At 45.3% G+C, this 72,089-nt stretch overlaps 1 protein-coding gene across 1 annotated transcript; it reads right to left on the bottom strand.

Moving 5' to 3' along the window:
* Positions 1–41,566: 41,566 nt before the first annotated feature.
* Positions 41,567–43,153, bottom strand: LOC149521916 (uncharacterized). The gene is made up of 2 exons (XM_089772216.1): positions 42,401–43,153; positions 41,567–42,205 (listed from the first exon to the last, which is right to left on the bottom strand). Exons 1-2 carry the CDS (start codon positions 42,948–42,950, stop codon positions 41,733–41,735), a joined length of 1,023 nt encoding a protein of 340 aa, XP_089628342.1. The 5' UTR covers positions 42,951–43,153; the 3' UTR covers positions 41,567–41,732.
* Between the last annotated feature and the right edge of the window lie 28,936 nt (positions 43,154–72,089).

Below are 72,089 nucleotides of genomic sequence, written 5' to 3'. Positions count from 1 at the left end.
TGCTTGGCAGAATGACATAAATTACCAGACAAAGAGAGAAGCTCATGCTAAGGTGAAGGCAGAAGTCCAATGTAAAACCAGAGAACTCAATAATAAATGCTGGACGGAGAAAGCACAAGAACTCCAGCATTTTGTGGCTTCCCATAATACACGTGGTTTCTTTAGTGCTATTAAGGTTGTTTATGGGCCAGCTTGTCATGGCATGAACTCCCTTCGCTCAAAGAATAGGACCACACTTTTGAAGATCAATGAAGCCATTAATTTTCACTGGAAAGAACATTTTCAAGATCTTCTTAATTGTAATTCCATGGTTGCAGATGAAGTTCTTGTGCAAATCCCCCAACAACCTCCTAGGGATGAGAACATAACCTAAGAATAGCCATATTGGATCAGACTAAAGGTCCATCTAGCCCAGTATCTTGTCTTCCAACAGTGGCCAATGCCAGATGCCCCAGAGGGAGTGAACAGGTAATCATCATATGATCCTGCTCCTTTCATCCATTTCCAGCCTCTAACAAACTAAGGCTAGGGACACCATTCCTACCCATCCTGGCTAATAGCCATTGATGGACCTAACCTCCATGAATTTATCTAGTTCTTTTTTGAACCCTGTTAAAGTCCTGGTCTTCACAACATCCTCTGGCAAGGAGTTCCACAGGTTGACTGTGTGCTATGTGAAGAAAAACTTCCTTTTGTTTGTTTAAAACTTTCTACCTGTTAATTTCATTTGGTGACCTTTATTATGAGACCCAATTTGTATGAGGTATACAATGCCAACAAGCAGATGAAGAACAACAAGGCCACAGGTTCAAATGGGATCCACTCTGAAATCTTTAAAGACGGTGGATCAGAGTTAATTTGGCAGCGTACTCTGCTTATCCAGTGAAATGAGGGATGCCTGGATTGTTACTCTCTTTAAAAAAGGGGATAAAGCGCACTGTGGAAACTACTAGGCTACGTCTACACTGGCCCCTTTTCCGGAAGGGGCATGTAAATTTCACCTATCGTAGTAGGGAAATCTGCGGGGGATTTAAATATCCCCCGCGGCATTTAAATAAAAATGTCCGCCGCTTTTTTCCGGCTTTTAAAAAAGCCGGAAAAGAGCGTCTACACTGGCCCCGATCCTCCGGAAAAAGCGCCCTTTTCCTTATTTCTACTAGGAATAAGAGCCTCCGGAAAAGGGCGCTTTTCCAGAGGATCGGGGCCAGTGTAGACGCTCTTTTCTGGCTTTTTTAAAAGCCGGAAAAAAGCGGCGGACATTTTTATTTAAATGCCGCGGGGGATATTTAAATCCCCCGCAGATTTCCCTACTACGATAGGTGAAATTTACATGCCCCTTCCGGAAAAGGGGCCAGTGTAGACGTAGCCATGCTGTGTATCTCTCTCCTTGCTGTTGCAGGCAAAGTTCTGCCATGGTCTTCTGCTTCTGTCAAAAGAAATTTTACCAGTCACAGAGTGGCCTCCGAACATGTCGGGGAACTGTGGATATGATCTTCATTGCACAGCAGCTGCAAGAGAAGTGTTGGGAGCCAAACCGACCACTGCATGGCTTTTACTGATCTAACTAAATCCTTTGATTCAGTGAATCACTGTAGCCTTTAGACTGTACTTTCGAAGATTGGATGTCCTGATGAATGCATCAATGTCCTGTAGTTGCTTCATGACAATATGAAAGCGACTGTTCTGAGCAGCACGGGCTCCCAGAGTGAACCTTTCAAAGTACAAACAGAAGTCAAATAGAGCTGTATCATCAGCCTAGCCATGTTTGCAGTCTTTATTGCAATCATTTTCAACCTAGTTGCTGGGGACCTCCCAGATGGTATAGAAACCATTGGCAGGATGATTGGAAAGATCTTTAGGCTTAGGAGGCTGAAAGCTAAGAGAAAGATTTCCACCACTTCTGCCGTGGAAATTCAGTATGCTGATGACAATGCAGTTTTTGCCCACTCTGAGAAAGAACTTCAGGCTATCTCGAATGTGTTTGCTGATGCTTATGGATGTCTTGGTCTCACCTTCAACATCAAGAAAATCAAAGTGCTCTATCAGCCCTCCCCAAATGAGGTACCATGAGCCCCATCTATTACAATCACTGGAGAGTCACTGGAGAATGTTGATCATTTTCTCTGCCTTGGAAGTTATTTTTCATACAAGGCAGATACTGAAGTAGAAATTCAACATCGTCAGAAATGTGCCAGCATGGCCTTTGCTCGTTTACAGCACAGGGTTTTGAAAATCATGACATTCAAACAGACACCAAACTTCTTTTCTATCAATACGTCATTCTCCCAACACTATTATATGGGTCTGAAACTGGACAACCTACGCACATCACTTGAAAGTCCTCAAGAAGTATCACCAATGCTGCCTACACAAGATCTTGAAGATCAAATGGGAAGACAGGCGCACTAACATCAATGTTATGCAAGAGGCAAAGACCATCGGTATTGAGACAATGATTATCCGTCAGCAACTTTGCTGGACTGGTCACGTTGTTTGGATGCCAGACCATTGCCTCCCAAAACGGGTCCTGTTTTCTCAGTTGAAAGGAGGACACCATAACATGGGAGGACAACGGAAGCGTTATAAGGACTTGCTAAAGAATAATTTAAAGGAATGTGACATTGACGTTGACACTTGGGAGACACTCACCCAGGATCACTCAAAATAGAGACAAGTCCTATGTGATGGTCCCCTGCATTTTGAATTTGCCTGCCGACATGCTGAAGAGGAGAAGAGGCACAGGAGGCAGGGGAGTCTGGCTTCTAGTCATGGTCAACAGCCTCCTACTGTACCTGGAAACATCTGTCCTCACTGTAATAGAACTTGTGGTTCAAGGATCAGCCTTATCAGCCATGTGAGGGTCCATATCTCCCAAGGAAGATGATCATACTTGGCAACAAGTGATGACCATCATCATCAGATCATGTAGCTGGTATGGTCAGAGCACAACAAAAGAAAACTTCTAGCTGTGCTCCCTTAACTGGACAACCAGGAAAAGGCATTTCAAAAATACATGGGGGGATTCGAAGGAGTAGGTGGCTTCTGGCCTCCATGACCCCTGGGTGGTGGAATGGACAATGGTAGTAACGGCAATCACTGATGGGCATTGTGGACAGCTGCTAGAGGACTATTAGGACATGTCTAGACTACAGTTTTTAAAAAAAAAAAAAAAAACTTCCCCTGCATCTAGACTGCTGCTGCATTCTTTCGAAAGTAAATCGAAAGAACACGGCAAGTTTTTTCGACCGCAGAAAACCTCATTTTATGAGGAAGAACACTTCTTTTCAAAAGTGCTCTTTCAAAAAATGGCGCTATGTAATGCAAACTGTGCTCTTTCGAAAGAGAGCATCCAGATTGTCTGGGTGATCTCTTTTGAAAAAGAGGCTTGCTTTTTCTAAAGTACTGGTTGTAGTCTAGCTGCTCTTTTTTCGAAAGAGGCTTTTTGGAAAGTATCTTTCAAAAAAGCCTCTTTTGAAAGAGGCTTGCAGTCTAGACGTAGCCTTAGAGTCCACGCAGATCTACATTTGCATTGTGCCAACCACAGTCCATCAACCAAGACTCAATGTTGATCAGAGAGATAGTGGTACTGCGTCACTATATTGGGGCACTTACACTGGTGGGAGACAAACCTGAGTGTAGACACATGTACGAATACATTGACACAAGGGGCTTGTCTACACTATGGAGAAGATCGACCCTGCCACATTTAAGAACATAAGAACGGCCATACTAGGTCAGACCAAAGATCCATCTAGCTCAGCATCCTGACTGCCAACAGTGGCCAATGACAGATACCCCAGAGGGAGTGATCACAACAGGTAATCATCACATGATACCTCTTCTGTCAGCCATTTCCAGACAAACAGAGGCTAAAGACACCACTTCTACCCATCCTGGCTAATAGCCATTGATGAACCTAACCTCCATGAATTTATCTAGCTCTTTTTTGAACCCTGTTAAAGTCCTAGTGTTCACAACCTCCTCTGGCAAGGAGTTGATCTTCAGGGATTCAAATTAGCGGGTCTAGTGAAAACCTGCTAATTCAAACAGAGAGAATGTTCCCATCAGTGCTGATAGGCCTGCTCCTCGTGAGGAGTAACGGGAAGTTGACAGGCTCTTGTGCTCCTGTCGACCTCCCCCTGTGTGGATGGCACCAAACGAAATTTAAAATACTTCAACTTCCGCTACGTATTTAATGTTTCTGGAGTTTCATATCTTAAATCCACTTTCACACTTCTGGATCTCACTGTGCTGTTCCCATAGCCACTTGCCGATCGCCAACCGTGTTTTGACTTATGCAGCTTTTGTTTTCCCAAGAACTGGAAGATGCCTGTGTTGGACTTCTCTTAAAGCAGGGGCATTGGTGCACAACAGTCACCACCCTGTCCTTGACAGATAAGAGGGCTTGAAACCAATGCCACAGACACCATAACAATCGGAGACCCTCTATCTGCTGCAGCCTTTGTCCTCCTTCACAGCCCAAGTAAAATTACACAACATTGTGCCACTATCCTCTGTCTGCTCTGCCGTTGAGGAAATCAAGGATCACACTGGCTGGCTGTGTCTACACTGGGCCACTTATTCCAGAAAAGCTGCTTTTCCAGAATAACTTGCCAGCTGTCTACACTGGCCCCTTGAATTTCCGGAAAAGCACTGGCGATCTACTGTAAGAAATCAGCTGCTTTTCCAGAAATACTATGCTGCTCCCGTTCGGGCAAAAGTCCTTTTTCTGGAAAACTGTTCCAGAAAAGGGCCAGTGTAGACAGCTCAGTAGTCTTTTCCGCAAAAAAGCCCTGATTGTGAAAATGACGATCGGGGCTTTTTTGCGGAAAAGCACGTCTACATTGGCCACGGATGCTTTTCTGGAAAAAGTGCTTTTTCGGAAAAGCATCCTGCCAATGTAGACGCTCTTTTTCCGGAAATACTTATAATGTAAAACTGTTCCGTTTTAAGCATTTCCGGAAAATCATGCCAGTGTAGACATAGCCGCTGTGTCTACATTGGCACCCTTTTCCGGAAAAGGGATGCTAATGAGACCAGTCAGAATTGCAAATGCCCCGGGGATTTAAATTTTCCCCGCAGCATTTGCATGAACATGGCTGCCACTTTTTTCTGGCTCGGGGCTTTGCCGGAAAAAAGCGCCAGTCTAGACAGGGATCTTGCGGAAAATAAAGCCTTTCCGGAAGATCCTTTATTCCCGATTTTAAAGAGGAATAAGGGATCTTCCGGAAAGGCTTTATTTTCCACAAGATCCCTGTCTCGACTGGCGCTTTTTTCCGGCAAAGCCCCGAGCCGGAAAAAAGCGGCAGCCATGTTCATGCAAATGCCGCGGGAAAAATTTAAATCCCCGGGGCATTTGCAATTCCGACTGGTCTCATTAGCATCCCTTTTCCGGAAAAGGGTGCCAATGTAGACACGGCCACTTTGTCCGGAACCTCGCTCTTGACCATTCTGCCGTGGGTGACCCTAAGGGTGTACATGACTCTAGGCAGTGTCACTCTTGGGGGTCACTGGAACACACAAACTTATCCACCACTACAAGGCAATGATCCATGCTCTAGACGTGGTACTTCCTGGCCTCTTTGCCCCCCTTCCCACTAGGCACCTATGCCCAGGCAGAGGCTTGGCACGCTCTCCCACCCTCAGGCCATTCAGGGCTTGGGGGCAGGGGAGCGCGGGAAGCCTCCTCCTGCCTTGCGAGGAGAATGTGGCACTTTGAAGCAGGGCGAAGGAAGCTTCACGCAGCTCCCTCACCCCCAGGTCCTGATTGGCTTGGGGGCGGGGAGTGTGCGAAGCCTCCTCCGCTCTCTCCTCCCCGCCCTGCGAGCGGTGCTTCAAAGTGCCACATGCTCCTGGCAGGAGGGAGGGGGCTTCACGAGCTCCCATGCCCCCAGGGCCAATTAAGCCTTCTCGGCTCTGGCCCCCACCCTTCCAAGTGCCACATGCTGCTCGCAGGGTGGGGCAGAGTGGAGAAGGCTTCGGGCGCTCTCCCGCCTCCAGACCCTAATTGGCCTTGGGGCGGGGGAGCAGCCGGGCCTCCATGGGCCAGATCCATCTGCTTGGTGGGCTGGATCCAACCCGTGGAGGCCCTTTTGCCCACCACCCCTGGTTTAACCCAACTTTTCAGCTCGATTGGCATTTAAGATGACTGCTTGCAGTAGTGAATTATGGTCAGGACAGAACCTGTGCTCAGTGAGATTCCCCTGGGGTTTCTGGATGATAACTCCTGGCTCATGCACTACCGCTTTCAAGTAGCCCTCATCAGTTTCCTCCCACTCCAATCCCTCCAGCTCTAGTTGGCTACCAGATCTCTTTGCTCCTTGCCTCCTTTTGCTTTTCCTCTCATCAGGTTGCAGTTAAAACTCATACACCCCACACTAGACTGTTCCACCACAGACCCCCTCAAAGGACTCCCTTGCCATGGCCAAAAAAACCTTAGTTTTTATTTAAACACAAAGAAGCAGACAGATTTTCAAAGTCCTGTGCAATGTGGGTGTCTATCAGATGCTGAATGGCACTGAACGAAATGTTTTGACCTTTGTTGGTGAAAAATGCAGACACGATGACATTAAATGTTGGTACAAACTTGTGTCACTTTCCCCTAATCATTTCAGCCCTCCCTGCCCCCAAAATTAAGCAAAGCAAAACAAAAATTCCAAAAAAGTTGAAATATTTAATTGGTGCATAGTCATAACGTTCCAATTTTCAGGTCAAAACAAGCTTGTTTTCCAAATCTTCCATTAAAAACACAGCCCTTGTCTACAAGAAATCAGTGAGAGGTGTTTGAGTTTGGGTTGAGCAAAAGGGCACCTGTGACCAGAAAATGTTTTTCAGTCTTTGGATGTGCTGAAAATTCAGAAAAATTTCATTTTGGGATCCATCTTTGGAACTGCCAACAAACTGAAAACCCCCGTTGTGTGCACAGCTCTAGTTTGGCACCTTTGGGTACGATCTCTCCCCAGTTATGCATGCTAAGTGGCCCCACATCACTTTACCTCTAGCACTGTCTCAGCTACTGAGGCAAGCACAGAGGAGGGGCATGTCAAAGCTTCCTTTCCCCTCCCTCAGTCCTCCAGGGAAGAGGCAGGAAAATGGGGGGGAAGGAGCACAGGAGAACAGACCAGTTCTTATTCCACACACTGTTGTGTAGCTGAAGCCACTTTTCAGTCCCAAAAATAATTGAAGGAGAGAAAATATTGTGACTAATGATGCAAAACCACCTTATTATTATTGGAGAAAGAAAATCAGATTTGGAAAAAAACAGAGCATGTGGTTGTGAGGGAAATATGTTGATTAAACCAGAGAGCTTTCTAGGTGCTTTTGTTAAGGGCTTTAATACCTGTGGAAAAAGTGAGAATGAAATAAGAAAAAGATTTATTGAGTCTCAAAGCCTCCAGTTAAAATTAAATGCAGGGAGAAAAGTGGCTTTCCACATTTAATTGTCTTTTTCACAGTAACTATGTGTCAGTCTCTTCTAAAAGCCTATTAATTCTGTAATTTAGTGCTAGAGAGAGCTGGGAGATAGACAGACCCACCGCAGGATTTTTTTCTGACTTCATTGACTAACTGTCATGAGGCATCAATGTTAGGGTTGCTTTCTCCTTGAACACTCCAAATACTAAAAATTAAAAAAGTTTTTATAGTCTATTTAATAAAAAAGTGCTGGCACATCAGTTACTAAAGTGGATTCTATGACATTGTATGTTACGATTTTAATTATAGCTAAAAATAACCCCACCTGTCAGAAGGGTTAAGGAGACGATAGAATTCTAGGCAGAAAAGAGAGCTTACCACAGTGGACTTCAGCAGTTAGATGTGCTAGTTTATTTGCTTAGCCAGACAAACACATCGGTTTTAGGAAATTATTTGGAAGCAGTCTAGCAAATGATACAGTTAACTGCACAAGCCATTGGACTGGTGTTGCATGGCTGTTTAAGACAGCAGTTTGGTTGCTAGCTCTTTACTAAAAATCAATAAAACCAACATCCACAATTGAATCCCCCAAAGTCAATTAAAAATAATCCTATGGTTGTAAAAAGGGCACAACAGTTCTGCTTACTCTGGCATACTTTTCTACAGGATGGATGAAATTGCTTATGTGCAGACGATCAGCACGAGACCTATGCCCCAGCTAAATCCCCCACATAGGACTTGTGTGGTGCCTAGACATTTTGTCCACTTCACATCAGTCAATTTCACTTTATTAGCCATTTACTGGCTGTCGTTTTGTGGTTTTAACCAAATCTCCCATTTTGCCTTCAGAATGTGGGTGCAATTTTGTGAGGGTCAATACTTGAGGATGCATATTATGGCAATTATATGTCTAGCTATCTAAATGCACCCATGCATAAGATGGACACCTAAACCATGTAATCTGTGCTCTCAGTTGACTCAGTTGCAATGGTAGTTACCAGATGAGGGGGCTGAATCCCCTTTAAAAATCATTCTCAATATGTAATCTGCATTTAAGTGCTTTTTTGATGGCTGAAATTATGGGTTCCAAATTAACAGTAATTCTCAGCACTTAACATAGCATTTTACATCTGGACTGCGTCTAGACTTGCATGTTTTTGCGGAAGTACTTTTAACAGAAAAGTTTTACCGTTAAAAGTATTTCCGCAAAAGCACATCTAGATTGGCATGGATGCTTTTGCGCAAAAAGTGCTTTTGCACAAAAGCATCTGTGGCCAGTCTAGATGCAATTTTGCCGAAGAAAGCCCCAATCGCCTTTTTAGCCATTGGGGCTTTTTTGCGCAAAACAGTTCTTCCCTTTCTACACTGGCCCTCTTGCACAAGAGAGCTTTTTCCTGAGCGGGAGCGTGAAAGTATTTGTGCAAGAAGCACTGATTTTGTACATTACAAAGTCAGTGCTCTTGTGCAAATTCAAGCGGCCAGTGTAGACAGCTGGCAAGTTTTTGCGCAAAAGCAACTGCTTTTGCGCAAATTCTTGCCAGTCTAGACGCACCCCTATAGTTCTCAAAATGTTTTACAAAAGAAGGCATGTTATCATTATAGTCATTATACATATGGGAAATCAGAGGTACAGGGAAATAAGCAAGCTGGAGGGCAGTTGCAAAGCGAAGAATAGAATACAGCTTTCTTGACTCCCCATCCAAAGACCAATCCACTGGCTAACTCTAACTGTATTAATGTAACAGCAACACGTGGATTATTTCAGTCATCATAAGCAAAAGTTACTTGATTTCAGATCATTTTCGGGACTGCAGGAGTATTTTTAAGTATAGGTTGGACCTCCCTGGTCTGGCACCCTTTACCTGACCAGACCTGAACAAGAGAGTTAATGGAACAGGTGAAGGCCTGGATGGGTTCCTGGCCCCAGTAGGGCTCCTGACTCTCCACCCTGCCACTGGCCTGGCTAGGTGGCTGGCCCCCTACACTATTGCCAGATGCCGGCCCACCCCGATCCCTGATGCTAGCCTCACTTCCGCCATCCTAGGCAGCCTGACACTGCTGACAGACGCCTGGATCCACTGGGCTCTTGGATGCCTGATAGGGTTGCCAGATGGTTTAACTAAAAATACCGAATGCACACCGTGCTGTCCCCCCACCCTTCCCCCCCCCAAAAAAAACGGAGAAAAAATTCTGTTGAGCGGGGAAAGAAAAGGGGGGGGGGGAGACCAAAGTTGTTAAGTACAACATTTAAAAAAAAAAAATTACCCTGCGCTCCTCACTCTCTGCCCCCGCCAAATGCGGCAGGGGAAAATTGTCCTTGACGGTCTTCCGTCTGAGGAAATACAGGACATTTTACATGTCTGGTATTTTCTGGTTTTTTTACTGGACAAGGGACACGAATACCAGACTGTCCGGGTGAATACTGGACACCTGGCAACCCTAATGCCAGACCCCCTGCCACCAGCCTGGCTGGCCTCCCATTCCTGGTAGGACTCCCTGCAATCAGATGCCCAGCTGCTGGGACTCTCTGGTCCACGGATGTCGCTAGACCAGACAGTCTCAGTTTAGAGATGTTCAACCTGCACTATACTTATGAGTAAAGATGGGCAAACTTCTTCATGCAAAACTATTTTGGGGGGAAAAATATAGATTTGGGCTTACAAAACAATGTGTGAATCTGGGCTGATTTCAGCAAATCATTTCAATAAAATTAGAAAAAGACAAATGAAGAAATGGTTCAATTCAGCATTTCCAAAACAAAGTGTTGTGAATTTTCCTTTCAGAAAGATACTTTTGCATTACCCTCAACTGCATTTAAAAAAATGAGAGGGTTTTTTTTTAAATGAAAGGAATCATTTCAGTTCATGAACCAAATGTTTTTGTCTGACCTGAGATGATTCTCCCTCTGGTACTTTTGGTCAGCGAACCAAAAAATCACGTTTTCCACGCAGCTCTACTTATGAGTTATTTTTGTGATTGAAATTGTATCAGGGAAGTAACTGGGGAGTCAATTTGCCGTATAACAACACTAGAAATGTGAACTGAGGTGTGCCTTTTCAAGAATATGGAGGTTTAATCCCCTTCTAATTCACCCATTCTGCATTCCCTTCTATTATTTCAAATAAATCAGGACACTTTCTTCAGATACTTCCCCAAATGTGGGTACTGTTCCTATGTAAATGCATTTTATTCTTTTTTCGCCTCCTGCAGTTCCTAAGGCCAGGTCTACACTAGACCTGAAAGGTTGGTTTAAGGTGCGCAACTTCAGCTATATAAAATTCATACGTAAGCTGAGCTTGGTGTCGAGCTTAAGGTAAAATTAACCATCTTCACAGAGGGAGGCCGATAGGAGCAAACACTCCTATTGGCTTCCCTTACTCCTTGTGATGGTGAGGAGTAGCAGCACCTACCGAAGCCGTTCTTAACTAGACCTGCTAAATCGAACGCCAGAAGAGCGATCTCTGGCATGGCAAGTGAAGACATGGCCTATGTCTTGCAGCAAATTAGAGCCTGTTTCATAAACAGAAAAAGCAGAAACTTTAACAATTAACTTCATAAAATATTGCATGCTGAGCTGCATGCTGTTCCTTAAGGGAAAAAAATCCATAGAATTTAATGAAACTTTATCAAGGCCCCATATCATTATGATACTGCGTTCTGGCTTGAAAGGTATTGAAATATCAAGCGAAATTTTTTGGCTTATCATAACATTTCTGATCTGATTTTGAGTAGGAAGTATAGGAAACCTCATAAGGAAGCTGAGACTCTTAAGATTGCCAGTCCAATTTGATAGACTCATGGGGCTAAATTCACAGAAGAACATAGGTGTGGTGATGCTCAGTGTAAATGCGCTAACTTCAACATGGAGATGGGGGTGGGGACAGAGAGCACACATACAAATGACTCTGTAGTCCAGGGGTTAGTGTGCTTCTCTGGGAGGTGGGGGGGTTTAGGCTCCCTGATTCAATGGCTATTAAAAAATTAGTTATGCAAAGTGGAACAGTTTCAACGGGAGAGGACCCCCCCCCTTTTAAGAGCATCCCAGAGTGAGAGCACTCACCTGTGATGTGGCAGATCCCAGTTCAAATGCCTTTTCCCCCTCAGGTGGAAGGGGGACTTGAACTGGGTGGTCTCACATATCCCAGGTGAGTACTATAACCACTGGGCTAAAGTTATAAAGGAAGTGGTATGCTTGTCCTCCCTCCCATTTTGTGTAAGCTCCTCTGCAGGACCCTGAGCCAGTAGGAGACATCGGAGCCTGCTTAGAGGAGAGGGGACCACAAGTGAGGACCAGCTAGCCTCACCCAGATTGTGCACTGCTCTAGGACTTCGGTGTCCAGATGCCTGGCATGGGGCCAGGGCTGAAACTAAAGTTTTCTGTACCTGGGGCAAGCTATTGAACTGCCCCCCCTCCCTGCTCCAAAAAAGTGGTAAAATTCTTAATTTTTTGTATTAATTGTATTCATTGCACATGTGGTTCATTGCACATATATTGAGATTGCAAATAGATGATCGTAAAGATATAAATGAAATAATATTTTAACTTTCTCGTTTTTAATTTTGTGCCCCTAAATGTACTGTGCCTGGGGCAAGTGCCTCAGTTGCCCCGCCCTTGTTACGGCTCTGCATGGAGCTTCAGTGCATTTGTTCAAGCATGGAAAAAACTTACTACAAAAAAATATTGGCACAAGCCAAGTTTGAAATGCCTACAGGATTCAAAGACGGCTTAGCAGGGATTTTGTGAATGCTCCAGTTAGGGAAAACATTTCGGTCTGTGCTTAACTTTAAGGACATGCCAGCTCCCTCTGATTTAAGTGATCACTTAATTGATTAAGGACAGATAGGAACACTGGCTTGGCATAACACTGGCCATATCCAGTTTAATGAACCCAGTAATTTATGTTTGACTAATGCATAGCCTCCAGAAAGGCACGAGGCCTGAGCCTGAACTATCTTCAAGAGATGGAGAGACCACCATTTGCCTTGGTAGATTGTTTGCAAGGTTAATCATCCTGTTAAGAATTGGGCCTTATTTCTTATCTGAATGTGCCTGGCTTTAATGTCCAACCACTGGTTCTTTTAATGTCTTTTCCCACAAGATTCAAGAGTTGTTCAGTACCAGTGTTTTCTTCCCATGAAGCTAAGCATATGCTCAAAAACTCATCTTGAATCAGAATGCTTTCTTGGCTTAATGTCTACAGTTAACTTGTGTTTTACCGATTTCAGAAACCAAAGCACTGAAAGCCCAAAAGTAGAACTCTTGATCCTTACTTGGGCTGACTTTCAGCTAAGATATGAACACAAGCTGTCCTTGACATTCAGGGAGTGGAAACAGGTGTAGCTCTACCTACCTCTGCAGTGCAAACTCAGTTTATACCAGATGAAAAGCAAGTCCTGAGGAATCGACGGCCCTTTCTCAAGTGTAGGAAAGTTACTCCAGGGCTATGTCTAGACTGCCCCCCCTTGTGCAAAAACATATGCAAATGAGGTGAAGCATGGAATATCACCACACCTCATTTGCATAATTAATGAGGTTCCATTTTTGCACAAAAGGCTTTTGTGCAAAAAGAAGCTGTCTACACGGCTCCTTTTTGCACAAAAAAACCCTCTTGCACAAGAGCCTCATTTTTTCAGGAAGAACGGCTCTTGCACAAAAGCCTCTTGCGCAAAAATGGAGTTTTATTAATTATGCAAATGAGGCATGGCGATATTCCATGCTTTGCCTCATTTGCATATTTTTTTGCGCAACAGGGGGTAGTCTAGACATAGCCCAGGTATTCTGGCCAAATTCCGTCTCCGACTTGGCTTAAGAAGAATAACTTGCCTTTCAGTTTCTCAGGGATAGAGTTCTTTATGTCCTAATCTGTGCTGCCATGAAGTGTTGGTAAGTGACATAGTAACTGTACTTTGTTCTCCATAGGCTACATTTCCAAGGGGAGTTAAATTATTCTTATTCATAGTCTGCCAAAGGTTGCAATTAAAAAGTCAACTTTTTGCCAACTGGTATTTGTCAGTTTGCTGACTTTATTAAATGCCTCAGGATCCCTTGGGTTCAAAGAAGCTACCGCCCATGGACCACACACTCCTCTGGGATCAATGGGGTAGCTCCAGAAATATCTCAATTTATAACAGCTGAGGGTCTACCCCCATAAATATAACCCATTAATATTATTTAAGGCAGGAACACAATTGGCAAGCTCTCTTGCTTAAACAAACTGACTTTATAGCCCATAAGTCTGTAATTCAATGTGCAAACTTTCATCATATAATGAAGAACTAGACCCTGATTCTTATTTACACTAAGGCCCCTTTACACCATTTAGCATTGTATAAGGCTCCAAAAGTGGGCCTAACTGTAATTTAGCTCTGCTTTAAAGCACTTTTACACTACAAAGGAGACCTTAAGGTAAATGAGAAACAGGACTAAAATGTTTTTATTCCCTGGCTCTGTTGTCAGGTGATTTTGTTGTCACTGGACTAAATTATCTTCTGAGGCTATGTCTACACTACACATTTTGCCAGAAGAGGCAATGCAAATGAAGTGCTGATTAGCATTTTCTTGTACTTCATTTGCATAATCTCTTCCAATCCGTTTTTGCGCAAAAATACGCCGTGTAGATGTGTCCGTTTTGTGCAAAAAACCTTTTTTGCGCAAGATTCTTATGCCTCTCCCTGTCCACACTGCATGTTTTTGCACAAAAACCTCTTGTGCAAAAACAGATTGGAAGAGATTATGCAAATGAAGGGTGAGAAAATGCTAATCAGTGCTTCATTTGCATTGCCTCTTCCAGCAAAATGTGTAGTATAGACCTAGCTTGAGAGAGCTAGCTTGAGAGAGTAAGTCAAGGAAAAATCTGTCCCACTGTACAAAATGAACATTAATAGTTTACCTGGATAATCCAGACGGTGTTCTAGGCTTGATCCTCTACTCATGGCCGCTGTGGGGGTGCATGTTCCTCAGCTAGGGGACAGACACACAGACAAATAGACACGCAGACAAACTCTCTGAAATACAAAGTAGATAGCTGTCCCTTTCTCCACCGTTGCCCCTGCTGGTCCAAAAGGGTTATCGCTGTCCCAGTATCCATCTCTGGACCCTTTCTGCCTCCTGTGGTCATTCTACAGTATAACTCCCTCCACAAAACCCCTCCCTTTCCATTTTATGAGAAACAATCAAATTCCAGGTACATCCCATTGTCCTGGCACAACCAACCTTGCTTTATACTGTGATAAGATGAAGCTGCATACCAAAGTTGGTGGTCTTAGCTCTTACCGTTTAGGAGAACAAATGGACTCACAGACAGATGGATGGACACACATCCAGACAGATGCACAAACTCTCTAAACTCTAGAGTAGATATAACAATACTACTTATAGCTCTAAAAGGATAGCACTCTTTAACAGGAGACGAAAATGTGTTTTACAAAGGAGGCGAGTATCATTTATCCCCATTCTACAGCAGCAGAGAATGACTTGCCAAGATAACCCAGCAGGCCAGAGGCAGTGCCAGGAGTCTCAACACACTGCTCTGACAGGGTCAGCCCTACCATGAGGCGAACTGAGGTGGCCACCTCAGGTGCCAGACTGTGAGGGGGTGCCACTAGGATCCAGAGTGTAAAAAATTGTGTCTGCTGCTGGTGCATATGTAGGTAGCAAAGCAGTAACATGGGAGGAGCAGAACAGGAAGAAGGCAGAATTGAGACCTTTCAAAGTTTTGGCCCAAGCGAGGAAGCAGGAGGGCGTCATTTGAATTCCCTGCCTCAAGTGCCAAAATGTTGTGGGCCAGCCCTGTGCTCTGACTATGTAGATATTGTTTACATACACACATATCACAAAACCGGCCTCGTCTTGATAAGACTCAGTGTGAAGCCTTGGACCAGAACTGGAACGCTAGCAAGGAAGAGCCTGGTCTTTGAGGAAGTTAAAATACAGAGCCAAAATGTGGTGATTCAGAGCTGTTTTTGCTCATGCAGTCCCTCCCCTGAGTTAATGTACTTCACTGGCAAACCCACACTTGTGTTGAGATAGCTACAGCACATGAACTGTACAACGAGCCTACATAAAAGATAAAGCAAAACAGGCCGAGTGCTGCACTTGCACAGAGACTTCTCCCCAACTCTCTAAAGTTCTCCTTTTTAATACTCAAAACAAGAGAAGTTCGGTTGGCTTTTAGAACACACTTCTGACTGGGGATGGGGGAAGGGTTAGGAATCCAATCTTTGGTGAAAGTGCTGCAGTGCTATTGACATCAGTATAGAAGAGAGAAGAACCTTTTTCCCCAATGGGGATCTAGAGTTTGAAGTCAGAGTCAGAGGCTTTTCTATTAGAAGAAATGCTTCAGAATGGATGTCAAGAGAGGTACTGAAAAGATGAAAGATGAAATAAAGGGACAGGAGATTAAAGGAGTTCAGGAGAGTGTTTATTAGCTTTACAATATTTTTAATAAAGTGATTTTCCTTCCCAAGTTTCTCCAAACTGAATTCAGTCTTTCTTGCTGTGCTGGCTTCAAACACCATCTCCCTCTTGCTTACTAATCACCATTCATTCCCACAGTGCCTTTTAAAGTTGATGGTAATGTAAAACCTCTCTCTGCCCTCTACCTTTAGAATTGATAGGAGAGAGCTGAAGTCTCCCTAGCCTTTCAAGGCCACATGTGTCTAATAAACAAAGGGATGCTAAGAGTAAGCTGAGAAAGTGGAAGAGAAAGAAAGGAAAGGCTGTGGCTGGATTTCTCAAACCAGGCTATGGGATTTAGAAATCCAACTTCCCATCAAATTGAGTGGGATTTGACACCTAACTCCTTAAATGTCTTTTATACTTTTAATCTATGGGCATGGCTACACTAGGAAATTATTTCAAAATAGCTAAATTTGAAATAACGCCCAAAATAACAAAATCAAAATAACGTGTTCCCACTACGGTGGAGCCTCGAAATTAGTCTGAGGCAGGCTCCATTAATGTGGACACGCTACCTCGACTTAGAGCCCCAGGAACCACTGGGAGGTAATTACTTCAAATGACTCAGGGGAGTAGTTATTTCAAAATAGCAGTTCCGGAAGATCCACATGACTGCTATTTCTAAATAAGCGTTATTCCCCAAGGAAAGCAAGAGTACAGATTTTGAAATAACCAGCCTGTTCTTTCGAAATAACGGGGCTGGTAGTGGGGAAGCTCCAACTGATTATTTTGAAATAAGGAGGGTTATTTTGAAGTAACTCCCTGGTGTAGACCAGGGCCTAGGCAATAGGGCAGCAATAGGCAACCTAGGCTAGTGAGCGGGCTGCATGAGTAGCCTCCTTCATCTCAGTGGGCTGCAAAATTGTCGTCACCAAGACGGTCTCGTGGGACAGGGTAGATTTTCTAACTGCACTTCCATACATAGAGTGTGCAGGGCAGGCTGACTGACCCGTAACAGCGCTTTGATTGGATACAGAGGGCGCGCACAGTCAATGTTGTGTGCAATCAGCACACACCTCATTTCACATTCCCTTGCTTTCCACGAGTGTCACTTTAGTAATATAGTCTGGGGGAAAAAAACCCTGTGCAGACAGAAACCAGCAGAATCTGGCAACCCTACAAATGGGCAATGGTAAACCAAATATTGTGCAGGCCACGCAGAGGACCCCGATGGGCTGCATGTGATCCTCGGGCTATAGGTTGCTCACCACGGCAATAGGGGATGCAAATCCGAGAAAGGAGAAAATGTGAACAAAGAAGGGGGGCTTAATAGGAGGGAGAAAATGAGAAGAGGCAAAAGCACGTGGGGCCCAACACAAGCCCCATTAAAACAAATGAACAAGATTCCTATTGACTTTTCTGGGCTTTACAGAAGGCCCTTCTTCTAGGAGTGAGAAGGCTACTCTGGAATGAGAAGTGAAAAAAAAATGGGAACGAGTAAAATAACCTGAGTGAATTCAGTTTCTCGGGGTGTTACTTACCTGGCTGGAGCTAGTGCAGATGAGAATTGACGTATTAAGTGATCAGAACCAAAGGTGGATCCTAGAACAGGTTGATTGTTTTCTATCATGGAATCAAATGTGGTGGTGTAGAAAATCGAAGGACAAACCCTGCAGTCATTACTCAGGCAAGCTCTCAATGACTTCCATGCTTCTATGTCTGTGTTGTTTCCTAACAGTTCTCAACACAAACCAAGAGGGTGGATTGGCAGATCCTCATCAGGTGTAAATCTGCTGCCACCAGCTGATGGTGGTGGAATGGTTTGTGTCCTCATATTAGGTTTTATTTTTACCAGCTGAAACAAATGGGAATTTTACTGCTGATAGATTTTAGTGAGTATGGCTTTGGGTCTACTATTATGGCCAGAAAAGATTCATGACTTAGCTGCCTTCAGTGGTGAAGCACCATCAATACTAGATCTGTCTCAGTAATGCCAAGATGAGCAGCAATATATATATTTTCATCTAGATGGATTTAACCCTCCCTTGCAAATCACCGTCAGAAATGCCTCTGCAAAGGGTTGCATGCAAGAATGAGAGGTGATTGAATTAACTAGTGTAGCCTATAAGATTAAGTTGCCTGCCTGCCATATCAGATAACATGCTTTTGGGTTGATTTATATTGATTTATCCTTATATTCATTATTATAGTAATTGTAGTTAGTATAGATATAGTAGGCATTATGTTGTCTGTATTCATGGTATTAAGCTGTAATGCAAGAGCCCTATGCTGTGTGAACAGCTAAAGCGTATCATAGGGAGTTCGCATAAGCCACCTCTGTCCTAGGTGCAATGCTTGCTCAAACGTCTCTCAGCTTTGAGGGAACCAGACCGAGGAACTACACCTATTTTGAGCTGGTTCACCCAATGTCAGAATCAGTCAGGGTGTGTCTAAACTACATGGCTCTGTTGACGGAGCCATGTAGATTAGTCAGGACGGCAAAGGGAAATGAAGCCACGATTTAAATAATCGCTGCTTCATTTAAATCAAAATGGCCACTGCGCTGTGCCGATCAGCTGATTGTTGGCTCAGCGTGGTAGTGTAGATGGGGATCTGGCGACCCCAAAACCCTTTGTCGGCAGATCCTATTAGCCTTGTTTCACGAGGCATAAAGTATCTGCTGACTAAGGGTTCTGGGGTCGGCAGATCCCCATCTAGACTACCGCGCTGAGCTGACAATCAGCTGATCAGCACAGCGCGGTGGCCATTTTGATTTAAAGGAAGCGGCAATTATTTAAATCACAGCTTCATTTCCCTTTTTTGTGTAAACTGATCTACATGACTCCATCAATGGAGCCATGTAGTTTAGATGTACCCTCAGTAACCGCAAAAGAGAGACAGCAAAGCAAAGATGTTGCTAGAAAGGCCAGAGGCATTGGTTTCAGGAATCCAATTATTGAAGTAATCCTAATGAATATGTAGTATTAATTGTCATAACTAACCTACAGAATGAGTGTGCTCATACATTTTTAGGGTGCAGAAATAAAATATGGTCATGGTAGGTGGGGTCAGAATCAAGCAATGCCAAGACCCTATAAATACGCTACAGTAGATCCGTTGCAGATACCATCCCTGCTAAAACGAGTTTGCTGAAAAAAGCCTTGCCAATCCACAGTGAAAGGTTGTCCTCAGTTTGCTCTTTGCAGTTCCTGGACTGTACAAGCTACAGCTCTCTTGAGAAAATATAACTCAGTATTGCACGCTTTTGTCTTCCTCCTTGGCAGAGTCCTGATGTCTTGGCAGTGTTGATGTTAGCAGCATGAGACATCACAACAGTGCTAAGATGCTTATTATCCCCCTAGGTTCTTTTCTTTTATTTGTTGTGGATTTCAGCCTGGTGTATAATATAGGTTCTTCAAGTTAAACATCAAAACAATGAATACAAATGAGCAGGAACATTCAGTTGCAGAAGAAGGGGATTAGTAAAACAAACTTCATGCTGTATTATATACTAATGTGTTTCTACAGTGGCCTTTACATAAATGTACTAGAAGACTTACCCAGCATTGCCAGGGTCCTTCAGGGCAGGGGACTGGCAGCATGGATTCAGGACTCAGGGCAGGGCCTTGCGGATGTCAGGGGGAGGGAAGAGTTCAGGAGGCGGGGTGTAAGGGTTGGGTGGTGAGGAGAGGTTCAGGGTGGTGGGTTCCATCCAGCATGCACATTTCCCCTCCTCCCCCACATACATCCTTGGCCACCAGCGGCCTTTTTTCTCTCTCAACTCAAGTGCTGAAGCCAAGGGCCAGAGGTGGAGGAAAGATTTTGGGGCAGAGAGCTTCATACTTGATGTGCTGGCAGGCAAGTTGGTAGAGCTCCAGTCCTGATGGCTGCTCTCTTGGTAGATACTCCAGATTCCCCAGTGGATACTCTTCAGGATAGTTCACTCCTGAGAGCTCACTTCCCTCAGTGGCCACTCTCATATTATGTCCCTGGGAACAGCAGCCCCTCCCTTTGCATGCTATAGAAAACAGTTCTTTTCCTGGGGCTTCTGGTTGTCCTGGAAAAACCAAACCCTGACCCTGCTTTAAGTTAGGAGAAGAGGAAGCTGTCTACCAAATTTGGTGCCCCTAGCTCTTAAGGTACGCCTACACTGCACGACTATTTCGAAATAAGCTATTCCAGAATAGTTATTCCGAAATCATTTATTTTGAAATAGCATGTCTACCCTGCAGGTAAGTCTTAAAATTAGTCCGAGGCCAGCTTCCCTAATGTAGATGTGCTATCTCAATTTAGAGCGCCAGGAAGCACTGGGGAGGAATACCTTAGAAATGCCCTGGTAAGGAGCTGTTTTGAAATAGCAGCAGCAGAGCTTATTTTGAAATAGCTATTTTAGTATAGGCAATATTCCTAGTAGAATGAGGTTAGAATGAGTAGAATGAGGTTTGCAGATTTCAGAATAAGCCGTTCATTATTTTGAAATTATTTGTTATTTCAGTTGATAACACCCTTACTATTTAGGAGGATACACTCATAGGGTATGTCTACACTGCATCCCTAGTTCGAACTAGGGATGCAAATGGAGACAATCGAAGTAGTTAATGAAGCGGGGATTTAAATATCCCGCGCTCCATTAACATGATCTCGCCGGCGCGCTAGTTCGAATCACAGCTGATTCGAACCAGGAAGTGCGCGCCGGGACGCGTTAGTTCGGACTAAAGCCCTTAGTCCGAACTAATGTTACTCCTCATTTTTTGAGGAGTAACATTAGTTCGGACTAAGGGCTTTAGTCCGAACTAACGCGTCCCGGCGCGCACTTCCTGGTTCGAATCAGCTGTGATTCGAACTAGCGCGCCGGCGAGATCATGTTAATGGAGCGCGGGATATTTAAATCCCTGCTTCATTAACTACTTCGATTGTCTCCATTTGCATCCCTAGTTCGAACTAGGGATGCAGTGTAGACATACCCATATAGATAGAGAGAGAGAGAGAGAGGTTCAAAACCTATATAAAACCAAACTGAGGAATGCTTCAAAATGAACAGGACTCACATATCTATGCAAAACACCATTACAGGGAGCCTTAGATATGGCAATTCTGAATCAACAGTCATCACACCTTTGAATGTTACCTGGCACAAAGAAAATACACCTTTGCTTTTGTCAAAAGTGTCATTGGATCGTGGATTTCCCTTACATTATCAACCAGCAAAGGGCTGAAGGGGCCTCATTTTAAAATTGTGCAAATTCACTGAGGTCAATACCAATTTACACCAGCTGAGGATCTCATCCATTGATTTCAGTTGGGGTGGAGAGGGGGGGAAGGAGGTCAGGTGAGAAAGGATGGAGTAAACAGAGGGTCAAAGCAAAAGGTAAAGTTCATCCTTATATGTGAAAACTAACCCTTTTCCTATAGTAGGGCTGATGCTTTGTCTTTAGGTATGACATTAAACTTGAGTCCAGTTTGGCTATTTCTGGTGGAAATTCGTCTCTGTGGCACATTTGAAAGGGAGAAATAGTCATCATATCCTTCTTATTGTATCACTAGAAGAGTTCCTGGGGTTGCTCAGGTCCTTAACTCAATTAATGTTTTTGTTTTGTTTTTAAATAAAATGATAAATGTCAATGCTTCATTTAAAGCATTGCTCTGAGGTGGGACTAGGGATGAAGAGTTCAATATGCAGGCTGCCCCCACTCCCAGCTCTTTCTCCCCGCAGGAGCTGGGGGCCATGTGAGAAGTGCCTCTGCTTGGCTGCTGCAGCTCCAGCGGGGACAGGTGGGGGAGGGGTGCATATCCCCCAGCAGGGGCAGGGGCAGGGGCAGGGGCAGGTCCAGGTTCGCCTGCCTCCTGTGCTCCCCAGCTAGAGTGAGCAATGCAGCAAACTGCTCACTTTCCCCTCCCTCCCTGACAAATGGGAACAGCCAGCAATGTTCCTGTACGAATGGAGGGTGGGTGGAGCTTCACCTCCCACCCTCTCTAAAGGGCATCTGGGGGGTGGATGGCTGGGGGCTGAGGCAGTACAGGATGGGGGGCACCCCCAGCCAGCCCCTTTTATCTGCCAGCTGATTCTCTCTTTTATGTATGGTTTGATGAGAAGCAATCCCATTCCAAGCACATTCCATTGCCCTGGCACACCCAAACCCTCATCTTGCTTTAAGTTATGATAAGGGGAAGCTGCATACCAGGTTTGGTGGTCCTACTCTTATCATTTAGGAAGCGTTATTGAGCAGACAGACACAGACAAACACTCAAATTTACAGTAAAGTATTTCTCTCTCTTTTGTCTCTCTCTCTCTCTCTTTTCAAATGGGTTCTAAAGTCCAGATCTCTGGCTAACGTAAATCAACATAGCACCATTGACTTCAGAGGAGCAATGCTGATTTGTATTAGCTAATGATCAGCTGCCGGTAAGACTTTTATTGAATGCACAGTGCTGAATTTGCTTACATACTGGGTCACTGTACTACCAGCCTCATCCATTATCAAAAAATTCTGCTGCACACCTTGGGTGCATCTACACAGCACACTGAGCTCGAAATCAGCTATGCAATTTGCGTTATGCTTATTTCGATGCTATTTCAAAATAGCTTATTTCATAATTTCGTGCTGTCTACACAGCACCAAGTTTCAAAATAACTCAGTATTCCAAAATTTCCCTTAACGCTCATGGGATGAGGGTTACCGAGATGTTGTTATTTCAATAGACGCAGAGTAGCTATTTCGGGTTACTTCCGGTATCCTGAAATAGCTCTGCAGTGTAGACATACCCCTTGAGTGGAGATTGTGCTAATAGAAACCCAAGCTTACATTACTTGGATTCTAATCTCTGGAATGATAAAAACATTCTGAACATAATTTCCCAGAGCAGAAGGTAATTTTTCCTGAAGAAAAACAGAAGAAAAAACCTGAACCAGCTACTCTGCATTTGATATCAATATAACAGCATGAAAAGGACAGGCCAGAAAATATATCTATATATTGGCTTCATTGGGCCTCTGCTTATTTACAGCAGCTGAGGATCTGGTTAAAAGTTGTGGCTATTTTTATTAAAAGCAGATGAAGGGAAAGGGTGAGAAGGGGATTGTCTGTAATTTTATGGAATTGAGGGAGCTTCAGCTTTGCTAATTTTAAGGAAAGAACCAGAAAAAAAATACAAAAAACCCTCCAAGAACCTTGTGATGAAAAGATTACAATCCCCAGTCTCGCCTGCTATATAGAGAGTTTGCTGTATAAATCAAAATAGGCTTGTTAAAGCAAGGCAGTCTTGCAGAACATTATCTGTAGACAGCTGGCTAGGAATAGAAATCCCAGCAAAAAGTGAAAAGTGTTCTCCTCTCCAAATTAATGAATGGGGCATAACCTTTTCCCAAAACTTCCCCATCACATCAATTGAGAGAACAATATACACATTTTTTAAAAAAGCTCAGTTTTAAATAGTAAAAATACACAAGTGTGTTGAGATCATAATTTGAGTAAGCAAAGAGAGAGTGAAACACAGAATACCAGCATGAGATATAGGCCATGTCTATGCTACATGGAAGATCGACGCTGCCACAGTTGATCTTCTGGGGTTTGATTTAGTGGGTCTAGTGAAGACTCACTAGTTCAAACTGAGAGGGCACCACTGTTGGCACTGGTACTCCTGCGCCTCGTGAAGAGTAAGGGAAGCTGATAGGAGGTTAGCTCTCATCGACCTCCCGCTTTAAGATACATCGAAGCCAGCAATGTAATTAATTTAGCTGGAGTTGCTTATCTTAAGTCGACCTTCCCGTTTAGTGTAGACTTGCCCTCAGGCACTTACTGGGTGCTGAACATTGGGAATAGTCCAGTGGCAATTTCAAAACAAAATTACAAGAGGGAAACTGAAACATTTTAGGTGTTGTTACCAGAAGTTCTCAATGGGAGTGATCCAAAGTCCATCCAAGTCAGTGGAAAGACTCAGATTGACTTCAATATGCTGTGAGTCCAGTCCATATCAGATGAATTCTGCCCTCATTTTTATGGAGATCCTACTGAAAATTGTAGACTAATTCTCTCCTGGGGCAAAATGACACAGTTTCATTGACATCAACTGATCTGCCCAGGAATGCCTTGCTAAAAGATAATGCTTTGATTAGAAATAAGATCTTGGGCTCAATTCCGAAATAACTGTGAGTAATTCTACAGCCTGTGTTATACATGAAGTCAGCAGACTAAATGATCTAATTATTCTTTCTGGCATTAAAAGAAAACATATGAATCATCTTTCAATAGCAGAGAATTTGGCATAAGCACTACCAGATTTACTTGACTTCTTTCAGCACCATGGCAAAACAAGTGATAAACGTATCCCAATGTTCAGAAAAAAAAGCATTCAAAACCTAACAAAAACAATCTCATTTCTATAAACAGTTTAAAGGTTTAAGTGGAGACAAATTGTTTGCTTATTTTTCCAAGGTAATTCATCTCTCTGGGTACGTCTACACTACTACTTAGGTAGTATGTCTACTCTCTGGGTACGTCTTAGAGAGTACGTCTACTCTCTGGGTACGTCTACTCTCATCTACTGGGTACGTCTACTCTCTGGGTACATCTACACTACTGCTTAATTCGAACTAAGCTAATTCGAACTAACAGATCCAGACTAAAAAACTAGTTCGAATTAGTGTTTTGCTAATTCGAACTAGCATGTCCACGTTAAGTGGACCCTGAACCAGGGTTAAGGATGGCCGGAAGCAGTGCCGGCAGGGCATCAGAGGAGGACTTAGAGCGTGGAGCTGCTGCCTCAGGCTAGCCGAGGGCTGTGCTTAAAGGGTCCCGACTCCCACCCCGGACAGACAGTTCTCAGGGGTGCTCCGCTTGCAAAGCAGTCCTGGCTTGGAGTACCCTGAGTGCCCACACTGGGCACATCACAGCACTCGGCCATCAGACCGGCTGCACTTGCCGGAGGCTGCCATCTGGGGAGAGGGGGTAATTGGGGGGCTGCAGGAGAGCTTCCACCCCAAAAGCCCACAGAGCCAGCCCAGTCCTCCCCATCGGGGGCGCGTACCCCATTCCTCCCTCACCTCCTTCCACTTACCCTTCCCTAGCCCCTTTTCTTGATGTACAAAATAAAGGGCAATTGTGTTAAAAAATGGAATCTGTCTTTATTGAACAAAACTGGGGGAGACTGGGAAAAGGAGGTGGGAGAGGGGAAGAGAGAGGCTGGGAGAGGGGAGGGCAACTACAATGATCAGGGGTTTGGAACAGGTCCCATATGAAGAGAGGCTAAAGAGACTGGGACTTTTCAGCTTAGAAAAGAGGAGACGGAGGGGGGACAGGATAGAGGTCTCTAAAAGCATGAGTTGGGTGGAGAGGGTGCATACAGAAAAGTTCTTCATTAGTTCCCATAAAGAAGGACTAGAGGACACCAAAGGAAAGGAATGGGTAACAGGCTTCAAACTAGTAAGAGAAAGTTGTTCTTCCCAAAGCAAAGAGTCAACCTGTGGAACTCCTTGCTGCAGGAGGCTGTGAAGGCTAGAACTAGAACAGAGTTTAAAGGGAAGTGAGATCAAGTCATGGAGGTTGGGTCCATTGAGTGCTATTAGCCAGGGGGTAGGAGTGGTGTCCTTGCCCAAGGTTTGTGGAAGGCTGGAGAGGGATGGCACGAGACAAATGGCTTGGTCACTGTCTTCAGTCCATCCCCTCCAGGGTCCCTAGGGTTGGCCGCTGTCGGCAGACAGGCTACTGGGCTAGATGGACCTTTGGTCTGACCCAGGACAGCCATTGTAAGTTCAGGGCTCAGGGTCGGGGGTCTCAGTGGACCCCCTTGATTTTCATGCACTCCTGCTCCTGGGTGGCCAGGCTGGCAGCTCTCCTGCCCTAGCCAGCCACCTTCCTGTGCCTAGTGCGGAGATCGTGGACGAGGTCCACGATGTCCGCACTAGCCCAGGCGGGTGCCCGCCTCTTGCGGTCCCGGGCAAGCTTCCGGGAGCCGCCAGCCTAGTCCCGGGAAGAGGGGGAGGGCTGGGGGGCATCGGGTGGCTGGCTCGATCCATGCCAGGTGCAGGGTCTGCTGGCTGGGTGCTGGCAGGCTTGCACCTGGCACGGGCACCGTAGCCAGCCCGTGCCCCTTTAAGGGGTCCGGGGCCGGGAGGGGGGCATAGAGTTTCCCTGGTGTTGGCCAGAGTGGCCACCAGGGAAACCTGGGGAGGGCTAGCCTCCCACTAGTTCGAATTAAGGGGCTACACAGCCCTTAATTCGAACTAGTAAGTTCGAACTAGGCTTAATTCTCGTGGAATGAGGTTTACCTAGTTCGAACTAAGCGCTCCGTTAGTTCGATTTAAATTCGAACTAACGGAGCGCTAGTGTAGCGCCTATCAAAGTTAGTTCGAACTAACATCTGTTAGTTCGAACTAACTTTGTAGTGTAGACATACCCTCTCTCTCTTTGAAACATGACTTTCAGGCAACAAAGTGACCTGGCAAATGTGTTTATTCTTTGAAAGAAATACGTTAGAATGGACCAGAAAATAAATTAAAAAACCATTACGTGTAATTCTCATTTTTATAGGTGGTCATGGGCTTTTTTTTTCAGAACAAAACAAACTCCAAAGTCTCAAAAAATTGGTTACCAGGTTAAAAACGACAAAATTTTCAGTATTGGGCTTTTCAACAAAAACCTAAAAATTTTCAAAGAAAACAGTTTAATGAAATATTTCCTTTTAGTTGAAAAGTCACTGCATATAAAAAATTGATACCAAATATTGGCATGTTGGAAACTATTTAGGATTATTAAAACTACTATAAGTGGGTATATAACTGGCTGGATAACCGTTCCTCAGAATGGTTATTAATGGTTCACAGTCAAGCAGGAAGGGCATAACAAGTGGGGTTCTGCAGGGTTCAGTTTTGGGACCCGTTCTGTTCAATATCTTCATCGACAATTTAGATATTGGCATAGAGAGCATACTTACTAACTTTGCAGTTGATACCAAGCTGGGAAGGGTTGAAAGTACTTTGGAGGATAGGATCATAACTCAAAATGATCTGGAAAAATCGGAGAAATGGTCTGAGAATAAATAGGATGAAGTTTAATAAGGACAAATGCAAAGTACTCTTTTTAGGAAGAAACAATCAGTTTTACACATACAGAATGGGAAGCGACTGCCTTGGAAGGAGTACTGCAGAAAGGGATCTATGGACCACAAGCTAAATATGAATCAACAGTGTGACATTGCTGAAAAAAAAAAAGCAAACGTGATTCTGGGATGTGTTAACAGGAGTGTTGTGAGCAAGACACAAGAGGTCATTCTTCTGCTCTGCTCCATGCTGATTAAGCCTCAATTGGAGTTCTGTGTCCAGTTCTGGGCACCACATTTCAAGTAAGATGTAGAGAAATTTGAGAAGGTCCAGAGAAGAGCAACAACAATGATTAATGTTCTAGGAAACATGAGCTACGGGGGAAGACTGAAAAAATTGTATTTGTTTAGTTTGGAAAACTAAGAGGGAAGACTGAGAGGGCACATGATAGTGATTTTCAAGTACCTAAAAAGGTGTCACAGGGAGGAGGGAGACAAATTGTTCTTCTTGGCCTCTCATGATAGGACAAGAAGCAACGAGCTTAAATTGCAGCAAGGGAGGTTTGGGTTGGACATTAGGAAAAAGATCCTAACTGTCAGGGTTATTAAACACTGGAATAAATTGCCTAGAGAGGTTGTGGAATCTCCATCACTGTTGATATTTAAGAGCGGGTTAGCTAGGCATGTACCTGGGATGATCTAGATGGTGCTTGGTCCTGTCGTAAGGGCAGGTGACTGGACTTGATGCCCTCTCGAGGTCCCTTCCAATTCTAGTATTCAATGATTTAATGAAAACTAAACACTTTGAATGAAGTACAAAAGTTGTTAACAAGTCCTGTTTAAAATTAGGACTTAATAGTAGAAGTGATCATTAATTTATTCTCAGCTAACTGAAGAGCAGATAGGCAAATCTGAAGATACCATTGCTTAATTACTTTCATCCAGGACTATATCATGTTCCACTCTATTGCACCAGGATGTTTCCATTTTTGAATGTCAACAATGTTTGCCAATGCAGCTTGCTGAGCACTTAAGGAATTCAAATGGAATCTAAACTTTTGGGGGCACCTGGACTTCGAACCTTTTGGGCATGCTAATTCTTGCTCGCCTGTCTTTCTTATTTGCAATCATAATTAATCTGTAAATAAGTACTGCACTGAAGAAGATTGAGTAATAATGAACGGGATTCAAACAGTACACCTGTAATATGCCTTGGCCAAAATATTTCCACAATTCTTCAAATACACCAGCATTTCATATCAAAATGAAAAGTGGAAAAATGAAGTGGCTGGGCGGCTCTGGAGAAGTGAGAACCTGGTAAAGAGAGAATCTATCAGGCCACGTCTACACTAGACCTGTCAGCTCGGTGTAAGGTCCGCAATGTACTTGGAGTTGGTCTACATAGCTGGAGTCGGTTTACTTTAATCTGAGCTTGGCATCATCCACACAGCGGGAGGCCGATGGGAGCAAATGCTCCTGTGAGCATCCCTTACTCTTGGGAAGAGCAGGAATGCCAGACGCCGGAGGGGGTACCCTTGGAGTTCAATTTAGTGAGTCTTAACCACATCTGTTCAGGGGCTACATGTCAATCCAACTCAAGTGATGCTGGACACAAGTGGAGCAGCATTAGGGAGGAACCAAAAAGGGAAGTCTTTACACTTCCCTGATTCCTGAATCTTTAAGGAGATAGCGTGCCCCACAATATAAGTGGGCGCAATTTCAAGGTTATGCTAACTTTTGCCAACTTGAAAGAGCCCATTGCACCATTCTTCCATTAATCTGAACACAAAAGTGCTCTGATGATGTTCCTTTCCCTCCATTCTCTTGCCCACGAAGGGCTTTTGGCAGAGGCATGGCACAGAATCAGCACCACTCTACCCAAAGATGCCGCCAAATGCTCAAATGTGACAACGTTAGGGTCCCTGTGTACCGGTGGAGCAATGAAAAAATTGCTTAGCAGGGGGCCAGAGTCTGATCCATTGTGTAAATGGAAAACATTAACACAGTTGAAAAACAGCCTGGAACACATCCATCTGGGTTACTGCACATTAGACTTTTAACAAGATGAATCTCATTCAGCATTGCCCTTTTCATTTCTCACCTTTCTAATTCTGGCAAACTACTCTCATCACAAGGGTATCAGTGCACTGGTACTGACAATAGGCTGAATTACTCTAGTGCACACTGCAGACGTGGGGCATGGGTGGGTAGACAAATCCTCTAAGCAGAAAGCCACTGGAACAGACCGTTATGACACAGCACTTATTTGTGGATAATATCTATTGCTGGACTCCCTCAAGATGGTATGAAGGCAGAGGAAGCTGGTAAAAGGCCACAGTTCAGACAATGAGTCACATAGGCTGTGTCTACACTACAAAGAAAAGTCGGAAAAAGATCACAATTCGTGTATCTTTTTCCACTTTTCTTTCAGAAGAGGCTTATCCAAGATTTGGCGTGTCTACACGGCACCAAATTTTGGAAAAACCTCCTCTTTCGGCACATCCCTTCTTCCTTGTACAATGAGGTTTACAGGATGGCAAAAGAACGTGTCCGCTTTTCCAAAAAATTTTTTTTCAGAAAAGCAGACGCATTCCTGGGACGTGGCGTAGCTTTTCCAGGGTACAAGAGCTGCAATGTAGATGTAGCCATGCAGAGTTAAGAAGAAATTAACTCTTTCGGACACATGTGCAAAACAAGTCCTTCTATTTTAGCCTGTTTTTAACCCACAAATGGAATTATATGCCTATGGAAGCACTGAGAGAATCAACTCTGCTAGGACACAAGGAAGAAAACAGACATGGTCTTGGACCCCTATTGAATCTCAGGGTGTGTCTAGACTACATGGCTCCATGTTTATTTTAATGAAGTGGGGATTATTTTAATCCCCGCTTCTTTGACTATGCCGAATAAACTAATTTACATGGCTCCGTCAACGGAGCCGTGTAGTCTAGACATACCCTCAGGTATTAGATCATTATTATGGAGACTCTAACTCATACAAACATTGTTTGTAATAATGGATCATATACCTGGACCATGTAGTTCAACAGCCTGTCTCCAACAATGGCCAGTCCTTAAGTGTGTAAGCCAAGACACTTCTGGATCACTACTGCAACAAAATCTGCACAAAATAGGCCCTGTGAACAATGTTCCTTCTAATATTTACTACCCATGTGCGGAATAAATTTTATGTGCACCCAGACATGTGAGAAGATGCACCACCAATAGAAAAAAACCTAGTCATGGGCGTTGTGCTAATCAGTGGAGGGGCATCTGAATCTCTCTTGAGCAGCGGCACAATCATGTAGCTTACAGGGAACACTGGGTGTCAGGCATCCTATGAAAGCAAATAACAGTCTGGTTATTTCTATCATTGCAAAATACAGGTGTTAATGTTATAGGTGAAACGGCGAATTCCCTCAATAAGATGTTATTAGAACATGTGTAAGACACGACTGCCTAACCTGGGCAAAGGTCATAAACAGACCAGTCCTGGATAAAGGAATGTGGGTTTAGCTCAGCTTATCTATTAGCAGTTAACAAAGCTAATGAGCTAAACCAGCGGAGGATTTCTTGCTCCTGAACTGAAGAGACCAAATTAGCATCACTCCTACTCTACAAGGAGACTGAAACCACAGGAGGCCTTTCTGACATGCACAGGGAATCCCTTTGGAGGAATAAGGAACAGAGAGACACTCCATCTTCATCCTTAGCTTTACGGAGATAAAGAAACCAAGTGATTTGATCTTTAGGATGAATCTTGGTCAAGCTGGCCAATAAAAAGTTGGAAGGAAGACTGCACGTGAGATAAACCATCTTGACCAATGACTCAGTCTTACTAGGTGAACTTTAACCTTTACAATGTGTGTTTTCATTTTCATGTGCTTGTAACTATCTCTACCTTCATCACTTTTACTTACGATCCATGCTAGTCCAGGTTCCTTTGTCAATAAAACTTATTTTAACTCTAACTATAAAACAGTGCCATGCTGTGTTTGAAGGGAAGAGTGTTTTACCCCTATTAAATAAATATCCTTGAATGTACTGACTCTTTAAGAGTGCGTCTACACAGCACAGTTATTTCGAAATAACTGGCTTTATTTTGAAATTACAAAGTGAGCGTCTACACAGCAATTCCGTTATTTTAAATAAATTCAAAATAACGGACGGCTTATTCCGACTTCTGTAAACCTCATTCTGTGAGGAATAACTCCTCTTCTGAAATAGCTATTTTGAAATAGCGGTAGTGTGGACACTCCACTGATGCTTTTCCAAAATAGCTCCTCACCAGAACCATTCTAAGTAATTACTCCCCAGTGCTTGCTGGGGCTCTAAATCGAGATAGCACATCCACATTAGGGAAGCCTGCCTCAGACTAATTTTGAGGCTTCCCTGTAGTGTACACGTTCTATTTTGAAAGAAGCTATTTCAGAATATATCTTCCAGAATAGCTTATTCTGAAATAAGCTTGCTGTGTAGATGTACCCTAAGAAAGGAGCAAACTTGACAGCGCTTTTTCGAGAGAAAAAATGAGGTAATTTTGAGATAAAACCCTTCCCTTGAAATAACCCTTACCCTTCATTTTTTGAGCAGCAGAGTCAAGGCAGGCCCATTCCCACCCTGACCCTCCACTGCTCCCGAAAGCACCTGGCATGCATAGCAGTGGCTCCATGCACCACCCCTCGTCCACAACAGGTCCCGATCCCACAGTCTTCACTGCCCACCATTCTCCATTACTGAGGAGTAAGGGTTATTTTGAGGGAAAGGTTTTATCTTGAAATAACCCCATTTTTTTCTCTCGAAATAGTGCTATTTCGCAATAGCGCCATAATGCAATTGTGCAAATGAAGTGTGGGATATTTAAATTCCTGCTTCATTTGCAATTTTGGGTGTGTGCATTTTCATTCATTCATTCGAGAGAGAGGAATGAAGTGCAGACATACCCTTGTTGAGAAACATATCGGTGTGTAGCTACTACCTTAGCTTTGTTGGAGACTGGTAACTCAACCCAGGGGTGTGAGATACTCAAGCCAGGTCTACATAAGATACTTTTACAGGTATAACAATGTGGGAAAGGGCTGTAGTTTTTCATATTTTTATACTGTCAAAATGCTCTATTGTAAGCATGATTAGAATGGCACAGCAGCGCCAGGGAACTGTGACAAGCTGATGAAGCTGCAGCTACACTAGCCAGCTTTACTAGTATAACTATACTGGCAAACATTATCTAATAGAGGCTAAGCCTTGATGTGTGTGTAACTCAGAAAACTGGACCCTGGAAGCTGGTTTGTTATCAGAAATCAAAGTTTTCATTGTCCAGTTTTGCAGTGTAGACGTGTTTGAATTTTTATCAGCTAGGTGATTGCTTAAGGGCTCTTTGTTTTAGTAGGCAATGGCATAACTACATCTGAAGTCAGCAAAGTTCAAACAGGAAATAAGATGCCCATTTTTAATGCTGAGAGTAATTAACCATTGGAGCAGATTACTGAAGAGTTGAAATGAATTCTCTGTCCTTTGTAGCCTTTCGGTCTAAGGTAGATGACTTTCTATATGAGAAACTGAAGTTCAACCACACTCGGAGGGGCTAAATGCAGGAATTACTGGCTGGAAATTTAGGACCTCTGTGATACAAGTCAGTCCAGATGATCATAATGGTCCCTTCTGCCCTTAAAAATTATAAATCTATTCAATCTTCTCTGAAGTAATAACCAATAATATTTAGTATCACAGATTCTGACACAGCTTCTAATGCTGAATAGTACCTTTCTCTACAAACAGTCACCCAGATTAAAATGAATGAAGGGGGTGGAAAATCAGGCTGGAGGGACAACACCCCAAAAGATGGAAGAAGTTAGAAGGATAAAGGTAAAAAGGACAATAGGGCAGTGGGGTGTTTTTTGTTTTTTTGTCTTTTTTTGTCTTGCATTAAAGAGGCATCTAATTTCCTTGCTATTTTCCTATGAAATTCTCTCTCATTATCACTGGCTGAAGGTCATGTCTAACCAAATAAGAGTGCTGAGAACTGAGGTAATGATTTTCAATATCTGTCACATTACAAGAATGAAAAGCTCTGCTCTGTTTCATTAGGGCTTCAGGTGACTTGTCACGAGAATACTTAGCTTCCATTAAAACTAACTCAAAAATACAATGAGATCAGATTCTCAAATCACAAAAGAAAACCAATTCTGACAGGCTCTGGCACACTGGATTATTCTGTACAGTTCTTTTAAACCCAGCTGGCAGCTACTGGACACATTCTCATCCCAGAGATTTTTGCTGGGTCCGTCTCAATATTTACCATATAAAACTTGGATACAACATGCTATGTTTTTCCTTGAGAATGATGGCCTTTCTTAGGTAGTGAATGCGAACCATTGCTGCCTAGAGATCTCATGTACATGGGAAATTAGACAACATATTACTCTGGTCTGTAATGTGCCCTTGTAGTCAAGAAGGCTAATAGCATATTAAGGTGCATTAGGAGGAGCATTGCCAGCAGATCCAGAGACGTGATTATTCTCCTTTATTCTGCACTGGTGAGGCCACATCTGGAATATTGTGTCCAGTTCTGAGCCCCTCACTATAGAAAGGATGTGGATGCACTGGAGAGGGTCCAGCAGAGGGCGACCAAAATGATTAGGGGGCTGGAGCACATGACCTATGAGGAGAGACTGAGGGATTTGGGTTTGTTTAGTCTGCAGAAGCGAAGAGTGAGGGGGGATTTGATAGCAGCCTTCAACTTCCTGAAGGGAGGTTCCAAAGAAGATGGAGAGAGGCTGTTCTTAGTAGTGATGGATGGCAGAACAAGGAGCAATGGTCTCAAGTTACAGTGGGAGAGGTCTAGGTTGCATATTAGGAAAAACTATTTCACTGGGAGGGTGGTGGAGCACTGGAATGGGTTACCTAGGGAGGTGGTGGAATCTCTATCCCTAGAGGTTTTTGAGACTCGGCTTGACAAAGCCCTGGCTGAGATGATTTAGTTGGGATTGGTCCTGCCTTAGGCAGGGGACTGGACTTGATGACCTCCTGAGGTCTCTTCCAGCTCTATGATTCTATGATTGTACGACAGAGCCAGATTCTGATACCCTTACATCACCTTACTTCACTGGCTTCAGTGGGATCTTTTTAGGGGTAAGGTAGTTCTCATTAAAAGTACTATCACCTACCTCATAGCAACAAGAGCTAGGATTGTTGTAAGGAATAAATAAAATGATTTGGAATATAGACTAGGTACCCTGCCCCTGAATCCGAGTGGTGGTATGTTAGAAATATGTAGACAGATACATTCATAGACACTATAGATATTTTAGTTTTTTTTTAAAAAATCCATATCAGCCCTGAAGCCCCTTAGACTCATTACAACAAGCAACACTGCATATAAAATCCTAAAAACCAATAATACAATCTACCCTCTCTATATATTAGAATTAAAACCGGCTCCTCAACAACCACAGTCATCCATTAATGATCCCACCCTACTTCTTTTCTCTATGCCCACAAGAAACAGTGGTCAGCAGATAAAACCAAATCTGCCACAACAAATTCAAAGTGAACCATGAATAATGTGGCTAACTCTCTCCCGTGTACCATTATATTTTGCACATCTTCCTTAAAACTGATATCTGTCTGAAAGTGATGATTCCCCTTTATTCGGCACTGGTGAGGGCACATCTGGAGTACTGCGTCCAATTCTGGGCCCCACATTACAGGAAAGATGTGGACACATTGGAGAAAGTCCAGCGGAGGGCAAACAAAATGATTCTGAAGCTGGAGCACATGACCTATGTGGAGAGGCTGAGGGCGTTGCGCTTGTTTTGTCTATGGCAGAGAAGAGTGAAGGGGGGAATCGATAGCAGCCTTCAACTACCTAAAGGGTAGGTTCCAAAGAGGATGGAGAGAGGCTGATCTCAGTAGTGACATATAGCAGAACAAGGAGCAATGGTCTCAAGTTACAGTGGGGGATATTAGGGAAAACTATTTCACTAGGAAGGAGGTGAAGCACTGGAATGCGTTACCTAGGGAGGTGATAGAATCTCCATACCTAGATGTTTTTAAGTCTTGGCTTGACAAAGCCCTGGCTGGGATGATTTGGTTAGGATTGGTCCTGCTTTGGGCAGGAGGCTGGACTCGATGACCTCCTGAGGTCTCTTCCAGCCCTAGGATTCTAAGTACTAGAATACTAAAGTGGATTTTGCTAGTCTCGCTGGTCACAGATATCACACAAATGCCTGGTTTTGTGTGATTCTCAACCTAGGTCTGAAGACCCAAGAGGTATGGATATGATCTAAAGAAACATCCTCCTTTCGGAGGTGGGAGAAGTTCTATTCTACAGCAGACATTTTGGTAACTGGCCCATCACTAGTTCCTGCCATTTTGAAATCACGAAAGAAATGTTTTCTACTGCCTTTCCCCCTTACACTTGACATATTCTGCACTGAATTGGAGAGTTTTGTTGAATTTCATCCGAAAGGGAGACGTACATACCACAGGTAAGAGCTAGCAAACAGTCAGGGGGAAGCTCGCTATCAAAACAAAACCAAACAGTGGGGGTTTGAGTCGGGGCAGGGAGGGGGCGCAAACTTTGTACAGTAACATTGGAACACCTGCTGCTCATTTTTGACTTTGTCCCCTGACAGGCAGCAGCTCTGTAGTGCCTCATGAGCCAGTTTCCTGATGGATGATCCCCCAGCAGGCTGTCAGATGGAAATCATTAAGACACCCCCTCACACTAAGCAGACTATGGCAATGCAAATGGCTTTTACCAAGCCACCTGTGGTTCCTGCAGAGGTGACGGCGGCTTGCAGCGGGGTCTGAGAAAAGCCGTGTCACCTGGATGGGGGGGTTGGTCACTGGAATGGGGAGAATTTTGCTTTGTAGCTAGACTAGAAGATTTAACCAGCATTTCTCAGACTCTTAACTCAATTAATTTTTCAGGTTTTGAACAATACAGTGAAAATGTCCTTTCTTCTTTCGAATCATTGCTCTAGGGTGGGGCTAGGGATGAGGGGTTCAGTATGCAGGCTGCCCCAGGGAGAGAGGTCAACCCCAGCTTCTCTCTAGAGCAGCTTGGGACCAGGAGAGAAATGCCTTTTCATGCTGCTGCAGCAGGCACAGCCAGGGGAGGGGTGCCTATACCCCATCTGGAGCAGGTGTTATCTGCTTAAATGAAGCACACAAGATCTTTTGTAGGGGAAAAGGCAATATGCCACATTTATTGAGAATACAACAGTTGCATATGCTTTTCAATCACACACACACACAAAACATCATGCACGCACAATCCCGCCAGATGATGTCACAGTTACCAGTCCAGATTTTGTATCAATCTAGTGGCCAGCTAGATTGAATACAGGGGGAAGTAGGGCCTTTGTCTGTTGATCGATCCGATGCTCCTCTGCATTTGGCGTTGGCAAGATGAACCCAAAGATCCATAGCAAAGCGCCCTGCTTTTATAATCCTTTTCTTTGTTGAAATTCATGGATTGTGCTGTGTTGGCTTCATGACCGAAACGTTATCTTTTTTATGTCAGTGTTCCCAAAACATTCTCCAAAGCTCATCCTGTAATCAGTCATCTTTCGGGGGCAGTCTGTTTGCTTCACGGTTCATCAATCTCCCAATATCCAATCATCCTATGAATCGGGGTATGCATCGATGGTTATAGATGGCTTCTTTGCAGCCAGGTTGTCTCCTCTTCACCCAGGCTTGCGACCCCTCCTTCTCTGGCCATTTGGTTCTGAGAAATAACCTTGCACCTTATCTTGACACATTTATACCCCTTTCACACACAGAAGTAATGTTACAAAGGCTCTCAAGGCTATGCGGCACATTATGGGTATGTCTAGACTACATGCCTCTGGTGACAGAGGCATGTAGATTAGGCTACCCGGCCTAGGAAAACGAAGCGGCGATTGAAATAATCGCCGCTTCATTTAAATTTAAATGGCTGCCACGCTGAGCTGATCAGCTGTTTGGCAGCACTTTGCGGTAGTCTGGATGTTCCGCGGTCGACATCAAAGGCATTTGTCGACCTCCCCAGTATGCCTCGTGGAGTAACGGTAGTTCGAATTAGGATCTTTAATTCGAACTACCTACTCCATGCTGCGTGTAGCCACGGGCACGGAGTTCAGACTAGGGAATTTAAAAATGGCGGCGCCTGGGAACATGCAAATGAAGCCCGGGATATTTAAATCCTGGGATTCAGTTGCAACTCTGCTTGCCCTAATTACCCTACCTAGCTCGAACTAATGAGCTAGTGTAGACGTACCCTACAATATTAAATAAGATTATATATAGTACCTTACATTACTACATTACTAAACCTAAGATAAGAAATATAAAAAGAATAAAACTTTCAATCCTAACACAGGTCCAGGTTGATTTGCCCCCTGTGCTTCCCAGTGAGAGTGAGGAATGGAGCTCCCTGAAGAAGGCGAAAAGCCGGCAACTTCTCTGTATAAATCAGGAGCGGGGGCTTCAGCCTCTCCCACCTCTCTAAAGGGCACTTAGGGGTTGGGAGGCTCATGACTGGGACAGTCCTGGACGGGGGTGAGAGAAGCACCCTAGCCAGCTCCTTTCACCAGCCTGGTGATTGTCTTTTTTTTTTGTATAGTTTGATAAGAAGCAATCCTATTCCAGGCACATCCCATTGTCCTGGCACATGCAAACTCTTATGTTGCTGAAAGGTATGATAAGAGGAACCTGTATACCGAATTTGGTGGTCCTACCTCCTACCATTTAGAAGGAGTTCTTGAACAGACAGACACACAGACAGGGGGACTGACAAACTGGAGTAAGTATAAGAACATTAACGTCTCTGAGACCTTCACCCCAACTCTCTGACTTTATCACCATTCCCACGCTTTGTACTCCATGGAGGAGGCAAGAGGTAGGTGAATTCCTCCATGCAGAGTCAGCTGATAACTGCTGGACTATGTTAGTAGCCATCTATTCCTTTTTTACTGCGGTGCGAAGGACAGATCCTAGTGCAGAGCAGCGCTCCTCAACAGATTGAGAGGTTGGATTGGTTCAAACAATTAAGCGGGGTAGTGTGGTCCAGCAGATAGGGCTTTAGGTCAGACGATGTGTGTTCTGTTCACAGAACTGTACTGCTACTGACAAGTTGTTTGAACTTCTGTGAGTCAGTTTCCACTCCCACTGTGTTTTGTCTATTTCTATTGTAAGCTCTTTGGGGCAGGGACTCTTTCTTATGTGATACATGGTTGGGGCCATGAGGCACTGGTGATAAATAAAGATAATTGAATCATAGAAGCTATGGGCTGGAAGAGACCTCAGGCGGTCATAGAGTTCAACCCCTTGCCCAAGGCAGGAACAACCTCAACTAAATCATCCCAGCTAGGGCTTTGTCAAGCCAGGACATAAAAACCTCTAGAGATAGAGATTCCACCACCTCCCTAGTGAACCCATTCCGGTGCTCAACTACCCTCCTAGTGAAATAGGTTTTCCTAGTATTCAACCTAGACCTCCCTCACTGTAACATGAGACCATTGCTGCTCGTTCTGTCATCTATCGCCACTGAGAACAGCCTCTCTCCATCCTCTTTGGAACGTCCCTTCAGGAAGTTGAAGGCTGCTATCAAATCCCCCCTCACTCTTCTCTTCTGCAGACTAAACAAGCCCAAATCCCTCAGCCTCTCCTCGTAGGTCATGTGCTCCAGCCCCCTAATCATTTTGGTTGCCCTCTGCTAGACTCCCTCCAATGCGTCTACATCCTTTCTATACTGGGGGAGAGGGGAGGGCAGAACTGGATGCAATACTCCAGATGTGGCCTCACCGGTGCAGAATAAAAGGGAATAATCACTTTTCTAGACCTGCTGGAAATGCTCCTCCTAATGTGCCCTAATATGGGATTAACCTTCTTGTAAGCAGAGAAACAAACAGGGCTGCTTTTCTGAACCTTATTTGAACCTGGGAAATTCTGGCAAGATCTCTCGCAATCCAATTGCCAGTCACAGTGGGAAATTCCATGAAGCAGCCAGCATTTGCACAGTTTATTGGTATTTCCAGTTTGCTTCTCTTGGGAAACTGGAAATGTGAAACCTCTGCCCCAGCCCCATCACCATATCCAGAAATGTATAAAACCTTCAGTCTATAATTGGCAAAGGCCCATGGGGATGGGGGATATAAACAATATTTATCTGTATTCCTCTAGTTATGTCACAGACTTGCTGAGCCAGTGGGCACCACTCAAAGTGAGCTCACCTTCATTTTACCATAGCAAGTTGATTTTAACATTGAAAATGGCAGCCCTTCCATGGCTTAATTAAAAAGGTGCAGTTAGAATTTGGTCGCAGTCCAAGCTCTTGGGATATGGCAGGGGAAATCCTTCCAAGCTTTACCTAGAACCAACCTTGGAAGAAGTAGCCAGCCTTTTTAAATTGCCTATTTGGCCCTGATAAGCTACTGTCTGCTCTGAAGGACCAGATCTCATTGGTTCTGCCAGGAGCTGCTTCTAAGCCTTTCTAAGCAGTTCCTGGGTGTCTGAACCAATGTTCCCTCTAATTGTTCCCATCCATGTGCAGAATATAGAAAATCTGCCATAAAATGGCACAGAAGCCCAGTATCATTACTGTAGTGCTAAAAATACTGTCAGTCTATTTTTAATGTTACTAAATAGATTATGTTTTTCTTTAGGTGGGTGAATAATTCCATTTGGCACATTTCCACTTAAAGAGCATGACTATTTAAAGCACCAGAAACTGAATCTGACTGGCCTAGCAAATCCAAGCGAGACTGGCTCAAAAGTCATAGGGTACGTCTACACTACAGCGCTAGTTCGAACTAACTTAGTTCGAATTAGTTAATTCGAACTAAGCTAGTTCGAACTAGCGCATCTAGAACTAAAAACTAGTTCGAACTAGCGTTTTGCTAGTTCGAACTAGCGCGTCCACACTGATTGGACGCAGGGGGGCATTTAAGGGCAGCTGAAACCGGTTCTGGCAGGGCATCAGGTCAGCAGTTGCTTTGTGTGGCTGCTGTCTGAGGCTATCTGAGGCTCGTGCTTAAAGGGACCCCCCCTGGACAGCCGGTTCTCAGCTTTTCCTGCTTGCTTGCCAGCCTCGCAGAGGGACAGCAAAGCGTCGGTCTCTGTGCCCGTCTGTGTCGGTGCTTCCCTTCGGGGGGGACCGCCGCAGGTGGCAACATGGAGCCACGGCTCGCCCTGCACCTTCTGGTGCACGTTCTGGACTTGCTGCTGCAAGCCTGCCACCAATGGCTCGAGGCTGCCTGGCACCACCTGGGGAACGTCAGCCCCCTGCCTCTCCGCCTGGCCGCCCTGGGGGCCGTGGAGGAGCCGCGGCGGCGCCCCGGCACCGGCGTGCCCCGCCGCATCTGGCGTCTGGACACCAGCAGCGACTGGTGGGACCGCATCGTCCTGGAGCGCTGGGACGACCGACAGTGGACCCAGAACTTTAGGATGAGGAGGGACACCTTCCTGGAGCTCTGCGAGTGGCTCGCCCCTGCCCTGCAAAGAAGGGACACTCGCATGAGGCCCGCCATCCCCCTCCAGAAGCGGGTGGCCATCGCCCTCTGGAAGCTCTCCACGCCGGACAGCTACCGATCCGTCGGGAACCAGTTCGGCGTGGGGAGATCCACTGTCGGAGCGGTGCTCATGCAGGTACGGCGCTCGTCGGCCACCGAGCCGGGGGGGAGGGGGGCTGCGAGGAGGGGATGGGCCGCCCCAGGGACAAAGGGGGGGGCGGGAGGAGGCGAAGGCGCCCCGCACCGGAGGGGTCGGGCTGTCCCGGCCGTACTACACGCCGCCAGGGGGGTTGCTTCCGGGAGTGGGGCGCGGGGCACTGCCAGGGCACGCACGCTCCCAGCCACCCGGGCGCCCCACTGATTGACGCTTTGCTGTGTCTCTCTCCGCAGGTGGTCAAGGCCATCAACCGGGTGCTGCTCCGCAGGGTGGTCCGCCTCGCCGACCCGGATGCCGTCATCCGGGGATTCGGCGCCCTCGGCTTCCCCAACTGCGGGGGGGCCATCGACGGGACGCACATCCCCATCCGCGCCCCGGAACACCAGGCGTCCCGGTACGTGAACCGCAAGGGGTACTTCTCCGTCATCCTGCAGGCCGTGTGTGACCACCGGGGACAGTTGACGGACATAAATGTGGGCTGGTCCGGCAAAGCACACGACGCCCGGGTGTACCGGAACTCCTCCGTGTGCCAGCGGCTGCAGGACGGGACCTTCTTCCCCGACCGCCACATCAGGGTCGGGGACGTGGACATGCCCGTCTGCCTGGTGGGGGATGCCGCCTACCCACTGCAGCCCTGGCTCATGAAGCCCTACACGGGACACCTCAATCCCTCCCGCCAGGCCTTCAATAACAGGCTGAGCAGGGCCCGCATCGTGGTGGAGGGGGCCTTCGGGCGACTGAAAGCCCGCTTTCGATGCCTCCTCACCCGTCTGGACCTGGCCGAGCACAACATCCCTCCCGTGGTGGCGGCATGTTGTGTGCTCCACAATTTGTGTGAGCGGAAGGGGGAGGCTTTCTTGCCAGCCTGGATGGCTGAGGCTGACCGCATGGCTGGACACTACGGTCAGCCCCGCACCGCCGCCGTCCGGGAAGCCCAGCGGGGGGCCATCCGGATCCGGGAAGCCCTGCGGGAGAGCTTCCAGGTGGAGGAGGAGGAGGACTGACCTCTCCCTGCATGCCCCACCGGGGCCTTCTTCCACCCTACCCCCCCCTTCCCCTTTCCCCTCCCTACCTACTGTCAAATAAAGACACCTGTTTTTCCAACAAAAACGTCTGTTTATTTCACAGAACTGGGGTGGGGGAGGGAGGAATGAAGGTGGGAGAAGGGAGGGGGAAACCTGGGACGAGGGAGCTGGAAGGGGAGGGGAGGGAAGGGAGGAAGGGAAAGGAAAGCTCAGGGGTGGGAGTCTGGGTGCCTCTCCCGTCTCGCCACACTGCGGGTCCGGGGGCGTCGGTGGGGAATGGTTGTGGAGGGGGGGGCAGAGAGGACAGGGGGTGTGGAGGAAGCAGGAGCGGAAGCAGGAGGAGCAGGAGGAGCAGGGGGAGCAAGAGGGGGAGCAAGAGGGGGAGCAGGGGGAGCAAGAGGGGGAGCAAGAGGGGGAGCAGGGGGAGGAGGAAATGGAAAGCGGTCTAGCAGGCTCTGGAGGTGGCCTCGCAGGGCACGGCCCTGCTCCTCCAGGGCCTCCAGACTCCTCTGGCGCAGCCTGAGGTCCTCCTGGACCCAGTGGTCCTGGAGACGGAGCTGTCGGTCCAGGAACCGGAGATGCCGCCTCTGGTAGTCCTCCTGGTTCCTGGCTGTCCTGCTTGCCCGGGCGCGGGCGGCTGCTGCAGGCGGGGTGGTGCGCCCTGCAGTCCCCGGTGCTGCAGCTGTGGTGCAAGAAGACCAGCGGTCAATTACCCCAGGGGCCCAGGTGTGTGAAACCCAGCTCCCCTCTGCAAGGCCAGGGCCCCTGCAGGATCCCCAGCTGCTGCTCCGTAGTGGGCAAGGCCCAGGCGCACGGTCCCGGGGCTCCCTCTCGCCCCAGCCCCCCGTACACATAAGGGGAACACGAGGGTACTCACAGGTGGATGCCTCCCCGGCCTCTGATGATGCAGGCGAGCGGCTCTGTGGGGTGCCTCGGGGGTCCCGGGTCCTGGGAAGGCTGGCAGCAGGCTCCTGGCTCTCAGAGCCCTCTTCCTCCTCCTCGGTGTCCAGGAGCGGTCCCTCTGCCCCGGGGTCAATCACGTCCCGGGGGGCAGGGACGGCATGAGGCCCCAGGATGCGGTCCAGGGCATGGAAGTGGGGGCAGGCCTCCGGGTCAGCCCCTGGCAGGCAGGCCCGGGAGTAGGACTGCCGCAAGTCTTTAATCTTGCAGCGCACCTGCTCCCGGCTGCGCTGGTGGCCCCTGGCGGCCAGGCTGGCAGCCATGCGTCCATAGACGGCCGCGTTCCGGTGGCTAGTGCGGAGATCGTGGACATTTGAGGCTTCCCCCCAAACCTCGATGAGGTCCACGATCTCCGCACTTGACCAGGCGGGCGCCCGCCTTTTGCGCCCCCGGGCAGGCTCCCGGGAGCCGCCAGGCTGGTCGTGGGGAGCAGTGGAGGGCTGGGAGCCCTCGGATGGCTGGCTCATAGTGTGGCAGGTGCAGGCTGTGCAGGCACGGGTGCTTGCAGCCTTGCAACTGGCACAAAGTGAGTAGCCAGCCCGTGGCCCTTTAAGGGCTCCGGGGCCGGGAGGGGGGCAATAGAGTTTCCCTGGTGTTGGCCAGAGTGGCCACCAGGGAAACCTGGGAAGCCTTAGCCTCCCACTAGTTCGAACTAAAGGGCTACACAGCCCTTAGTTCAAACTAGCTAGTTCGAACTAGGCGTTAGTCCTCGTAAAATGAGGTTTACCTAGTTCGAACTAGCGCTCCGTTAGTTCGAATTAAGTTCGAACTAACGGAGCGCTAGTGTAGCGCATAGGAAAGTTAGTTCGAACTAACGTCCGTTAGTTCGAACTAACTTTCTAGTGTAGACATACCCATAAGGATTAAACGTGGCAAAAGAAGCAAAATGACAGGCAGTGAAAGTAGCTTAGTCCAGCTAATTGACAAATGTTTAGCTTGGGGGGACATCAGTGTGAAAACAGGTAAAGAGCCTCTGTATCACTGTTCAGTGTGTTCAAACATGCCTTTGAGTGAGGTTGAGTTAGAAAAATAATGATGGGTTAATCTCTAAGGCTGTGTCTAGACTGCAAGCCTCTTTCGAAAGAGGCGCTTTCGAAAGATACTTTCGAAAAGCCTCTTTCGAAAGAGAGCGTCTAGACTGCACGTTGAACTTTCAAAAAAGCAGCTTGCTTTTTCGAAAGAAAGCATCCAGTGAGTCTGGATGCTCTCTTTTGAAGAAGTCCTATTTACATTGAAGAACGCCTTCTTTCGATAGAGGAACTTTCGAAAGAAGGCGTTCTTCCTCGTGAAATGAGGTTTACCGCCATCGAAAGAAAAGCCGCGTTCTTTCGATTTAATTTCGAAAGAATGCAGCTTGAGTCTGGACGCAGGGGAAGTTTTTTCGGAAAAAGGCTACTTTTCCCGAAAAACCCCTGAGTCTGGACACAGCCTAAGGGTATGTCTACACTACAGCACTAATTCGAACTAACTTAATTCGAATTAGTTAATTCGAACTAAGCTAATTCGAACTAGTGCATCTAGACCTAAAAACTAGTTCGAATTAGCATTTTGCTAATTCGAACTAGCATGTCCACATTGAGTGGACCCTGAACCGAGGTTAAGGATGGCTGGGAGCAGTGCCGGTAGGGCATCAGATGAGGACTTAGAGCGTGGAGCTGCTGTCTCAGGCTAGCCGAGGGCTGTACTTAAAGAGACCCGACCGCCACCCCAGACAGACAGTTCTCAGGGGTTCCCCGCTTGCAAAGCAGTCCTGGCTTGGAGTGCCCTGAATGTCCACACTCGGCACATCACAGCACTCGGCTATCAGCTCGGCTGCACTTGCCGCAGGCTGCCATCCGGGGGTGGGGTCAATCAGGGGGCTGCAGGAGAGCTTCCACCCCGAGGAGCCCGCAGAGCCACCCCAGTCCTCCCCATTGGGGGCTCGTACCCCATTCCTCCCTCACCTCCTTCCACTTACCCCTCCCTAGCCCCCCCTTCCTGATGTACAAAGTAAAGGACACGTATGTTCAAAAATAGAAACTCTCTTTATTGAACAAAACTCGGGGAGACTGGGAAAAGGAGGTGGGAGAGGGGAAGAGAGAGGGTGGGAGAGGGGAGGGCAACTAAAATGATCAGGGGTTTGGAACAGGTCCCATATGAAGAGAGGCTAAAGAGACTGGGACTTTTCAGCTTAGAAAAGAGGAGACTGAGGGGGGATATGATTGAGGTCTATAAAAGCATGAGTGGTGTAGAGAGGGTGCATAAAGAAAAGTTCTTCATTAGTTCCCATAATAGAAGGACTAGAGGACACCAAATGAAATGAATGGGTAGCAGGCTTCAAACTAATAACAGAAAGTTCTTCTTCCCAAAGCAAATAGTCAACCTGTGGAACTCCTTGCTGCAGGAGGCTGTGAAGGCTACAACTAGAACAGAGTTTAAAGAGAAGTTAGATAAAGTCATGGAGGTTGGGTCCATGGAGTGCTATTAGCCACGGGGTAGAAATGGTGTCCCTGGCCTCTGTTTGTGGAAGGCTGGAGATGGATGGCACGAGACAAATGGCTTGGTCATTGTCTTCGGTCCATCCCCTCCAGGGTCCCTAGTGTTGGCCGTTGTCGGCAGACAGGCTACTGGGCTAGGTGGACCTTTGGTCTGACCCAGTACGGCCATTCTAAACTCAGAGCTCAGGGTCGGGGGTCTCACTGGACCACCCTGATTTTCATGCAAACCTGCTCCTGGGTGGCCAGGCTGGCAGCTCTCCTGCCCTAGACGGCCACTTTCCTGTGCCTAGTGCGGAGGTCATGGATGAGGTCCACGATGTCCGCACTAGACCAGGTGGGCGCCCACCTCTTGCGGACCTGGGCAGGCTCCCGGGAGCCGCCAGCCTGGTCCCGGGAAGAGACAGAGGGATGGGTGGCAGCGGGTGGCTGGTTCGAGCCATGCCAGGTGCAGGGTCTGCTGGCTGGGTGCTGGCAGGCTTGCACCTGGCACAGGCACCGTAGCCAGCCCGGGCCCCTTTAAGGGCTCCGGGGCCGGGAGGGGGGCAGAAGAGTTTCCCTGGTGGTGTCCAGAGTGGCCACCAGGGAAAGCTGGGAAGGGCTAGCTTCCCACTAGTTCGAATTTAGTGGCTATACAGCCCTTAATTTGAACTAGTTAATTCGAACTAGGCGTTAGTCCTCGTAGAATAAGGTTTACCTAGTTCGAATTAAGCGCTCCGCTAGTTCGAATTAAGTTCGAACTGGCGGTTTGCCTGTGTAGCGCCTATCAAAGTTAATTCGAACTAACGTCTGTTAATTCGAATTAACTTTGTAGTATAGACATACCCTAAGGGTCTGCATAGGCACTCTAAAGTCCTGATGCTTATCTGTACCTCTTTAGCCTGCAAGATGGGAAGGAAATGTCACTGAATAGCATTTCTCACAGCATTATGCTGGACGTCTGCTTCTCCTCTCTGCTAAGCCATGTTAACACTAAACTTCTTCTCCTCTCTCAGGCTTTTCTTCTTCCATGTGTAACCAAGAGGCACTGAGACCACTGAGGGCATATCTTCACTGCCATGGAAATCAATGCTGCAGTGGTTGATCTTCTGGTGTTTGATTTAGCAGGTCCAGTAAAGACCCACTAAATCAAATGTGGAGGGTGCCCTCATCAACTGCAGCACTCCTTGTAGTCATGAGGAGTAAAGGAAGTCAATGGGAGCATTTCTCGCATCAACCTCCTGCTGTGGGGATGGCACCAATTTACATAGCTGGAATTTCATACCTTAAGCCGACTTTCCGCTGCAGTGTAGACATTCAGGGTGTGTCTAGACTACATGCCTCCTTCGACGGAGGCATGTAGATTAGCCAGATCGGAAGAGGGAAATGAAGCCGCTTCATTTAAATTTAAATGGCTGCCCCGATCTGCCGATCAGCTGTTTGTCGGCAGATCGGGGGGGTCTGGACGCGATGCCCCGACAAAGAAGCCTTTCTTCATCGACACAGGTAAGCCTCGTGAAACCAGGTTTACCTGTGTCGATGAAGAAAGGCTTCTTTGTCGGGGCATCGCGTCCAGACTCCCCCGATCTGCCGACAAACAGCTGATCGGCAGATCGGGGCAGCCATTTAAATTTAAATGAAGCCGCGATTATTTTAATCGCGGCTTCATTTCCCTCTTCCGATCTGGCTAATCTACATGCCTCCGTCGAAGGAGGCATGTAGTCTAGACACACCCTCAGTGAGAAAGGGAGAGCGGAGTATTCTCTGCTGCCTGAGCTAAGGGCCAGCTGGCTTTTAGCTCATGCGGTTGAGGAACATGGATTTAGCCCCTAATTTCCCAGGTTCAATCTGATGCCTATTAATGTTGTTGGGTGAACTTCATTCTTGTGCTATGTGACAAGGTAAATAACATTTCTAATTTGCATTCTTCACACCACTCATGATTTTATAGACCTTTATCATTTCCTTCTCCCTGCCCCCCAGTCCTCTCTCTTCTATGCTAAACAGTTTCAGTCTTTTAAAATCTCTTCTTTTATGGAAGCCGTTCCATGCCTCTAATAATTTTTTTGCCCTTCTCTGCACCTCTAAGAACATAAGACTGGCCCTACTGGGCTAGAGTAATTGTCCTTCCAGCCAGGTAAAATGTCATAGGCAGATTCTTCAGAGGGAATGTGCAGGACAATTTTGAGTGGCACATCCTCTATAATCCACTCTCAGTTTCCGGCAGTCACAGGTTGAGGGACAGTCAGAGCCTGGGACTGCATCCCCAACCATCTTGGCTAATGGTCACTGATGGACCTGTCCTCCATGAACTCATCTAATTCTTCTTTCAAACCAGTTATACTTTTGGCCTTCATAACATCTCGCAACAACTTCTGCCATTTGTGTGATGTGTAAGAAATACTCCTATTAAATCTGATGCCTAATAATGTTGTTGGGTGACCCTCATTCTTGTGCTATGTTATGAGGTAAATAGCATTTTCAATTTGCATTCTTCACACCGCTCTTCATTTTATAGACCTTTATCATTTCCTTCTCCCCACCCCCCAGTTCGCTCTCTTCTCTCTCTCTTCTGTGAACAGTCTCAGTCTTTTTAAATCTCTTCTTTTATGGAAGCCGTTCTATGCCTCTAATGATTTTTGTTGCCCTTCTCTGCACCTCTAAGAACATAGAACGTAAGAATGACCATACTGGGTCAGACCAAAGGTCCCTCTAGCCCAGTATCCTGTCCCAGTGGCCAAAGTCAGGTGCCCCAGAGGGAGGAAGCAGAACAGGAAATCAAATGATTTCTCTCTTGTCATCCATTTCCAGCCCCTGACAAATAGAGGGTAGAGACACCATTCCTATCCATTCTGGCTAGTAAATATTGATGGACCTAATCTCCGGGAATTTATCTAGTTCTCTTTTGAACCCTGTTAAAGGCCTGGTCTTCACAACATCTTCTGGCAAGGAGTTCCCCAAATTGACTGTGACTTGCATGAAGAAAAACTTCCTTTTGTTTGTTTTAAACCTGCTACCTATTAATTTCATTTGGTGACCCCTAGTCCTTATGTTACAGGCAAGGTAAATAACTTTTCCTTATTCACTTTTTCCATACCTGTCATGATTTTACAGACCTCTATCATATTCCCCCTTAGTCTCCTCTTTTCTAAGTTGAAAACTCCGTGTCTTTTTAATCTCCCTTCAGGTAGCACCCATTCCAAACCCCTGGCAAGTCTAATACATCTTTCTGAGATAGGGTGATCAGATTGGCACACATGAGTCAAGGAGTGGGTGTACCAGGTACTTATATAGTGGCAATATAATAACTCTTCCTTTCTGAATGGTTGCTAAAATTGTTAGCTTTTTACAAACTGATGCTGTACCTTGAGTGAATGTTTCAAGGAAACTATCAGTGATGACTCCAAGATCTCTTTCTTGAGCGATAATAGCTGATTTGGACCCCATCATTTTCTATGCATATTTGGGATTATTTTTTCCAATGGTCATCACATTACAATGTGACATTTCTAGACCAAATGTCCATGTTCACAGTTGGAAATGGGTCACATCCATCCTGACTGAAGTAGGCTCATTAGCACTCATGTAGCACTCCCACTGATGTTTACACTCTGGCCACGTCTAGACTGGCATGATTTTCCGCAAATGCTTTTAACGGAAAAGTTTTCTGTTAAAAGCATTTTCGGAAAAGAGCGTCTAGATTGGCACGGACACTTTTCCGCAAAAGCACTTTTGCGCAAAAGCATCCATGGCCAATCTAGAAGTGCTTTTGCGCAAAAAAGCCCCGATCGCCATTTTCGCAATCAGGGCTTTTTTGCGCAAAACAAATCTGAGCTGTCTACACTGGCCCTTTTGTGCAAAAGCTTTTGCGCAAAAGGACTTTTGCCTGAACGGGAGCAGCATAGTATTTCCGCAAGAAGCACTAATTTCTTACATGAGATCGTCAGTGTTCTTGCGGAAATTCAAGCGGCCAGTGTAGACAGCTGGCAAGTTTTTCCACAAAAGCAAGTGCTTTTGTGGAAAAACTTGCCAGTATAGACACAGCCTCTGTCTGTATAAAACCCTGACAACTGAATCCTTCACTTCATGCATCCAATGAAGTGAACTGCAGCTCACGAAAGCTTTTGCCCTAGTAAATGGGTCAGTCTTTAAGGTGTCATCAGACTCCTTGTTGTATCTGCCCAGTCACTGAATTTAGTCAGATCCCTTTGCAATACATCACAGTCAGATTTGAACTTAACTATCACAAGTAATTTTGTATCACCTGCAAATTTTGCCACCTCACTGCATGCTATTCAGTAAAGTGATCCCCTGCTTGGTTAGAATAGAGTTAAGCCTAACCCAGCAAAATATTTCTGGATGCCCAGTGACTGTGGCTTTCTATCTTTCTGCACATGTGCCAAGGCCTGACAGCTTCAGCCTTTGCACAGGGGAATGCTGATAATGGGCTTCCAGAAGAGAAGGAGAGAAAGGGATTTTATATCTGTTTAAAAATATCTGCACAGTTGCGATGCGTCGCACGGCAAGGCCCAGTCAATTTTAATAGGTGGCACGTCTAGAAATGATGATTCAGCAGGCTGGCTTCCAGGCAGCATAATGATCCTAATGGTGCCCATGAAGCAAACCTTCCCAAGTAATTGACAGGTTATCCACTAGAAGCGGGATATTATTTTAATGGAGCTAGCAAACTTGGGGGAAAACCTTGTCCAGTGAGCAAAGTCCCTGTTGAAGATCTAGTTCACAGAAATAAGAAGGGATGGAAAAAGGACATCTCTGCCTCGATTTTCAAAGGGTGGCATCCCTTTCTGTGAGCACGACTGGCATGGCTTTGATTTTTGCATCTAATGGGTTCTTCCCCACTTGCATAGGCTTAGAAGAAGCCCAGATAAACCATCGGGAGCAGCTTTGAGTTTAAATCGACACAGATCACATCGGCTATGTCTACACTGGTGGGTTCTTGTGCAAGAACATCTTGTGCCAGGGTTCTTGTGCAAGAACTCTTGTGCAAGAACACATCCACACTGCCATGTGCTTTTGCATAAGAACATCCATGGCAGTGTGGACGCTCTCTTGTGCAAGAAAGCTCTGATGGCCATTTTAGCCATAGGGCTTTCTGGCTCAAGAAACCCCTGCCATGCGTGTACACTGCCCTTTTGTGCAAGAGCTTAAACTTGTTAGAAAAGAGCGTAGCTCTTTGCACAAGAAGCCCTCTATTGCCACACTTTCCTGTGAATCTTCTTGCGCAAGAGTGGGCGGGCAGTGTGGACACCCTGCGGAAGAACGGCCATTCTTGCGCAAGAACCCGCCAGTGTAGACATAGCCATACAGTCCTCATGTAAAAGACAGTTGTAAAGTCACATTTAATGCTACCATACAGTACAGTGGTGGGGGCCAAGACAGCTCTGAGATCTGTCTATCCTTGATTGTTCAAAGTGCTTTCAAAATTAGCCTTTTTATTTACACTAGTTACGAAGCAGACAGAAGATAGAAATTTGTGTTTCTAGACAAAATGTACCAATGCCGTCACACCACCCATGCTCCTTCTTCTGCTTTTTGGCATTCATTTTGCTCTTCCTGCCTGTGTGAACAACATGCATTAGCTTTCATTGGAATTGCTTTAGAAATAGACTCCTTGCTGTGTGTGAATGAGAGAGAAAAAGACTATCACTGGGCGAATCAAGAAGGAGTGAGAGATGATCAAATATTTGAGCCTCAGACTGTGAAACCTGCAAAAAAGAAAAACCCAGCATAATCAATGACTTAATGAAAAGCTCAGTGTTGACTATAAAACATTTACTAATCAGATGGAAAGGAGGAAATATTTGACCATTCAAAGACCTGCTGTGTTCTTTGAACACTGGTGTGAAGAGTAGGAAAGATACCAAGTAAGTCTTGAGAAATCAAGCACAAAAACATGTAAATGTGAATGCTGATTTGATGAGCTGAAGTGGAAAGTCTGCTATGATTTCTTTTACAAAGATTTATGAAACATTTAAACTAAACACTTGACCCTGTAACTATTTCACACAGAGCTGATTAAAATTGGTCTGAACATTTTATTAAAATGCAAAATATTCACTTTGGTCAGAGGTTTCCAGTTTTTTGTTGAAAACCAAACAAAAACAATAAGCCCAGAATAGGAAATATTTCAGGGTAAGCAGAGTGGAAACATTTTCTGGGAAGAGAGTTTGGGTATTTAGTCTCCAAAACCTGATTTTATTTCATAAAATGCATTTCAAAACCAAAATAACCGATTTCAGTTTTGAATATTCATTGAAAAAACAAACATTTTATGGGACCTTTTTTTGGGATGGGGGACTGAATTGTTTTTAATATCTCTGAAAAATCAATTGCCACTTTTGGACTAGATTTATTTTCATTTGGCAAAACTCCTTGTGACTCATTTGGGATTTTTTTTCTTTAATAGTGTTTCTAAAGGAGAAGCCTACTGGATGAGTTCCTAAGTTGGTTTTCATGCAGAAATCTTTTCCAATAACTTTTGCATCTTTTTTTGCTCCCTTTCTCTGAAGTTTCATAAAGCAGCACACAAATACTACATTCTTTTTCTCCCATTTATTTCATCCAATGCATCAGAATTCTCCTCAATCTGCCCCCTGGGCCAGTGTACATAGTGGGACCAATTCTCACCAGGGAAAGACTATCTTAGTCTCTGGAAGTCAACAGAGCTACATTGATTTCCACCAGCTGGAGAAGAGGTCCGAATACAATGCATCTATTCAACAGTACGTCAGACCCATCTTACCTCACTGAATGGCAGCTATCCCTGAGTAAGGCAGGCTAGAGATGTGTAAAAGTTCACTATATTATTATGATTACTTGCTTCTGGTAGCTCCCACCAGGTGCTAGCCACTGAATACAAGGAAAAGCAAGGGTCCCTGTTGTGAAAACTTCACAGTCAAACGAGGCAAAACAGACAGTCAAGGGTAGGGGGAAGAAAAAAATGTACAACAGAACAGCAAAGAATTTAATACAGAGAAAAATTAAGTCACAACTGTTACATTACTGGATACAACACAGCCAGGCTACATCTAGACAGTTGAGCTATTTCGGGATACTGGAAGTACCCCAAAATAGCAATTCTGCATCATTAAATGTGCCCGTTATTTCAAAATATGTTTTCAAATAACGGGTGTGCTATTCCGGTATCCCTGTCACCCTCATTCCACAAGGATTAAGGGACTTGTTGGAATAGTGCTTTATTTTGAAATTTGGCACTATGTAGACAGCGCAAAATTTTTAAATAAGCTATTGTGAAATTACCGCAAAATAAACTATGCAATTTGCGTAGTTTATTTTGAGGTAGGAGTGCAGTGTAGACGCAACCAAAGAAAGACCATTCAAGCCAGGTTTTCCACAGTGTTCAGTGCCAAATTTTCAAGCACTCATCGCCTTTAGAGTCAAATGATCAAAAGCACTCAAGCCCCAGCTGCTTCCATGGAAACACCCAGGGCCCAATTCTCAGATGTGCTCAGCCACATACACGGGGATTTTCAAAATTCTGGTGACACACTTTTCAGTGCCTTAGAATCATAGACATATAGGACTGGAAGAGAGCTCCTAAGTCATCTAGCCTATTCCCCCCACATTAAGATAGGAGGAAGTATGCCTAGCCCAACCTGATGTGTTTGTCTAACTTGCTCTTAAAAACCTACAGTGATGGAAATCATAGAATCATAGAATACTAGGGCTGGAAGGGACCTCAAGAGGTCATCGAGTCCAGTCCCCTGCCCTCATGGCAGGACCCAGCACAGTCTAGAACATCCCTGATAGACATTTATCTAACCTACTCTTAAATATCTCCAGAGATGGAGATTCTACAGCTTCCCTAGGCAATTTATTCCAGTGTTTACTCACCCTGACAGGTAGGAACTTTTTTCTAATGTCCAACCTAAACCTTCCTTGCTTCAGTTTAAGCCCATTGCTTCTTGTTCTATCCTCAGAGGCCAGGAAGAACAATTTTTCTCCCTCCTCCTTGTGATACCCGTTTAGATACCTGAAAACTGCTATCATATCCCCTCTCAGTCTTCTCTTTTCCTAACTAAACAAGCCCAATTCTTTCAGTCTTCCTTCATAGGTCATGTTCTCTAGACCTTTAATCATTCTTGTTGCTCTTCTCTGGACCTTCTCCAATTTCTCCACATCCTTCTTGAAATGTGGTGCCCGGAAGTGGACACAAAACTCAACTGAGGCCTAATCAGTGTTGAGTAGAGCGGAAGAATGACTTCTCGTGTCTTGTTCACAACACTCCCATTAATCATGTTTGCTTTCCTTGCAACACTGTTGCACTGACGACTCATATTTAACTTGTGGTCCACTATTACCCGTAGATCTCCTTCATAGACAGTCACTTCCCATTCTGTATGTGTGCGACTGGTTGTTCCTTCCTAAGTGGAGTACTTTGCATTTGTCCTTATTAAACTTCATCCTGTTTACCTCAGACCATTCTTCCACTTTGTTCAGATCATTTTGAATTATGACCCTATCCTCCAAAGCAGTTGCAACCCCTCCCAGCTTGGTATGATCTGCCAACTTAATAAGCGTATTCTCTATGCTGATATTTAAATAGTTGATGAAAATATTGAACAGAACCAGTCCCGAAACAGACCCCTGCGGAACCCCACTTGTTGTATCTTTCCAGCAGGATTGTGAATCGTTAAATGCCACAGAGTCCCCAGGTATCCTAGGAAGCTGGGCTTTTTTGAAGATCTGCTCCTCCAATGTAAGATTTCTAGCTCATTTCAGCCATGTCTACACTAGGAAACTATTTAAAAATGACTAAATTCAACTAATAATTCCCCATTTAACAAATTCAAAATAGCATGTCTTCACTATGCGGAAGCCTCAAAATTAACCCGAAGAAGGCTCCAATAACGTGGGTGAGCTCCTTCAGACTTAGACTCCCAGAAAGAACTGGGGAGTAATTATTTCAAATTATTCTGTGGCAGTGTTCCCTCTAAGGTGGGGGATAGCATAGCATCAAAGGTGATTAATCAGCCCCGCCCAGTCAGAGGCTGTGAAGGAAGCTGGCTATAACTGGTCAGGGCTGATTAATCACCTGTGAAGCTGGGCTGCTATGCATCTAAGAGGAAACACCGCTCTGGGAGAGAAGTTATTTCGAAATAGCAGTATCAGAGCATCCACACTACTATTATTCTGAAATAACTATTTTGGAATTAGCGTTATCCCTGAGGAAAAGCAGGAGTACAACTTTCAAATTAAGCGGCCCATTATTTTGAAATAACGGGCTTGGTTGTGTGGACGCTCTGCTTGTAAACTCGAGTTAAGGGGGGTTATTTCACAATAAAGTCCCAATGAAGATCAGGCTGCAATGTGCTAGATTCCTGTCTCATGGATCCAGCTAATAACAAAGATAAAGCTAGTTAAGCTCATTCCAACGCATTCGAGAGGATATTTCCTTTGGAATGAGCTTAACCATCTTTATCTTTGATATTTGCTGGATCCATGAGAAAGGAATCTAGCACATTGCAAAATGGGAAATTTTTTATAGGGCTCAGACTGTCAGTCCTAGTTAATGCAAATTTATGGCATGGGAGGGCTATAGGATCAATTCAGACAATACACGTGTTAGGTCAGCCTTTTTACCTACTGCTTGTCTTATGAACACACATAAAATAGCCTCTAAAGAGTATCCAAGTGTATACAATAAAGCTGAATTTAATGACACATGCTATTGAATCTGAGTACCCTTTAAATTCTCCAGCTTGGGATAAAACAAATAAGTCTTACAAAGATTTGTGAACATTTGCTCAAAACAGTGAGTGAGATTGTTCTCATTCATAGTCCGTAGGAACACCGCAATACTCCTTAGGATCCCAGTATGAGATTAATGACTGACACCACCATGAATGATGTAGCTGGGTAATGGTTTGTTACCCGGCAGGACATATAATTCATCATGAATAAGGTATTCCATGAATTTTGCGTCATTGCTGCTTGCTAACTGATGATGAACATATAAACACTGGGGAAGATTATTCCGGACCATTTTTAGAAGCTGATCCTCACAGAGGATAAGAGCTTCCTACTGCTTACATTCAATGGAGTTATTTCTTTAGCTCCAGTGGTATAGGTCTGTGGTTTAGAACAAAGTCTTGGTTCCAGTGTACGCAGTTTACTATAAGGTTACAGAACCCATTAAAATCTAAAGGATTTTTGTCTATTTACTATGTGCCCTCATTACATGATTTTACCATAGTACCTCCTTTTAAAATCCTTATTCAGTTCGGGTATGTCTACACTACAGACTAATTCGAACTAACTTAATTCGAATTAGTTAATTTGAACTAAGCTAATTCAAATTAGTGCATCTAGACCTAAAAACTAATTCGAAATAGCATGTCCACACTGAGTGGACCCTGAACCGAAGTTAAGGCTGGCCGGAACCAGTGCCAGCAGGGCATCAGGTTAGGACTTAGAGTGTGGAGCTGCTGCCTCAGGCTAGTCGAGGGCTGTGCTTAAAGGGACCCGACCCCCACTCCGGACAGACAGTTCTCAGGGTTCCCCTCTTACTTGTCTAACTTGATGAGGGACAGCAAAGCAGTCCTGTCTTGAAGTGCCCTGAGTGCCCACGCTTGGCACATCACAGCACTTGGCCATCAGCCCAGCTGCACTTGCCGCAGGCTGCCATCCATTGGGGAGATCAATCAGAGGGCTGTCAGGATCCAAGAGGCCCTGCAGGAGAGCTTCCACCCCGAGGAGCCCACAGAGCCACCCCAGTCCTCCCCATCAGGGGCTGGTGCCCCATTCCTCCCTCACTTCCTTACACTTACCCCTCCCTAGCCCCCCTTCCTGATGTAAAAAATAAAGGACATGTGTGTTCAAAAATAGAAACTCTCTTTATTTAACAAAACTGGTGGGGGATTAACCTCTGGGGAGACTGGAAAAAGGAGGTGGGGAAGAGAGAGGGTGGGAAGGGGGAGGGGGAAACCTGGGAGGAGGGAGCTGGAAGGGGGAAGCCAGGGGAAGAAGGAGATGGGGAAGTTTAAAACTATGGTACACCATATCTTCAGTACTGTGTACCGATGTGGTCTCCTCACCTCAAAAAAGATATTTTGGACTTGGAAAGGGTTCAGAAAAGGGCAACTAAAATGATTAGGGGTTTGGAACAGGTCCCATATGAAGAGAGGCTAAAGAGACTGGGACTTTTCAGCTTAGAAAAGAGGAGACTGAGGGGGGATATGATTGAGGTCTATAAAAGCATGAATGGTGTGGAGAGGGTGCATAAAGAAAAGTTCTTCATTAGTTCCCATAATATACGGACTAGAGGACATCAAACGAAATGAATGGGTAGCAGGCTTCAAACTAATAAAAGAAAGTTCTTCACAAAGCAAATAGTCAACCTGTGGAACTCCTTGCCACAGGAGGCTGTGAAGGCTAGAGCTATAACAGAGTTTAAAGAGAAGTTAGATAAATTCTTGGAGGTTGGGTCCATGGAGTCGTATTAGCCAGGGGGTAGGAACGATGTCCCTGGCCTCCGTTTGTGGAAGTCTGGAGATGGATGTCACGAGACAAATCACTTGGTCATTGTCTTCGGTCCATCCCCCCGGGGTACCTGGTGTTGGCCGCAGTCGGCAGACAGGTTACTGGGCCAGATGGACCTTTGGTTTGACCCAGTACGGCCATTCTTATGTTCTAAGCTCAGGGCTCAGGGTCGGGGGTCTCACTGGACCAACTTGATTTTCATGCAAACCTGCTCCTGGGTTCGCATGTGGCCTTTGGTGGCCAGGCTGACAGCTATCCTGCCCTAGACAGCTGCTTTCCTGTGCCTAGTGTGGAGATTGTGGACATTGGAGGCCTCCCCCCAAACCTGGATGAGATCCACGATCTCCACACTAGACAAGGCAGGTGCCCATCTCTTGTGGCCCCAGGCTGGCTCCTGGGAGCCGCCAGCTTGGTCCTGGGAAGAGGCGGAGGGCTGGGTGGTAGTGGGTGGCTGGCTCATGCCGTGCCAGGTGCGTGGTCTGCTGGTTGGATGCTGGCAGGCTTGCAACTGGCACAAGCACTGTAGCCAGACCGTGCCCCTTTAAGAGCTCTGGGGCCAGGAGAGGGGCAGAAGAGTTTTCCTGGTTTGGCCCAGAGTGGCCACCAGGGCAACCTGGGAAGGGCTAGCCTTCAACTAGTTTGAATTAAATGGCTACACAGCCCTTAATTCGAACTACTTAATTTGAACTAGGCGTTAGTCCTCGTAGAATAAGGTTTACCTAGTTCAAATTAAGCGCTCCACTAGTTCGATTTAAATTCAAACTAGCGGTTTGCATGTGTAGCCCCTATGAAAGTTAATTCGAACTAACGGCTGTTAGGGTTTTTTTTTATCATCAATGAAACTTCATTTATTGCTACATAATCCTGATTTGGTGAAAGCTGTGAGAATACTGTTTTACAGGGCACAAATTAGCATGTCTGCAGGCTTTGCTTAACACATGCAGTTACGGATGACAAAGCCATTACATTTTAAATACAGAGCATTGACAGAATGGCTACATACTGTATTATCACAGGGTAAATGCTTGGTTATTACTGTCTTCTAAGTGAGCGTTGCTTACTTTGTAATCACAGCATTTTTTGGCTATAATGGATGTGAATGTGGAATGTGTCATTAGTAACAGTCATGTTTTTACAAAAGGAAAATGCTAGGTAGTAACTTACATAATGTGATCCATGTTTTGTATTTGTGCATTGCAGTGCAGGGGCTTTCAAAAATAAGTGGGATCACTGAGGTCAATGTTATCTACCACACAGGAGTTGCAAAACATTCAGGGTGAAATCCTGGTCACATTGAAATCAATCAGAGTGTATACATTGACTGCTGTGGAACCAGAATTTCACCCTAACCACCTGAATGCATGAGTGAATGGTGGTTCAAAGGGGTAGATGTTGGCTTAAGGCAACAAAATCTATAGAGCTATTTCACACAAGAACATTCTCTTTCTTTCCTTTCATTCTCCCCTTCTTTCTGACTTTCAAACCCACGGATCTTCTCGTGGGCATAAATACTAGGGAAAGCAGGGAAATTAAATCCCCTTCAGCACATCAGAATGAACACTCTAAGATCTGATGCAAAAGAACCCAAGTCTAGAAAACTCTTCACAAAAATAAACACCATTTCTAAGAACACCCAACATCTTAACCATGTACGAAAGAGAAATAATTGGCCATCAAGAACTTAATGAAGGCCCCTTGCTTCTGTAAATCAACCCTCTTCCTTTGAATCACGAATATTTTCAAAATGCAAATCCAATTGGAAATGGGAGAATTTTGTTAGATCATCTGGAGGAAAGATTGTTCCCTTATTGCATGTTTTATGCGGTCCCATGTAAAATGACAAAAGTAATGGGATTTCTGTCCTTTCCCAGGAGAGGTTATTTGGGCCTCTAAACCTTGGTCTACACTAGAGATTCATTTTGAACAACTCCCCTTAGGTTGAATTTATAAGTGGATCATCCATACTACCAACTCCGTTATTTCAGAACGGGCCGCTGAATTAGAAATCTGTACTCCTGCTTTTCATCAGGAGTAACACTAATTCTAAAAGCGTTACTTCAAAATAGTGGTAGTGTGAATACTCCGGTGCCGCTATTTCGAAATAACTACTCCCCAGAATAATTTGAACTACTCCCCAGTGCTTCCTGGGGCTCAAAGTCTGAGGTAGTGCGTCCACATTAAAGCAGCTGCCTTGGACTAATTTCGAGGCTTCCCCATAGTGTGGACACGCTAATTTGATTTTGTTAAATCAGGAATTAAGTCAAATTTGGTAATTTCACAAAAATTTCCTATTGTGGACATAGCCTAAAAGATCTCACTGGGGCTGGAGGCTCACAGCCTTACTTTCGCCTCTGCTCATCAGTAATAAGTTTTCCTGAGATGAAGCCTAAATTTTCACGTGGTTAATTGCATTCTATTCAATCTAATTATGGGGTAGATTGTTCTTGGCCCTTGCGGAGACATGTGGGGAAAGGGAAAGATGCAAGGGGGTTTCTTTCCCTTTGCAAGGGCTAAAGACAGTCAGAGCCCCTGAGCTCAAGAGATTGTAACCATGCCCTTGCCTTGGTGGCACAAACCCCTTGGAGACAGGGCAGGGGGAAGAGGCGGGTGTTGCACTGTTGAAGGTGTCCAGAAATGAAAGAAAGAGCAGTTTGCCTCATTCCCAGAGACTGTGCTTTACAGCAGACTCACCCTGCCCATTGAGAAGACACCTGAGGAATCTCCCACAATTGGTCAGTGTGATAGGCAGATACTCTGGGCCCACACACTGCTCAGAATAATTCCTCTCCCTCCTTGCTGTTGACAGCATTGAAATGAGCAGAGACAAACATCATTTCCTCATTAGCCTTTGTCTGTCCCATCTGTGTTATGCTTTATTCTTTTAATCTTTCCTTCTCGCCTCCAGTCCCTTGATCATTTTTGTTGCTCCTGTCTAATTGCTTCCAGCTTACCAACATCTTCCTGCTGACATGTCCAGACACGAATGTAGGAATAGGGGCAGGACGGTCTGAGCAATAGAAGGACCACCGTTTTCCTGCTTCGTTACATGAGGTCTATGTGCACATGGCACCGAAAGCACATTGTTGGTGTTTCTGCTCCCATGTTGCATTGCAAAATGGACCAAAGGCAGTACTGAGACTCCTCTTTGCGCCCCTTTGCAAAAAGAGTATTTCCTAAAGAGGTTCCCATATATTGAGTATATTCCGGGACATGAGTGGATTCCCAAAAATGACCTTGGTTGCTGCAGCTGGAGTATTGCTGAAGGATCAATCCACTAAGTGAAGATTTCAGTTCAGGACTGAGCCAAAACCCACTGGAGTCAATAAGGGTATGTCTACACTAGCCACTCTAGTTCGAACTAGGGTGGCTAATGTAGTCATTCGAACTTGCAAATGAATCCCGGGATTAAAATATCCCAGGCTTTATTTGCATGTTCCCAGGCGCCGCCATTTTTAAATGCCCAGTAGTTCGAACTCCGTGCCCACGGCTCCTCATTGCAGGAGGAGTAATGGTAATCTGAATTAGGGGCTTTAGTTCAAACTACCTAGCCCATGCCGTGTGTTCAAACCCAGGACTAGAGCTGGGTTCGAGGCAGGAGCTATCACAGCCATTGGCAAATGCTTTGAGCCACTGCTGGGCTTAAGAGCTGTTCTGCTCACTCCTCAGACGGGGTAGCCCATCAGGCAGCCTGCAACAGGCCAACTGTGCCTGCTGGGTTGACTGCAGCCTGGTCTGCCATGGACCTTGCTTCCGGAGACAGTCCAGTTCAAAAGGTTCTATCCCAGGGCTGCGCACCCCACTCACCAAACTTCCCTCACATTGGGATGCTTGCCTGGTGTTGAGTGACATCGCATGAGGCTCACTTCAAAACAAAGTGAGCCAGGTGTGAGCTCAATGAGTGAAGATAGAGGGCAGCCTGGGTTTCTGATGGGTACCCACCGCCCAGGGGTTTTACACTGGAGTTCATGTGTCAGGCACACAGCTTGTGTTTCCTACAAGGATGTTAGGAAGCATTAAGTGTGGTGCGTCAGAACAGATCAAAGACTCAGCCTGAAAGGAGGGCCTGGATGAGAGGCACAAGGATGACTGAGTCTGAAAAGCAGAACTAAAAACACACCGTGCTCCTGAGTGAGCAAGAAACAGTGTGTCCTTTCTATTCTGTTTTTCTACAACATTTCTGCAGGCACCAATGGGAGTCTGATAATGATTCACAGCAATGCAAATTATAATGTGCATGGACAGCTGAGACAGCCAAATGTATCTGAAGATTCCCAAGCACACCACAAACATTAGTGATATTACAGCATTTCCAGTCTACCAGCAGATTTTAAATGCATGGGGAGCACTCTGCTCCCACACCAAAATGTAGCCACCTGGAGAATACAGGAAGGAGTCCTGTAGCAACTAGAAAACGAACAGATTTATTTGGGCATAACTTTTATGGGTCAAACCTATGTTGTTAGATACATGGACGAAGTGCTTTTGATCCCAAGAAAGCTTGCACCCAAATAAATCTGTTAGCCTTATAAGGCTATGTCTACACTACAAGATTATTTTGAAATAAGTTATTTCGAAATTGTAGAATTATAGAATCCTAGGGCTGGAAGAGACCTCAGAAGGTCATCGAGTCCAGCACCCTGCCAAAGCAGGACCAACCCCAACTCAATCATCCCAGCAAGGATTTTGTCAAGCTGGGACATAAAAACCTCTAGTGATGGAGATTCTACCACCTCCCTAGGAAACCCATTCCACTGCTTTACCATCCTCCTAGGGAAATAGTTTCCAACCTAGACCTCCCCCACAGCAACCTGAGACCATTGCTCCTCATTCTGCCATATGTCACCACTGAGAACAGCATCTCTCCATCCTCTTTGGAATCTCCCTACAGGTAGTTCAATCCCTCCTCACTCTTCTGCTGACTAAACAAGCCCAAATCCCTAAACCTCTCCTCGTAGGACATGTGCTCCAGCCCCCTAATCATTTTTGCTGCACATATGAGAAGGACATCGTGCAGATCCCAAGAGCAGACGATGATATCATCTATGAAGTGCCAGTGCTTCGATTGAGAATGTTGCCATGAGGTCTTCAATTTCTTCTTCTGGCTGAAGAGGGTGTTTGTGATGACAAGCTCATGTTCCGCGCATTTCGTAAGGAGGAGCACTCCATTGGAGTTGCTATTGCTAATTCCTTTTCCAATGGTGGTCTGCCAGAGGTCTGTATCTCTTCCGACCCTGGCATTGAAATCTCCCAAAAGAATAATCTTGTCTTCTTTTGGGACGTCTTTCAAGACTGTGTCCAATTTTGTGTAAAACTTCTGCTTCCCATTGTCTTCAGCATCTAAAGATGGTGCGTAAGCATTCACACAGTTGCCTGTTGGTTTTTGGCAAGCTTCAAGCAGAGAGTCATGAGAAGCTCATTAATGCTGGCAGGGACTTCAGATAGGATATTTGTCAGTTCATTCTTGATGGCAAATCATACTCTATGAATTCGTTTTTCTTCCTTTGGGATTCTTTTCCAGAAAAAGGTGTACCCTCTGCCTTCTTCTCTTAGCTGCCCTGGCAGACACAATAGGCCAGAAGGACAGCTATGTCGATGTTAAACTGTGGGAGCTTGTGGGCAATAATTGCTGTGCATCTTTCAGGCTGTCCACTGTCTGGATTGTCCATTAAAGTCCGACTCTTCCATGGTCCAAAATTTAACCTTCTATTTTGACTGCATAGAGGTGAACCCACTGGACATGGTTATCGAGTTGGGGGGTTGAGGTGGACTATGTTTAGGGCACGTTTTCTAGCCCCCTCCCCATATGGGGTGAGCAGAGCAGATCCTAAATATTGCTGCTCAGTCATGGTTGCAGCTGCTGGACCATTCTATCACCTTGGTCCTCACAATGGAATGACTTATACACACATTCACCACCTACATGCTGGTCCATGACTAAAAGCTTCCAATTTCACAATCCTGCTCCCATCACCATTTGCCAGTCACCGTTGGCTTAAGTTTAGGAGAGTATTGCGCATAGGAAGATGCCTGTGCATGACTTCTTTTAATGTGGGAGGACTGTTGCACTGCATTTACCACATGGTCCTTGATGGATAGAAGATCCGGGTCCAATGGCATGGAATCCATGACAATTGGAATCTCCTGTCCATTGCAGCTTTCACACGCCTTCACCTCTGTTGTAGCATTACCCTTGCTATTCTCTGCCTGTTCTGCCATTGAGGACTTTTAAGATCGTTCTTCGTCTGGTTCCTCCTCCTTGACTTTGCTGCCATGGGTGACCCTACTAGGAGTACAAGACTCCCTACGTTATCGCTCTGGAGTTCATTGGAACGCACAAACCCACTCACCACGACAAGGTGACAGTCCAGAGAATGAGTTGAATGAGTTGAATCAACAGAACAATAACAACATTACATACAGGATCTATCTATCTATCTATCTATCTATCTATCTATCTATCTATCTATCTATCTATCTATCTATCTATCTATCTATCTATCTATCTATCTATCTATCATCACAGTACCCGAGCACATCATAGATATTAACACTTTTACCTCATAATACCTATAAAGTAGGGGACCAACATTATTTTCATTATACAGCTAGGGTGCGTCTAGACTGCTTTTGCGCAAAAACTTGCCAGCTGTCTACACTGGCCACTTGAATTTGCGCAAGAGCACTGACGTTCTAATGTAAGAATTCAGTGCTTCTTGCACAAATACTTTGATGCTCCCACTCAGGGATAAGCCCCCTTGCGCAAGAATACTTGCGCAAGAGGGCTAGTGTAGACAGGCACCTTAATTATTTGTGCAAGAAAGCCCGATGGTTAAAATGGCCATAGGAGCTTTTTCGCGCAAAAGTGGGTCTATACTGGGCACAGATGCTTTTGTGCAAAAGCACTTTTTGCGCAAAAGCATCCGTGCCAATCTAGACGCTCTTTTGCAAAAATACTTTTAACGGAAAAACTTTTCCATTAAAAGTATTTCCGCAAAATCATGCCAGTCTAGACGCAGCCCTAGGGAAAGAAGGCACAACATAATTCAATGACTTTCTCAAGGTCACAAAGGTCATGGCAGAGTTGGGTATTGAACCCATTCCCTACTCCGGTGCTTTAACCATAACACCACCTATCAGCTTTGCTGCTATGAAAATTTCCATGGAGTCTTCCAAAAGCAGAAGCATTTCTTGATTTATTATGTCGCATCTCAGAAAGTGACCTCCAGCTGCAGAGGGCTCTTAAATTCGTGACAGCTCTGCCATGACTCAGAAGGAAGCAGGCCACTTTTTGGAACGCCAATCAGCACCTGTGTTCAGGTTAATAGACGGCAACAAAAATAGCCTGGCAAGGCAGAGGTCAGGGAGCTGTAATGAGATAGTTGAGAGAGATGAGTCACAGCTATTTTCTGGATGTGAAATTGTTTACATAGGCAGCCACTTTTCCATTCAGAGTTGAATGAGTGGGATGGGCATGGGTATATTAAAAAATTCAGCAATCGTCTTTTTTTAAATTTTCTTCCATCTCTTTTCTATCTATGGTAAGGTCATCTAACTAATGGGATTAATTCTATTTGGCTTGCACGTGCCAATCTGATCAGTGCATTCTGGATTTCCACTTCTTCTATCCTCAAACTTCCATTAGCAGCGAAGCAAAAAATAAATACATACACCAATGGAATAGGGAGAGATTATTAGGTGATTGCTACATGATTCAGGCCGTATTCCCCACTCATGTCTATCTGGAGTAGTGCCATTTTGATGTCAATAAAGTTACTTCTTGAAAGGCTCCAGTCCAAAGCACATTGAAATCAATTCAAAAAATCCCCCCTCATTGACTGCAATGGACTTTGGAGCAGACCTTCAAATGTGTGCTTAAGTTTAAGCACCCAGGGGTTGACTCTGCAAGATGCTGAGGACTCTGGTCAGAGCATAGGCAGAGTGCCACTTAAGTCAGCAAAACTATTCACATGCTTAAGTGCTTTGCTTGCTGGGCGGTGAAGCACTCAGCATCCTGCAGGATCAAGCCCATCAGGGCCGGCTTTAGGCCGATTCGCCCGATCCCCCAAATCGGGCCCTGCTGGCTTTAGGCTGATGCACCTAAAGGCAGAGGGCCCCGTGCCCTAAACCCAGAAGTGTACTGGACGTGCTGCGGGAGGGGGCGTCAGCCCCGGAGGTGGAGCGCGGCGGCTTCTGTGTGCCACAGAAGGGGGAGTTGGCCCCTGAGTTTGGCTGGAAGGCAGGACTCTACCCTGTAGCTGGAGATTAAAAAGGGCTGTGACTTGTTTCTTTGTGTGCTGTTTTTTTTGCTCAACCAAAATTAATTTGTGTATGGTTTTTTTGTTTTTTTTTGGTTAACAAAAAAAATTCCGTCTGCCGGAGCCCTGTCGAAATGGTTCGAATTGGACCCCGCACTTCTTAAAGCCAGCCCTGAAGCCCATGACTGGTCCACATAACTTTAAGCACGAGTCCCATTTGAGATTACGTAGGTGCCTAAGTGCTTTGCTGAATAAAATGCTCAATCTGGGGGAGAATCAGGCTCTCTGGGTTTGATTCCAGAGTTCCCTGCTGACAATTTTTACTCGTTTTGCTTTCCTTTTGAACATTCAGGAACTGTGTTTGCTCTCCCTCACTTCCTGTTTTCCCCCTTGCATCTTAGACATTTATAAGAAATTCTATGTTGACATTGGAAGAAATGATTGTAATCAAGCTGGTCTTTGCCAAAGCTGATGATGTTATAGACAAGCAGCCAGTCATAATTAGATACATTATACTTAGTTTAAAGGTCAGCTCCCAGATTATTCTGGCCAGGGCACCCATTAAAAAAAAATCCACTTCCTCAAAGTTTGCTTGAGACACCATGCTAAGTGATGAATTGCAGAGGAAGAGGTTCCCTTCCCCAAGGAGCTAACAGTCTAAGTAAACCACCTACCCCATTACCTTTCTCTGCTTTCCTCCTCACCTATTCACTTTAGGGAGCAGATGGGTCTGAGGGAGATTTATACCCCCCCCCCTTAGTTCCCCGCTCTTTTGAAGCTTGGGAGCTTGGGGTAGGAGACTAGATGCAGGAGGGGGTGTAGAGTGCAAGAGGGAATTCGGGTGAAGGAGGGGTTTTTGATCTGGGGCAGAGTCCAGGAGGGGAGAGGATTCTGGCCAAAGGGAGGGGGGTGCAGGGTCTGGAAGGGATTAGTGACCTGGGTGAAGGGGGTGCAGAAGGTTTGGGTGATGACTTGGGGCAGGGGAATGGGGTGCAGGGCAGGGAGGCTGTATGGGTGCAGGAGACGATTCTGGACTGGGGGAAGGGTGTAGGAGAGAGTACAGGATCTGGGAGGGAGTTGTGACCTCTGGAAAAGGGGTACAGAGAGTTTGGATGGTAGTTGGGGGGTACAGGTGCCTGAAGCAAGCTCTGGCTTGGAGATGTTTACTTAGACGGCTCCCAGTAAGCAACCCTACCTGAACATGAAGGTTGCAGTCACAAGGTGCTCCGGATGGATCCACTCTGGACGGGGGGAGAGGGGGGAGAAGGGAGGAAGGAGGCTTCATTGGCTGTCCCTGCCGCCAACAAAATCTCGATTGCTACTGGTCGGAAATTGGCCAATGGGAACTGAGAGATTTTGCTGAGGGGCGGGATACAGCACAAAGCCTACCTCTTCACTCCTAGAATAGAATGGCCACATTTAAAGCAGCTGTCTCTGAGCGAGCTGGCAGCCTCTTGCCCACCCCGTACTATACATTAATTGGTATACTCTCTTATTAGTCAGTGCCTGGTGACATCACCTCAGTATGTGTCTGTTCTGCAAGTGTAGACATTCCCATTCCTTCATTGAAATTCACATTTGAAGAATTAACTTATTCATATGATAAAGTACCAAAGAGAAGGAAAAGCAAGGTTAATAGCATATATTAATAAAGTATCAGCAAGAAAAAATGACTGCTTGAGCCCTACCCAAGCTATATGCACAGGCATTATGTACCTATCTTTGCAAGAAGAGGGATCTAGTGTCTTTGCAGTGGCGGGTGGGGAGGGGGGAAACAAGAGACAAATTACATCTGAGACACATAAGAATGACCATATTGGGTCAGACCAAAGGTCCATCTAGCCCAGTATCCTGTGTTCTGACAGTGGCCAGTGTCAGGTGCCCCAAAGGAATGACCAGATAATCAGTAAGTGATCCATCCACTGCTGCCCATTCCCAGTTTCTGACAAACAGAAGCTAGGAAACATCATTCTTTCTCATCCTGGCTTCCTGGCTAATAACCATTGATGGATCTATTCTCCATGAATGTATCTAGTTCTTTTTTTAATCCTGTTATATTCTTGGAATTCATGACATCCTCTGGCAAAGAGTTCCATAAGTTGACTGTGCCTTGTGTGGAGAAATACTTGATTTAGTTTTAACCCTGCTGCCTATTAATTTCATGTGGTGCCCCCCTAGTTCTTGTGTTATGAAAAGGAGTAAAGAACTCGACTTTATTCCCTTTTTCCACACCAAGTGTGATTTTATAGATCAGCATCATATTCTCCATTAGTCATCTCTTTTCCAAGCTGAAAAGTCATAGTCTTATTAATCTCTCCTCATATGGCAGTTGTGCCATACCCGTAATCATGTTTGTTGCGTTTTCTGAATGTTTTGCAAAGCCGAGACATCTTTTCTGAGATGCACATAGTATTCAAGATGTGGGAGTACCATGGATTTATTTAGCGGCAATAAGATATGCTCTGTCTCATTCTATACCCCTTCCTTGCGGATTCTTAACACTGTTTGCTTTTTTGACTGCTCCTGCATACTGTGTGGATGTTTGCAGAGAACTATCCACAATGACTTTAAGAGCTCTCTCTTCAGTGGTAACAGCTAACATGAAATACCCGCAGAAGAACAAACCCGGCGCCAGAGAAAGGGCATGTTGGATGGTTCGCACACAAATCTAACACTATCAGGAAACGCCTTCTGAAATTAATTTGGGTTATACATTGTGTAAAATAACGTTTTGAATTAATCCATAGCAGTTGTTAGTTTATTCAATATTGCATCAGTTACTTTAATTATATTTATTCATTTATTTGTATTGCAAAAGGCCTTATGGGTCTATAGTATTGTACTAGACCCCCATTGTGCTAGGTATGGTATAGTCAAGGATGGAACAAAAAACCTTCTCTTGCTCCCACACTGACATCAGTGTCCAAACGCCTATTGATTTCAGTAGAAGGACTTAGGTTCTCAGAACTAACTTTTTTGTACTCTTGCAAACTCCCTGTATCACATAAAACATGGTAACAGGACCTAACCACATAAGCCATAATATCTGAGGTTCATACAACTGCACCTCCTCTGATGTGATCTATGCCATCAAGTGCCAGCAATGCCCCTCTTCCAGATATTCGAAATGGTAACACACAGAAACCTGTCGGGGAATGTTGAACCGGCCTGGGCACTCATTAATGGATTTAAAAGTAGCCTTCCTTCTACAAAGGAATTTAAAAAACCAGCTAGAGAGAGAGAGAGTGTGCAGAATTGGCCTTCATATGCAAATTTGACACTCTCTCATGGCTTGAACAAAGACCTGAACTGGAAGGCCAATTGACATCAAAAGCTAAGTACGGGACACTTCCAACCCACTCAATTAGCCTCATTAGCACCAGATCTACAAGTAGTTTTTTTGCCCTTCTTCCTTCTTTTTCTGCTATAAATTGTGAGGTTCCCCCCTTTTCTCTCCACACTGCTCATCGAAGAAGAGGGTTTTGCCCACTCATGATATGATGTATATTTTTGTTAGTCTCTCAGGTGCTACAGGACCACTTATTGTTCCATTAAAACATGGCTCCAAGAACCTAATACCATAAAGGAGGAGAATGGGGATGATTGCTCCAGGGATCGGTGCTTCTAAAAGGCTGGGGGCTCCGAGGGCCAGTGGAAAGAGGGGTGCTGAGCGCTCTGAGCGGCACACAGGACTGGTTACCTAGCCCCGCCCACACAAGGCCCACCCCTTCTGGGAGCCTGGAGCCATGCCCCCACATTGCCAGGGGCATGGCAATCCTGTTGGCCCCCCCTGCCTAACACACATGACTTATAACAACCACATCTTACAAAGGGAATATTCTAAAGGGCTGGGTAACAGGCATTCGAGTGGAAGACTCAGGAGTCCAGTCTGGTTGGTTGAACAAAGAGAAGCTCAAGGGGTATCTTGGTCACCATCTATAAGTACCTATGCGGGAACCAACACTGGGTGGCAACAGGCTCTTCAAGCTAACAGCAACACAGATAATGCAAGCCAGGTGCTCAAAATTGAACCAGACAAACTCAGGCTAGTCACAAAGCCCAAATTTTAAGCAATGAAGTTAATTAGTCACTGTAACAATTTACTAAGGGCTGCAATGGATTTTCTCTCCCTGGCAATTTTTACATCAAGATTGGCTGGTTCAGTACAATATATGCTCTAGTTCAAACAAGGATTCAGTCAGGGGAGGTCTGCCATATGAAGAGAGATTACAACAACAGGGACTTTTTAGCTTAGGAAAGAGGAGACTAAAGGGGGATATAATACAGGTCTATAAAATCACAACTGGTGTGGAAAAAGTGAACAAGGAAAAGTTATTTACTCGTTCCCATAACATAAGAACTAGGCATCAAAGGAAATTAATAGGTAGCAGGTTTAAAAACAAAAGAAGGTATTTTTTCACACAATGAATAGTCAACCTGTGGACCTTCTTGCCAGAGGATATTGTGAAGCTCATGACTCCAACAGGATTAAAAGAGAAAGAGATAAATTCATTAATGCTTACTAGCCAGGATTTGTAGGAATGGGGTCCTTATTTTTGGTCAGAGGCTGGGAATGGATGTTAGGAGAGGGATCACTTGCGGATTATCTGTTCTGTTCATTCAGTCTACGGTACTTGACATTGGCCACTGTCAGAAGACAAGATACTGGACTAGATGGACCTTTGGTCTAACACAGTATGGCCATTCTTATGTTCTTTGATACTTGCACCATCACTGCAACCAATTATTTACATGGTTGCTGCAGTACATATAGGAAAGCAATAGAGCCACTCTTCTTTGATAGACAGGTGGGAAATAAAATTTTAACTTCAGCCAATATCCTCACGCTGGGAAAATGGGCTTAGATCTGATGTGTACTAGTAAAGGTGATAACACAAGTGTCGTAGAATCACAGAATAATTCCTTCCATCACATTACATTACAACAAGGCCATTGGAAACTCACCTCATCTCCCGGTAAACTGGGAGTGAAATATTAGAACAGAATCTTTGTTTGAGAGAAAATATCATGGTTTACATCACCAGCCTGCAATGAAGGTATAGCACAGGCTGATTCGTTTTCGATTCATGTTACCAGCTCATAAAACGTACTGTACTTCTTTAAAATGCTAACGTACCATTGAAGCAAAGAAAATGACAATACACTATGTTCTGTGAATTGCGTTGATCCGTTAGCCGATGTCACTCCAAAATTGCTCACAATTTTCATAATTTAGCTGCATTATATGAAGTTGCTTTCATGCTGTGAGAGAGAGGTTAACATAATATCAAGAAGAATTCTGTGTGTGCTGGCATTTGCATTTAATACGTGAATTCTAGGAGCTCTAACATACTTGTTGACGGCAGCTGGAGAAATGGAGCAGCTTTCACAGAGGAAGGTTTACTCCAATGTTTCCCAAATTCATCCTATTTGGGTGGTCTGACAGAAATGCTGAGCGCTTGGGCAAAACGGAGCGGGGCTGGCTTCATGTTCTCAAAAGGGGCAGGGCTTTGGGCAGAAGGGCGAGCCTCTCCCCACCAATCCTTCAGTGCTGCCCAGAGCACACTGTCTGGGCCTCCAGCAGTTATTTAAAGGGCCCAGGGCATCTGCCCCAGGGCAGTAGCATCAGCAGTGGCTGGGGGCCCTGAGCCCTTTCAAATTGCCGGTCCTGGTGCAATTGCTCCTTTTGCCCCCCTTGTTGGTGGGTCTGATCCATATGTAGCTGAGTCAGGAGAGGCTGGCTCATAGTAATTAAGGGTATGTCTACACTACCCCCCTAGTTCGAACTAGCGGGGGTAATGTAGTCATCCGCAGTTGCAAATGAAGCCCGGGATTTGAATTTCCCGGGCTTCATTTGCATGAAGCCGGCCGGCGCCATTTTTAAATGCCGGCTAGTTTGAACCCCGTGCCGCGCGGCTAGACGCGGCACGGACTAGCTAGTTCGGATTAGGCTTCTAATCCGAACTAGCTGTACACCTCGTTCGGATTAGAAGCATACAGCTAGTTCGGATTAGAAGCCTAATCCGAACCAGCTAGTCCGTGCCGCGTCTAGCCATGCGACACGGGGTTCGAACTAGCTGGCATTTAAAAATGGCGCCGGCCGGCTTCATACAAATGAAGCCCGGGAAATTCAAATCCCGGGCTTCATTTGCAACTGCAGATGACTACATTACCCCTGCTAGTTCGAACTAGCGGGGTAGTGTAGACATACCCAAAGAGTATTAAGAATTCAAGATTGGGGTCGATTTAGTGGGTCTAGTTAGACACTCAAAAAGTCTGCAATGTAGACATACCATCACAGTTATAATTCCTTTCCCGCATTGCCACAGCGATCCATTGCCCCTTACACCAAGCTAGAAGTAAAGTGGTAAGTTAGCTCTACACAATTAATGATCAGCAGTGGATCTTGTTTGGTCGTTAATAGTGGAAGCTTGATTTGAATTTTAAATTTTTATTGGCTGTTTTAATACATTGGTCTTCCACCCCCAAACATGTGGAAAATGTGTGCTTTTTATTTGCAATGTAGAAAAATGATTTCTAAAAAGGTGAAAGAATGGTTTTAAATTTGATAGCATGATTAGCTGGGCTCAGACCAGTATACCTTATCTTGCAACTCATGATAATTCAGAAAAACAATAAATGTCTTCTTACAGTGGACTGACATTCAATATTGAAATTGGTTTCCTAATCTTTATGTGATTGCTTTGCCTATGATAGAAATATTGCCTCATATGGAGTATTTATTGTCTAGTTCTTTCCAAAGTATTGACTTTATGTTGCAGTTTGATATACATCAAATCCTTTATAGATTTAATAAACTCTTCCGGTCAGTCTTCTGTTGTAAACACAATGAGATTTATGGTCATCTTAGTGGAAACCCCTTTTTCCTTGAAATTTCCTACTTCCAGATATCAAAAGCTAAGAAAGACAATATATATCACTGTGGAAATCTTACCATGTATCTGTTGAGGTATTAGTCAGAAGCTATTGATGGTTAAAGAGTTGAAATATGACTGATGGTTGATGGCACAGCTGCCAAGACTTGGGCAAAGATGCTGTAAAAAATCCTCCCATCCTTCCCCCCTCAAAAACCATTTTCTTCTGCAGTGAATCATTCTAGTAGGCTGGAGCACAGAGCAGGGGCTAATCTAGCCCTGACACAGAACAGCACCAAAAGGACTCCAATAAAAGAATCTATTATGGATGAAAAATAAAAAAAAATTGCGATTATTCAGTTAGGGTATGTCTACACTACAAAGTTAGTTCGAACTAACGGACGTTAGTTCGAACTAACTTTCATAGGCGCTACACTAGCGCTCCGTTAGTTTGAACTTAATTCGAACTAATGGAGCGCTTAGTTCGAACTAGGTAATCC

This window comes from Pelodiscus sinensis, chromosome 21 (assembly GCF_052426305.1).
Source record: "Pelodiscus sinensis isolate ZL-2025 chromosome 21, ASM5242630v1, whole genome shotgun sequence".
NCBI classification, from domain to species: domain Eukaryota; kingdom Metazoa; phylum Chordata; order Testudines; family Trionychidae; genus Pelodiscus; species Pelodiscus sinensis.
This window is presented reverse-complemented; position numbering and strand designations above follow the sequence as displayed.

Excerpts from the sequence above, each read along its gene's own strand:
- LOC149521916 (XM_089772216.1), bottom strand. The coding sequence starts at position 42,950 with ATGAGCCAGCCATCCGAGGGCTCCCAGCCCTCCACTGCTCCCCACGAC. Across the intron at positions 42,206-42,400 it reads GGCCGGGGAGGCATCCACCT|CTGCAGCACCGGGGACTGCA; the intron begins GTGAGTACCCTC and ends CTTGCACCACAG.